The sequence below is a fragment of the Nyctereutes procyonoides genome, unplaced genomic scaffold, assembly GCF_905146905.1.
Source record: "Nyctereutes procyonoides isolate TBG_1078 unplaced genomic scaffold, NYPRO_anot_genome, whole genome shotgun sequence".
Classification (NCBI taxonomy): domain Eukaryota; kingdom Metazoa; phylum Chordata; class Mammalia; order Carnivora; family Canidae; genus Nyctereutes; species Nyctereutes procyonoides.
The window spans coordinates 50915896-50976843 of record NW_026575049.1 but is presented as its reverse complement, the minus strand read 5'-3'; the positions used below and the strand labels follow the sequence as shown (position 1 = coordinate 50976843).

General features: G+C 39.9%; 1 protein-coding gene across 1 annotated transcript; it reads left to right on the top strand.

Annotated features, from left to right (window-relative positions):
- The first annotated feature begins 1178 nt into the window (after positions 1-1178).
- Positions 1179-54706, top strand: LOC129512180 (U6 snRNA-associated Sm-like protein LSm3). The gene is made up of 2 exons (XM_055329444.1): positions 1179-1238; positions 54398-54706. The coding sequence occupies exons 1-2, from the start codon at positions 1179-1181 to the stop codon at positions 54704-54706; spliced, it is 369 nt and encodes a 122-aa protein (XP_055185419.1).
- Positions 54707-60948: the final 6242 nt, after the last annotated feature.

Here is a 60948-nt window from a genome sequence, read left to right as displayed (position 1 = left end):
GGGAATAGAAGCAAGCTGGAGAGTCACCCAGATCCAGTATCAGGAAATGGAAGCTTCCAAACAGAGCCAAGTGTTCGAGCAGAGAACAGCCGCAGCCAGGAACCAGAGTCCCAACAACCAAAGTAAAGCTTGCAGGGCTTACCCTTTTTTCCTATTATTACATAATTCCTTTTTTTAAAAGATTTTATTTATTTATTTGAGAGAGAAGAGAGATTATAAGCAGGGAGGAAGGGCAGAAAGAGAAGCACACCCCTTGCTGAGCAAGGAACCTGATATGGGATTTGATCCCAGGACCCTGGGATCATGCCCCAAGGCAAAGGCAGATGCCCAACCAACTTGAGCCTCTCAGGTGTCCCCATTATTGCAGAATTCAATGACTGTCCTAAGAATGGCCTGCCCAGAGTCTGAAACCCATCAGATGCCACATCAGACCTGCTGCTTTTACCACATCCTCCTGACAAGACTCCACAAGATCTTTAACATTATGGGTTGAACTTCAGTATAGCATGTCTGAGAATCCCTCCAGAGAGTGAACATCACTTGCTGAACAGCAAGTGTCTCCTGCAGTGTTTCTCAATGTGGTCTGCAGGCCACCTGTCTCAGAATTACCCGATATTTCTTACAAATGTAAATTCCTAGGCCCCACCCAGACCTACTGAATCAGCATTGCTGGGAGTGTGGCCAGGAGTCTGCATATTTAATAACATTCTAGATAATTCTTATTTACGTACACTGACATTTGAGCTCTACTGTGTGATATCAAAACATACACAAGTTCCCTAGAAATGACTCAATGGTGATGGTAAACTCTGGCCCATATTTAGTCCTTTGTTCATTTATTTATTCAACAAATATTTTTAAAGACTTATGTCCAAGGGAATATGTTAAGTGCTATGAAAAGTTAAATTTTTTTAAAGATTTTATTTATTTACTCATGAGAGACACAGAGAGAGACAGAGAGGCAGAGACACAGGCAGAGGGAGAAGCAGGCTCAATGCAGGAAGCCTGATGTGGGACTCGATCCCAGGTCTCTAGGATCACGCCCTGGCCTGAAGGCAGCACTAAGCCGCTGAGTCACCAAGGCTGCCTGAGTGTTAAAAGTAAAATACATGAAAGCAGAGATGGTGATGCCCTGGTAAAGGTCAGGAAGAAGAATCCCAAGCAGTTTCAGAGCTGAGATGGCATTTGAAGTGGATCCTGAAGAACAAGTAGGATTTTGCCTGGGAGAATGGGCAAGGGTAAGAGGGGCATTCTGGCCTGAGGGAGCAACCCGAGTAAAGACACAGAGACACCAAGATGCAGGGCATATCTGGGTCCATTGAGTGCTTTGGTATGATTGGCCTATTGAGTGTCTGCCAAGAGGAAACCGACTGAAAATAAAGCCAGAAACAGGCAGGGGCCAAATTGGGAGGAAGCATGAATGTTATTCCAAAGTCTAGACTTGGTGCTATAAGCCAGCAGTTCCCAAACCTGGCTATGCAGATTCCTGAACCCTATCCACCACCAGTCTGATTTAATCTGGGCTGGGATCAAAGAGTCTCTTTTCACCAAGGTCTGCAGGCAATACACAGCCATGGTTGGGATACACTGCAATGAAGATTGCCAGAACAACCTTTGGTAAAGGAAAGTCATTATCCCAGTTGGACTCTGGGGCAGGCCCAGGACCAGAGTGAAATGAGTGAGGCATGTAGGGAGGAAATTTAAGTGGCCTTCACTCTTGGCACTTCCATGGTCCTGAGAGTAGTATCTCCTCAAATCCTGTGCCTTTGGCACCTTACTCACTTCATGTTAATCCTAGCCCTGACTTGAGGACAATGGAGGGGCTCAGACAGGGGTAGAGGACATACATCAGAACAGGCCACAAGGAAGCTAGTATGACAGTCCAAGTGAGAGAGGATGGAGGCTTCAGGAATGGAGAGAAGACTGGCTAGGGTTGGGCGGGGGTGAGGCTTCCAAAGTAGCACCACCACAAGGAAGCTAGTATGACAGTCCAAGTGAGAGAGGATGGAGGCTTCAGGAATGGAGAGAAGACTGGCTGGGGTTGGGCGGGGGTGAGGCTTCCAAAGTAGCACCATAAGACAGCATGTGACCCAGGGCAGAAGTCCAGGAGGATGCTGAGCTTAACTGGCTTGGGGGCAGGAGCAAGGGCAGTGGGCACTGACATAGCAGCCATGAAGTGGGTTCAGGAAGCTGATAAGGTGGTCAGTTTGGGATACACTATTTCGAGTTCTTGTAAGAGACTCTGGGCAGAACTATGCCATATGCCACTTCTTCCTAAAGATATATTCAGGTACATCCTATTGCAAGAATTTCATTCAATTTAACAACTAATTATTAAGTGCCTACTATGTGCAAAGCCCTGCATTAGATTGCTCTGAATGTTGTAGGGAGACATGAAAAGTGAGTAAGACACTACCCTAGGTCCCCAGGACCTCATATGCAAATGAATAATTCCAGTGTGCATTGGTCTCTATTAGATGTAATAATAAAAGTATAGAGATAGTACTGTGGGTGCCTAGAAGAATTCACAAGATTAATTCTGGCAGTTGGGATTGGAGAAGACATCTTGGAGATGAGATCTGAGCTGCCTCCTGAATATGTATACAGAAGAGAAGAACAAGCAAAACAAGAAAAATTGAGCAAAAGCACAGAAATAAGAAGTACACAGAGTATTAGAAAATTACTTTAGACACCATGTTTCCACATACATTTATTAAGCATCTTATGTATGCTCAGAACATTGTTAGTGTGGCAGCCATGAGAACGTGCCTTAAAGACCTCCAGCTCTGGGGAGTTCAAGGGACCAAGGACCAAATTACCACAGGCCACTCCCAGCCAATAATGGAGCAGGACAGGAATTCTTTTTTTTTTTTTTTTAAGATTTTATTTATTTATTCATGAGAGACACAGAGAGAGACAGAGGCAGAGACACAGGCCAAGGGAGAAGCAGGCTCCATGCCTGACGTGGGACTCGATGCTGGGTCCCCAGGATCATGCCCTGGGCTGAAGGCGGCGCTAAACCACTGAGCCACCTGGGCTGCCCAGGACAGGAATTCTGAGAGAGGCCCATTCCTCCAGAAAATATGGACTTATTTAGCTGATGACCAATTTTGGCTCAAGGATTCCCCAGGAGCTATGCTGAACCTTCTTGAGACTACATTGCTGTCTAGGACATTTCCATGCATCCTCCCTTCGCTCACCCTCACTGATTAGAGGGTTAGATTACATCAAAGCCTAACTCTTCCAGACTTACCAGCAACCTCTCCAGTTTCTTTCACATCCGCTTTTCCAAGGACCCAGACTAACCCCATCGGATACTATGAGGAGGGAATAATATGCAGGTGATTCTTAACAGTTCTTTGCATGTTGAATCATCCTTTAATACCCTGGTAGGGCTTTGTGTTCAAATGAATTTACCAAAGAGTTATTTTATTTAAAAAAAAAAAAGTTTTTCTGGGGACGCCTGGGTGGCTCAGTGGTTGAGCGTTTGCCTTCAGCTCAGGGCGTGATCCTAGAGTCCTGGGATGGATTCCCACATCGGGCTCCCTGCAGGGAGCCTGCTTCTCCCTCTGCATATGTCTCTCTCTCTCTCTCTCTGTCTCTCATGAATAAATAAATTTAAAATCTTTTAAAAAATTAAATTAAAAAAAATTTCTGAAAAAGGACAAATCACTCTGCACCTTTATGTTTTTGAGTATATCAAGATTACTCAAAGAGGGATGTGGTTGGAATGAAAACACTCTGGTGGCCCAGGAGCAGACTCCATGGGGGTGGTGATATTGAGCACAATACTGAGCTTCAGACCTTTTACTGGCTGCTCAATCCAGCCTCGCTGCTTTATGCTTCTTTGGGCAGTACACTATGAATGTTTTCTCAGGTTCTCTGATTTTCCAGAGAGCACATGCAGTGGTGGAAAGAGGCTTTGGAACCAAGCAGGCCTTGGTTCCAATAGGAAGTGTACCACTTTCTGCATAAACTTTCTGAGTTTATGGAAGTTCATTGGAAATTCTTGTATCTATTAGTTCTTTTCTTGTTCTTTTTGTTTTTAAATATTTTATTTATTCATAAGAGCACAGAGAGAGAGAGAGAGAGAGAGAGAGAGAGGCAGAGACATAGGCAGAGGGAGAAGCAGGCTCCATGCAGGGAGCCTGATGTGGGACTTAATCCTGGGACTTCCGGATCACTCCCTGAGCCGAAGGCAGTTGCTCAACTGCTGAGCCACTCAGGTGACCCGCATCTGTTAGTTTTGTCCAAAAGTGGGGTTGTGGGACGCCTGAGTGACTCAGCAGTTGAATGCCTGCCTTCAGCCCAGGGTGTGATCCTGGAGACCCGGGATTGAGTCCCATGGCGGGCTCCCTGCATGGAGCCTGCTTCTCCCTCTGCCTATGTCTCTGCCTTTCTCTCTCTCTCTCTCTCTCTCTCTCTCTCTCTCTCTCTCCTGTGCTCTCATGAATAAATAAAATCTTTAAAAACAAAAAAAATGAAAGTGGGATTGAGTTTAGCATTATGGAATGAAATGAAGGAGTTGGGGTCACACCAAAGAGTGATATAGGCTAAGAATCTAATGTTTCTCTCTATCACTGCCAACCTGTGGAAACACAGTTCACAGATCAAAATGAAAATCATCCAATAGCCTAATTCTAGGGATTACACTGTGGCTATTAGGGCCAGAACCTTCTGCAGATAATAGTGTCACATCCAATAGCACACGAGCCTCTGCTCCATTCTGTCTGGTCACAGTTTTGATTCAGTGGACCCAGATGCTTTCGTGCCAGGTATCCCTTGGCACATAGAGTCATAGGTCCTAATTCTGCTGATCCCAGCAGAGGGCAATCCCAGTTGCGTGTGTGCTAGCATGCAACCTTTAAACCCCTGGAGTGTATTAAAGATGATTGCAAATTCTTTGACACTCCTCCCATTAAGAGGTGGGCACTACTTCCCCTCCCCTTGATTCTAAACTAGAACAGTTGTATTATTCAGGGTTTCAAAGAAACAGAAGCAAGAGAGTATATAACCTATATAGAAAGAGATTTATTATAAGGAATTGGCTCACATGATCATGGAAGCTAAGAAGTCTCAATATTTATCATCTGCAAGTTGGAAGCCAGGAAAGCCAGTGGTGTTAGTTCTGAATCCAAAGACCTGAAGACCAGGAGCACTGGTGTTGTAAGTCTCAGTCTGAAAGCAGGAAGAGACTAGTATCTTAGCTCAAGTAGTTAGGCAGAGAGTGTAAATTCTTTCTTCTGCTGCTGTTTTGTTTGATTCAGACCCTCACTGGATTGATTGGTACCCATCCACATTAGGAAGAGCAATCTGCTTTACTCAATCTACCAGTTCAAATGCCCTTATCCAGAAACACTTTTATAGGACACATCCAGCAATAATGTTACCAAATATCTGGGCATCCCGTGGCCCAGCCAGATTGATCATAATACTAACCGTTAGGGTACACTGAAAGAGAGGGTGTGCTAGTTCTGGGACTAGCTTTTAAGAGAATAGGCCACTTCCTCCTTGCTTTTTGGGGGCCCTGGGTAGCTGCATAAAAAGTCTGGCTGCTATGCTGGAGAAACCATGTAGAAAGTCCCTAAGATTATGTGAAGAGGGGATAGGCAAGCCAAGCTTCTGGTCAGTGCCTTATCCACTAAGGTACCATGAATGTGAGAAACGGCATCTTGAACCCTTCAGATCAGACCAGCTGCAGCTGAATACCTTGAGCAAATCCAGTCAACTCCAGATGGAGCAGAAGAATCACTCAACTAAGAACTGCCAAATTTCCAACAGACAAAATAGTGAAATATAATAAAATGGTTATTTCAAACCACTAAATTTTGCAGTAGTTCATTGTACAGGAATAGATAACCCTGAGGAAAGAGTCTGCCCTTGGAACTCTCTTCGTATGGTGCCCAGGAAGCCCTAAGAACTTGGAATGATTCAGCACCCTGAAGGCTTTACTAGACTGAGGTTTCAAGGGTCTTAGAATTTTTTGCCTGTTCACCATCTCTGGGTTCAAGGTGTGTGTATTCAGAGATGCACCAAGGATACTTTCAGGCTCAGTCTAGAAATTGATTGGTTTCCTTCAAACCTAACACTCTTTTCTCTTGACCAGTTTTTTAATGTGGAAGACCAAGGATGTAGAGAGAAAGGAAAGAGTGGCGTATAGAGAAGGGAGAAAATGGGAAGAAAAGTAAGAAGAGGTTTAAGATGGGTTGGCATCTGTTTTGGAATGAAGGAATGGAGTAAAAACCTCCAAGTGAAGAAATGGGCCAATTCTCACCTGCTCTTTGGAAACTGCCCATTGTTCAGCACCAGCTACACCTTACAGGATGGATCAAGACCAACAGCTAATGGCCAGCAGAATTCCTTTATCTTCGGTTTCTGTTTGACAGCAGCTACATTATTCAGTCAGTCAATAAGTACTTACTGAATAATCCTCAACTGTGGGAGAAACTAAATACAGCACAATTTAAATGTACTGTTTCACCCATTTGCAGCTCAAAATGAGATCTTTTTCATAATTAAATCAAAATTCTTCACTCCCATTCCAAGGGCAGGAAATCTATTCTCTCCTGGGGTTTCCTGTCTGTGATACATTCCAGAAACCCATGGGTGCTTATTCAGATCACTTCAAAGAAAATCCATTTGTCTGCCAGAAGAAACCATTTTCTACCACCATTGCTGCAGCCTTGCTCTTACTGTGGAGCTGATGAAAACAGAGTTCCTCAAATTCTTTAGCCAAAAGAAGGGCTACAGTGGCCAAGGTCCATGGCAGAAACAGTTGAGGTTATTGTGGCTACTTTGCCACGAAAACCAGTAGTCCAGTACTAGTCCTGTGCCTTGAGGAATCACTATTGAATCTGAAGTTCACTGCCAATTTGGCAGTGATTCCTGGAAGTTCAAGGAGGATGAGAAAACTCTTCCCTCTCAATGCCTTGTCAACTTCAGGTGTTTCAGAGACCAGAGTTCTAGATCTTTAGGGAAATATTCACATACCAAAAATCCTCCCCTCCTAAGGAATGCTATAGAACTTGAGTGACCAGGTCATAGAACTTGGGTGACTTTGGCTTCCAAAGTAGCCACAAGATAGACCCCAAACTAGACCTCTTCCATGAGCAATCAGATCCATTTCCCAGAGGGAGAGAAAGTCCTGTCCCCGCCTTCTTCACTTCTTGTCCCAATATGACCCATTTGTCATTCCCCATGTCCTCAACAGGGAGTTAAAAATTATCAAACAATACATTTTTGTTGTCCCTGGCCACCTCACTACAATAAAACATAGTCTCCATCGCTTGGAGAAGGTATACACAACTAAAACTTATATAACAACAGAGGAAAGTAATACAACAAGTCATAGAACTTCAGACCTAGAACAGACTCCAAAAACCATAGGTCAACCTATAGGTCAACCTCTCCATTATACCAGCAAGGAAATAGGCTAGAGGCTTAACCCACCTGTGCAAAGCCAGGCACGGCATTTGGCAGTTGAGCCTAGGTCCTCAACCCAAGCTCATTCCTCCAGATTCATGTAACTGCCCCTCCTGGCCTCGAATCTAAACTGTAAGATACTTAAATAATTTGGGGACTTTACTTTTTTTTCTGTGCCTAAGAAAAACAGAAACATTCCTCATTAAGCCAAGGCAGGGTCTGACAGAGCTTGGCAGCTGGGACTATCTTTCTAAATGTGGAAACACCACATCTCCTTTGAAAAGTGGGAGCAACAATTTGTGCCTCTTAAATGTGAAGAAACGTATTTCTTTGTGAGAAAAAAATAACTGCAGTGAAATTGCTGAAGACAAATATTGGGCAAGGCAGTCGGCAAAGCAAGAGATACTGAAGTTGTCAGAACATTCCGTTTATTCCTGTGCCAAAAAGGGGAAAAATACCAGCAAATTATTTTCCATTTGCAAGTACGTTCTGTGAATTTTCCCAGAGGATTAATATATAGGAACTCATAAATTATAAGAATCGAATGCCCAAAGTATTTGATAAAGAGGACAGGCTGAAATAGGGCTAAAGAGGAAAAAAATCATCTTTATTCACCCTTTAGCAAAGTCTTCCCACCATCACCACCCAGGGTGATTGATGAGCTGAGTCATAAACATGAGATCACTGACTCAGTTTAAAACACATAATCCTTTTATTCACATATATGATGTGAAGATGATGTAATTTGTGAAGAAATACCAATAGATCTTCATTCATTCACTTTCATTTATTAAGTGCCTACTGGACATCAAGATTATAATAATTTCTGAACATATAAGTAAAAATAAGATGTGGGAACATCCTTACTCTCACAATCCAAGAGAGGAAGATAGACAAATAAACACTTGAGAGCCAGAAATCAAGCATTCGATGGGAGAATGTATAAACAATGAGGTGCCAGGGACACTAGAGGTGACGTTGGGGGTGAGGCTTGGACTTAAATGAAATGATGACATGGGCTAAAATCTGAAGATATTAGACTAAGTCAGCACAAGTAGGATGGAAAGGAAGAGACAAATAAGAAATGAAAAGGTAGGAGATTAAATGACTTGGTTATCAGTTGGTTGTAGAGGTCTGTGGAAGAGGAAGGCAATAGGAACACATTTTGACCCACACCTAGGAGGTTGACAGAAGTCCAGGTCTGCTGCGGTGGGCATGGGGGGTGTTGGAATCACTCCTCAGCATCTGAGATGCACAACAGAAGCAGCCAAGCGTCATTCTCCCACACAAGGCACTCCACGCACACAACAGAATACACCTCTCCCCGGCCCTTGTCGGCAACTCTCAGAAACTCTGCCTTCACAATACAGGAAGCTCTGTGACATGTTAGAACCTCATTCCCTAGAGCCTAGGATCTGCTGGATTAGTGCCCTGCTTGGCAATAGTGCCTCCCGCTCCATATTCAATCCTCGGAGTCAGTCTTCATTTTTGCCCTAACACCAGATTTCTAGTCTGGATGGCTGGATGATAGTCAACCAAGTCAGGAAACTTGGAGAAAGGCTAATGAATTCCAATTTTGACTTTGGTTTGAAATATACATGTGGCCAAAATTCTTCTGATCAGTATGTGGAATTATCTTTTACCTATTTGGAATTTAGTGCACAGCTTGCCAACCACTTTGTGTTTTTTTTTGTTGGTTGGTTGGTTGGTTTGGTTTCTAGCTGAATACCTTGGCATTATGCTGTTCTTTCTTTCTTTTCTCTCACTTTACTTGCATCTTGAGAAACAGTATGCCCTCAGGACTGAATGATGAACTTCTCTACTGGAATATGTAGGTCTGGTCCAACAGAGTACGTGCTGTATTCACATTTGGAATCATTCAGTTTTGTGTATTCCCTGTACCACACCATTGTACATTTGTGTGCATTGTCTTGCATTTGTTTTCTTTTTTTAAGCTTGCTTTTCCCTAACATAGCTCAAGAAACAGCTGCACGTCTATGATTAACTGAAATGGGGTAGGAATGATTATTAAAGGAGTAAATTCTAGAATTAGGTCTGTTCACTGGAATTGAGAACAGGAGGGCAAGTCAGATGCTAAGAGTCTAGACCCAGCTACACAGATGTCACTTTAGTCTGCAGGCAGAGCAAGAGCGTGACGAATAGTAGTGGGCCAGGTCGACATTAGCACCACATGATGTAATAATGTGTGTTGGGATGGTTCATGCCAGAGTGGTTTGGGGAGATGATGACATTGCTCCTGATGAGGAGAAATCAGAGGCCTGTGTGACAGATACAAGACAGAGTCCACAGCAGTACTGAGGCATAGAGGAGATGGTGCCAGCATCTGCTTATCAAAGCTGGGCTCAGGCAGGAAGCAGACCAGCAGCCAGGGTTAGCCTCAGGCTCCATGTTGCTGCTTCAGCAGATCTGCCTGGAGTCTAGGAGCTGGGGGGTGGGGGAGGAGGTCAGGGGAGCACTAGAGTAGATAGATGTGTGGGGAGAAAAGTGTGGCATGGAGGGAGGGATGGCCAGTTGGGCCCAATATCTCCTAACTGGACTGAGACAAGCCCCCTTGAGGGCAAGGACTATTCTCCCCTGGCCTCCAACTGGAGTGTTTAACAAGTACTTACTTACTAGGTGCAAATACAATTGAGTTAAAGGGCCATCTTCAGTTAATTATTCAGAATCCCATGGTAACAAACAGCCTCCTGGATTTAATGAACTGCAAGACATGGATGGTCCCCAGAAAAGGAATAGTTGCCTAGAGTAATAGCCTGATTGTGCAGATGACAGTGATGGACAGAAATAGCCTCATAGACCCTGACAGAGGACACTGCCAATTATACAGATTACACAAATGGAGACCTGGCAATCTTTCGGTCTTTAGAGAGGCTTCTTTGGCCTCAGTGCCCAAGAACAGCCCTGCAGCCCATGCTGTGATACCACCAGGTGTCTGAGGAACCCATTCATGTAGTCAGAAGTTCCTTTTCCCCATTTCCTGGGGAGGTGAGTGGGGCTCATTATTCTCCTAGGCCTCTGCTCTGTTCTGGAGACTCTAGTTTAGGACATGCCTGACCACCAGGCACAAGTAAACCTAACAACGGGGGCACATTCCTGAGTGCTTACTGGAAAGGTAAAGAGGAGGTCAGTTTCCCAGGATCAGTTCCCAGGTACACCATTCCGTTTTTTTTTTTTTTTAATTCTTTTTTTTTTAAAGATTTATTTATTTATTCATGAGAGACAGAGAGAGACAGAGAGAGACAGAGAGAGAGAGAGAGAGAGAGAGAGAGAGAGAGGCAGAGACACAGGCAGAGGGAGAAGCAGGCTCCATGCAGGGAGCCTGACATGGGACTCGATCCCCCGTCTCCAGGATCACACCCTGGGCTGAAGGCAGCACCAAACCAGGCTGCTCCCAGGTACACCATTCCTAAAGGGCCAACTTTAGTGATTCCTGCACCGGTGCAGCATGGTAACTTCTGAGTCCACTCCACACCATCAACACCCTAAATTGGGTGGCAATGGGAATCTGTATTTACATTCTAGACATTAGGTCAGCAACACCTGCCAGAGAAAAATACACTACTGTGGAACGCACAGCAGAGGATCATTCCTCCTGCTAAGGTACGGGTCTGCACCAGCTACCCAGATAGATGTAATGTACATGTGCACAAAAAGTCATAATTTTTTCTGGACAGATGTGAAGATAAACAAATCCTGCCTGAAGCAAATTGTGAAACCGAGAAGTTAGTGAAATTTGCCTTGGGTGTCTCCCACCTCTTCTTTCTCCTTCAGTGACCAAACGCTCTCTCCCCTCCCTGCTTCTTCCTGGTTCTGGTGCCTTTCTGAAGTAAAAAAAAGGGGGGGGGGGAATCTGATAACATAATTATACTTAACTGTCTCCTTCACATTGCTGTGGTAACTGCCCCAGGTATTTGCATTTTAAACCTTTTATTATAGAATGAAATGGCTTTGTAGATAGATCTTCCCTGGAAGGGATTTTTGAGGAATATTAAGCAGGTAGAGATTTTTTTTTTTTTTTTTTTTAGAGCAGGGTAGCTTTTCCTCGTTTCCAAAATTATACTGCACTCTATCAAAGGCTAGCTGGCCCCAAATGTCAATAATTGACTGCAAGTTTGCTTTAGATGCATCAGGCACTGGGAAGTTACTTCAGAGGGAACATTCTGGCTTCTCCCCTCCCCCAACCCTTACTCCATACACTCCCATTCTCTGCTAAAGAGAACACCCAACATTGTAAACCTCTATGAATTACTAAAATATTTTTTGTATATGTTATCTCATTTAATCCTCACAAGAGTCCTATAAGATAACGATTATAATTACCCTAATTAAAACAGTAATTCCACTTAACGCTTCTTCTAGAAACACCATTTCCTTAGCTTAGCTACACCCTCCAGGTTTTCCTCCTCCTCCCATCTCTGTTCCTCCTCAGGATCTTTGCAGGCTTCATTTCTCCCTGCTCATTAAATGCAAGGGTTCCCTGGATTTTTGCTACACTCTTGACCTGACCATCTCACTCATTCAGAAATATACTGCACCATGTATGCCTAGACCCTCACAGCTGCCTTCTTCGGAGCCTAGCCCTCTTTGAACACCAAACCTTTCCAAACACTTCTGCTTCATATCTCACAAGTCCCTATAACCCTATAACTTTACTAAATGCAAAGTCAGTCCCCATCTACCTGTCACCTACCATCACCACCGAAAAATCTGCCCTTTGGACAGTGTTCATTGTTTCCTGTCTCCGGCCCATAGTCATTAGTCAAGTCCTATCTGTTACACTGTTAATGGTCTCTCATTTCCACTGCTACCCTCACCTTCCCACTTAGGTTCCTGTTGTGCTCCCCTAAAAGGGCCCCTTACATCTACTTTGTCCCTCTTTTTTTTTTTTTTTTTTAAGATTTCATTTATTTATTCATGAGAGACACAGAGAGAAAGAGACACAGGCACAGGCAGAGGGAGAAGCAGGCTCCATTCAGGGAGCCCAATGCAGGACTCGATCCCCGGTCTCCAGGTTCACACTCTGGGCTGAAGGCGGCCCCAAACCGCTGAGCCACCCAGGCTGCCCTACTTTGTCCCTCTTTAACTTATTTTCCAAGTTTTATACAATTCTCATCAAGCCAAACCTCTAAACAGTCAGTAGTTGAAATGGGGGAAGATATTTGCAAATGACATATCTGATAAAGGGCCAGTATCCAAAATATACAAAGAACTTCTACAACTCAACACCCAAAAAATAAATAATCCAACTTAAAAATGGGCAGAAGACATGAACAGACATTTTTCCAAAGAAGACATCCATATGGCCAAGAGACACATAAAAAGATGCTCAACATCACTCATCATCAGGGAAAGGCAAATCAAAACCACAATGAGATATATCACTTTATATTGGTCAAATGGCTAAAATAAAAAAAACTTAAGAAACAATGAAAGTTGGCAAGGATATGGAGAAAGGGGAACTTGCATGCACTGTTGGTGGGAATGCAAACTGGGGCAGCCACTGTGGAAAACAGTATGGAGGTTCCTCAAAAAAATTAAAAATAGAACTACCCTATGACCCAGTAATTGCTTTACTGGGTATTTATCCAAAGAGTACAAAAACACTAATTCAAAAGGATATATGCACCCCTATATTTATTGCAGCATTATGTACAATAGTCAAATTATGGAAGCAACCCACTGTCCATTGATAGATCAATGGATAAAAAAGATGTGGTATATATACACACACTCACAAACACACACAAGAATATTATTCAGCCATAAAAAGAATGAAATCTTACCATTTGCAACAACATGGTTAGAGCTAGAGAGTATAATGCTCAGTGAAATAAGTCAGTCAAAGATAAATACCATGTGATTTCAGTCATAAGGGGAATTTAAGAAACAAATCAAATGAACAAAGGAAAAAAGAGAGACAGACAAACCAAGAAATAGGCTCTTAACTAAAGAGAATAAACTGATGGTTACCAGAGAGGAGGTGCACAGGAGGATGGGGGAAACAGGGGATGGGAATTAAAGAGTTCACTTATCATGATGAGCACTGAATAATATTGAATCACTATATTGTACACGTGAAATGAATGTGACATTGTATGTTAACTATAATGGAATTAAAATAACTTTAAAAATGAATCCATGCTCGTCCAAGTTGTTGGTAGAATATTAAAAAGTTAGTAGTTGGCCTGACCATTGTTGGGGACCTATAGATATGGGTCCCTATCCTTAATGTGGCCTCTGAAATTCAGAGAAGCATGGTCTCTAGCCAGCTTTACGGGCTCATCTCTCCCCACTGTCTCCTTCACCATCAACATTCCTGCCACTCTGATTTTCTTTTGTCTCCTTAGAAGTTCAAGGGTCTTGATACCTCACAACCTTTGCACTGTTTCTGTCACCTGGCTAACTCTTTTTTTTTTATTTTATTTATTTATTTTGAAAAAGAGAATGCATATGAGTGGGGGGAAGGGCAGAGGGAGAGGGAGAAGAAGGAGATTCCTCCGTGGGCAGGGAGCCTTATGTAGGATTATGACCTGAGCCAAAGGGAGGTACTTAATTGAGACATCCAGATGCCCCTTACCTGGCTAAATCTTGATCATCCTCCAAATTTAAACTTAAAATATCCCTTCCCCAAGGAGGTCTTCCTTTATTCCTTAGATAAGGCTAAATCTCCTTGGGATGTGCTCTGATAGACATAACCCCCATCATAATTGAAATGATTCATTTAATGTCTGTCTGATTAACCAGACTATAAGTACCACAAAAGTGAATTTTTTTTCAGAACTCTGTCACCACCATCCAGTGCACTAATGATTGATACTCAAAAAACATTTATTGGCTTGAATTAAATGACTTTCCCAAGCCAGGTTAGAAATGTCAAAGTGGAGACTTGAACCTCAACCTGTCTGAACCAGAGCCCATTTTCTTTTACTTTCTCCCCCTTACTGTGCATCTCTCTCTCTCACCAATTCTTGGATGCCCTAGAATAGTGATCATCCCTTTATGGATATAAATCTCACTCTCTTGATTCAGAATCTGCTACCTCAGTCCTACAAGTATCCCACATAGGCGAGGACCAGGAAATAGCTGCCCAGGGACCCTGCAAATGTAGTAGATATGTGTTGGTTTTAAAATATCTCCACAGGGACACCTGGGTGGTTCAGTGGTTGAGAATCTGCCTTTGGCTCAAGGTGTGATCCTGGAGTCCTGGGATCAAGTCCCACATCGGGCTCCCTGCATGGAGCCTGCTTCTCCCTCTGCCTATGACTCTGCCTTTCTCAGTGTGTCTCTTTCAAGAATAAATAAATAAAATCTTTAAAAAAAATGTCCATAAATTCTTTAAAAAAATACATATCCACAAATTCTTTAATACTTCCCTTTTGAAGAAATGCAGCTTAATTCCACTCCCCTTGGTTGTAGACTGGACTTAGTGACTCATGTCTAACAAATAATTTTGGCAAAAGTGACTGTCTATAAGTTCTGAGACTAGGTCTTAAAAGACATTGGATCACTTGCTCTTGGATCATTTACTCTGGGGAAAGTAAACTGCCATGTCCTGGAGACAATCAAGTAGCCCCACAGAGGATTCCATGTGGTGAGAAACCACAGCCTCTTTCCAACAGCCAGCAAGGAACTAAGGCCTCTGCCCACTGGACTATGTGAGGGCACCATCTTGGAATCAGATCTTCCAGCCCAGTCAACCTTCAGATGACTGCAATCATGGCCAACATCTTGACTGCAACCTCATGAGACCCTCTGAACTACAGCTACGCAGATAGACTGCCCCCAAATTTCTAACTCACAGAAATGATGAGAAGTTTAGTTGTCTTCAGCTGGTACATTTGGGGGATCATTTGTTATACAGCAATAAATAACAAATAATGAGCTAAAAAGGAGAGCAATGGTAGGATCAGAGCAAATAAGCAAACCATAAAAGTAGTTATTTGGAATGAGGCTATGTGTGGAAACTTTTATATGGGTGTGATTATGTTATGCTGTATATAATAATGCTGAGGTAGGAGGTAGGGTACTAGGGTAAGAGGGAGCCTGAGAACCCTGCTGGGCCGTGAAACAGAAGTGGGCATCCAAACGTGAGCCCCAGACAACCTGAGGCTGGTAACACAAGTGAGAAAGAGGAACCATGTGTCCAATGGCAAATGTAGCATCCATAACCAAGCACTGAGCCACAGAAGGATACCTAAAAGGAGGAGCCAAGACACCAAACTGCTATAGAATCAATGGCATGTCTGAGGTCACAACAGAAACAAAGGGGGTAGAAACAGAAGATTCTTTTGTGAGCATTCTGCTTTAGCTGGCTGAGTTCCCACACAGTCTCTATACAGAGGTTTCTAATGAACCTTACAGTGGATGAGGTTGGGCTCCACCCATCCTCTTTACCAATTAAGTGTTGGCTGATAACTCGCACAGCTGTCTGCTGTCTAGAGAGCTGCCCTCAGCCAAATGCTTTGCACCCATCGATCACCCCACCAACAGATCTCAGCCGGTGACTGACTGGCAAAGCCAGTCCCCTTGCCTTGAGGTGGGACCAACTGGTGCAATTTATGCTCTAGAACTTTTCCAGGGATCCAATTTAAACTAGCATCCAGTTGAGACCACATTCTCCCCTTCCCTACTTCCCTCACTCTTCTTTCCTAAGAGTACTTCTCCAACAAATCACTTGAACAAGAATCCCCATTTCAGGATATGCTTCTAGGGAACCCAATCTACAACATACCTTAAAGACATCTAGTACTTTATGATGGGTGTGTGTGTGTGTGTATGTGCATGCCATGAACTGGATGTGTTCCCCCAAAATTCATATGTTGAAACCCTAATCTCCAGTGTGATCATAATTGGAGTTGGGGCATTTGAGAGGGAATTAGGTGTCAACGAGGTTATGAGGCTAGAGCTTCCATATTGTGATTGGCATCCTTCTAAGAAGAGAAAGAGACCAGTCATTTCTCTCTCCGCTGTGCAATGACACAGCAAGAAGGCAGCAATCTGAAAACCAGGAAGAGAGCTCTCAGCAGACACTAAATCTGCCAGCACCTTCATATTGGGCTTCCCAGCCTCCAGACTGTGAGAAATAAATGTTTGCTTTTTAAGCCACCTGGTCTTTGGTATTTTTTATAGTAGCTCAAGTTGACTAAGAAAATGTGTATTAGTATGATTGTGGTGATGATGAAAGAATATTTAAAATCAGAGAGAAAACAATAAAAATTTTCCTCCTTAAAGAGTCTGTGAACCAACAGAATGAGAAACCAAAACCTAGTAATTTAGTTAAATGGTTTAAGAGAGATATAAATGAGTAATTTATTTAAATGTTTATTGATTATAATGAATTTGTACTGTATCAACTTGGCTAAGCCAGAATGTCCAGAATTTCCTTCCCTGGATGGTTCAATTAAAGCTGTCCAAACAAAAAATATTCACAAGATTTAGAAGGCAGAAATGAAATAGCAATGATGTCTGAAAGTTGTGGTTGTATGCAATGAGAGATGTTAGAGGTGCTGTGCTCTAGATAAGCCTGGCTCTTCCCACTAGCTGTCTAGCTTTCCTTTCTAGCAGCTGGCACTGCCTACCAACAGCAATCCCAGGCCTGGCCTCAAATGCAAAGGCAATAGATTTCTCCACCAGCTCTTCACAGACCTACTCCAGCAGCTGATGAGCCTGGCTTCTCAAATTCCCCAGCAGGCTGTAACTTGTCCAATCATGCCAATATGTCAGGAGGATTGGCTAGCCATTTTCTCTCATCCTCTAACTCTGTATTTTGGGCTTTACTTCTCCAAATTTCCCTCTAACTGTAAGAGGTCTTATTGCTATACTAGGCCCTTTTTTCTATAATATTCAAGATGGTCTGCTTCTCTGACTGAATCCTGATACACTGATATATTCATACACTGATCATATTTAACTCCCATATATTGCATAGTAACTAACATACATATATATATATATATATACATAATTCAATGGATGTTAGATTAATTTTGTTGATGTTGTTTTTCACTAGGAATAGTAAGCACTCTAGAGATATGCTTAATGTTTTGAGCTTGCTATTCTTTTAGCACAATCACTTGAAGAGAACTTTACAAAATTAGAGAATTGAAAAAACATGGAGACATTGGCAAGCATCAGCAGTGCAGAAACAATGGAGGATTTTCATCTGGAGAATGACATAATTGGACTTTCAATTTCAATCATCCTGGTTGCAATATGAAGAATGAGTTGGGAGGTCGAGAGTGGAAGTTGTGGGGAGCAATTAGTAGGATAGTTCAATCATCTAGGCAGAGATGATGTTAGGCAGACTAAGGTGGATAACCATTTCAAAGGTAGCAAAAATATCTTTGGCTCTGAACCACCATTACAGAATGACTGGGGCATTTAACCTCTCAAATTCCCTCTTTTTCCTTGTGGAAATCCCCTCAAAGTTATATGCTGTTTAATTTCTCTGTGCACTATTTAAATTGTTATTGTTGAACACTTGTATGGTCCTTTCTACCTAACCACTGTTGTAAGTACTTTTCAAAGGCTGACTCATTTAACCCTTATAATGGTTATGGTGCAGTTTTCCTGGTGTCTTCAGTTGGTAGCAAAACCTCCCTCATCACTGAATGCTATTGCTGGTTTTCTCCTAGCTGTTGGTCTGGATGATGGAATTTACTTCTCATCCTGTGGTTGCTGTTACTCTCTCTGACATGGGGAGGTCTATCAGTTGGGTTTTGTGGTTACAAGCAACAGAAATGTACTCAGGTTATTGTAAGTAAGAAATTAATTTTCCTGTATAATATTGGGTACTACTACTCACCCTTTTGAATATTCAATATCCACATGCACCCTTGTTTCCATACTTAGATACACACACACACACAACAAATTCCTACTAAATATAATGCATTTCTTCCTCGTAATAACCAAAAATATGCTCACCTCTTCTCTGAAGGAGGACAATCCAAAGTTTCATTAGACACTGCATACATATTTCTGAGTGTTGCCTATTTCTTCTTTAGTCCAATATGACCTCATATCAATATTCTACAACCTATAAACTAAATTTTGAATTTAAACACCATAAACATAGAACGGTGAAAGAACAGGAAATTCGTTTTATATTCAAGTTGGGAATTATGGATGGAGACTGCAGTGTTTTATAGCTGTTTTTACCAAACCAGGATCCAGTCATGGTTCATTAATTGCATTTGATCACTAGTAGACCACTGCATTTCAAAGGCTTTATTGCTCACTTTTTGGCATGCATATGTATCTAGAGTACCTGCTACTTCTGAATCCATGCAGATTATATTTTTCAAATATATCCTCACTTTATCTTATCCCACATGTTCTTCTTACAATGTGATTGTCACTGTTCCCACTAAGAGGGGAATGATGTTTCATCCCCTCTTTAACCTGGCTGGGAGCTTGTGCCTATTCCAATCAAAGAAATACTGTTACGTGATGCTATGTGACTTCTAAGACTAAGTTATAAAAAGGGTGCAACTTATGTCTCTCTCTCTCTCTCTCTCTCTCTCTCTCTCTTTCCCTGGCCCCTCTCCCTTTCTCTCTCAACACTTGCCCTTGGAACCTAGCTAGGTAACAGCTGGTATCAATTGCTAGACACATGAATGAAGAAGCCTTTGTATTATTCCAAGTGCAGCCTTAGAGTCTTCTAGCTGAGGCTCCCTTCATCACAGTAGAGGTAAGCCCTCTCTATCCTTTCCCATTAGAATTTTTGATCCATAAAAATTGTAAGAAATAAATATCTATTTTTGTTTTAAGCCAGTAAATTTTGGGGTAGTTTAATATACTACAGTAATTAATACATGGTCTTATAAGCATAGTGTCATCAATAGAGCAAATCATAATGATGTTCTGTGGGATAATGAGATGGTTAAGGTTTGGTTTAACAAATATAGTACAGTGGCAAAAAGTTGTATAGCTGAGGTAGGAGTGAAGTTATACTGTTGTCATTGCCAAGTAAAATCAACCTGTTGTTTTGGTAAAATCAACAATCTCAAGTATTAATATATACTGGACTAGGGGTAAAAATAAAAGCACTTACTAGATGATTAGCTGTGTTCCAGGTGTTAGTAGCATTTATTTGTTTCAGTAAGAACATTGCATTTGGAACAAAAGTTGCAGTTTGAAATGCCAGATGATTAGGTTTATGATTGTTCACTTTTATACTCCAAGACCCATTCATATTTACTTAAATAGAAATATGGTGGGAATCACCATACCTCTATCTTTCAAATCTTTGATGATGGCACTATCTTCTGAAATTTCTCTCAGGAATTTAGTCATGCATCTTGTCAATAAATATTAACTGAGCACCTATTATGTGCCAGTCATTGTCCTAGACACTCAAGATAGAGCAGTGAACAGGACAGGCAAAATATCTGCCCTCAAGGAAATTACATTCTAGGGAGAGAAAAAGACCATACACAAATAATTGTACAGTATATTGCCAGGTGATAATAGGTGTCATGCAGTAATATTGCTTTTCTGTGTTTTGCTAATTAGGGAGTATTCCAAGAACTTACACTTGGCCCTCTGTTATAATGGTCCATATTCCCTGAGTCAAGAAGTCAGTGTGATGCTTCCAGTTCCTGAAGCTGTCCAATTCAGTCTCTATCTTTAGGTCATGGGGAAATAGCTATTGGAAAAGAGTTTGAGGTCCCAAAGGACTATGACTTGCATTGGGTCAAAATTCCATTTAAACTTGTCCTTCATAAGGCTCACTACTGATGTTGTGGGCCCCAATAAATTAGTATAAGCCCAGGATCAGTGTTGAAGAACCTGTGAATGTTTTGAGTGTGTACTTTCCTTCTGATCATGTTTACCCAGTAAGTGGTTTCAGATCTATGGGGGGAAGATTCACGATTTATTCTTGTGACATTGATGTAAAAATTCCATCCTCAGGCGTACTTGATCACATCTGTATTCTAGGGATTTTGCATTGTGAATTCATCCAGGGCTAGTTACTGAATGAGGTGCTGTGACTCACTTTAGCAGTAATGTAAGCCAAGTTCTTATTCACCAGACCTATCTTTTTTAAAAATTGCAAATCAGGGGCGCCTGGGTTGCTCAGTCAGTTAAGCATCCAACTGTTAGTTTCAGCTCAGGTCATGAACTCATGGACCCTGAGATCAAGTCCTGAATCTGACTCCACACTCAGCAGGGAATCTGCTTGAAGATCCTCTCTCTCTGCCCCTCCCCTCTCTCTCAAATAAATAAATCTTTAAAAAAATAAAAAATTGCAAATCAAGAGGGCTTTGTGGGCTAGGCATCTCTTTCCATCCCAGGAATTACCTGAACAATGAACCAACACCAAAATATCTATAGATCAGATCATTCTGATTACTGTCTGGCCTTTGACCTATTCAAGAATCAACCACACTCACTTTGCTTCTGGCAATTAAGTCTGAGACTTGGCCTCTGCTTCCCTTGCATCCTTCCCTTCCTACCTTCTGTTGAGTTAAACCTCAAGCATTGTCTTACATGCTACTAATTATCTTAACTAGAGGTGGTTAACTTCTGACCAAGGACAGAAGCCAGAATTTACTAAAGTCCTTGCAAAGAGCTGCATATGAAAAAGCTTTCCCCAATTCCTCATCAAATGAACACCTCTCTACAAAGAATACCACATAACTCTTAATCATTCTACCAATACCACTTTACAGCAGAGATTTGCTTTGGACTTATGTCAAGCTCTAAAAACTATCTGGAACATTTTATAATAATCTATCCTAACAAGAAAGGAGTTTAGAGACCTTTCTAAATGCTTTAAAACATCACTATCATTTTATTATTTGAGTGAATGTGCTTGGGGCAAATCCTTCTAATACAAAAAAAAGAAAAAGATTCCGTAGCAGATCCTCTAGGGCAGGTCGGCTTAGCAGGTCTCTATTTTTCAGAAAGATACTTACCACAGCTGCCTCATCTTTAGAATTTGCTCACTATTGGTCTTCCCAGAAGAAACATCTTATTCAGCATTTATTGCTTCTTTGCATTTCAGCAGTAGGGAGATGTACCAGCTGTATGAAAGGGGAGATCAATGATTTCTGGCATTTAATGTATAGTACACTTGAGAGGGAGCTCAAGATTTAGAGGAATGAACCAACGTAGGGTTAATAACTATGGAGTCCAAAGTGATTTCATCAGATACCATTTGAATTTCTAATTCCATCCCCTTCGCTTCTTCCCTGCTTTTCCATTCCCAAATGGCAAAGCTAAAAGAATTCCTAGTGCATCCTGTCTTCTCAGACTCGGGAAATATTGTTCAAAAGAAACAGTACCTTCCAGTGCAATTCTGGTCATTTGGAAAAGGGCAGAGTTTGGAGGATAGCTTCAGTATGTGTCTGAGCCTTTTCCCATCTCCAAACATTGCTATTTCTTTTGTACCTCACTTTCCGGTTTGCATGCTTCTTTCTCTGCTCTTTCTTGGGATTATTCCTAAACCTAAATTCATTGTTCCCCAGAAGGATGATTGACTGAGATGCTCTGGGAAGCTGCATGGTAGGGGAAAGAGATTGGGGTCTGGAGTTACACCTGGGTTCAAATCCAGGCTCTGCAGTCACTGGCCATGAAACTTTGGCCACATCTCTTAGCCTCTGTGAACACCAGTTTCTTCTGCGAAAATGAAGCAAATCAATCTTACCCCAGAGTTATTATCAGAGTTAGAGAAAATGCATGTAAAATACCTACCCAGATACTTGACACATGATAGGAAATACATTATTAATAAATATACCAGAACCACATTAGTATGTACTATTAGTAGTACATACTATTGATAGTAATTAGGTCTCTGGATTATTCTTTCTGCTTTTCACCATAAAAATATTTAAGTGTTTTGATCCTTTATAGTCACACTTTTAAACTCTCTCCATATATTAATTTATTTAATCTTCTCCACAACTCTGTAAGGTGGGCATTATCATTAACCCAATGTTGCAGTTGAGGATACTGTTGTACAGAAAGGCCAATTAAATTACCTAAGGTGACATGCTGGGAAGCCATGGGAGCCAGGATTTGAATATAGTCTGGCTCAAAGCTGGCACACTTTAGAGGCCATATAGGAATGCTTACTCTAATGGTGGATTTAAAGGATCTGTAAGAAAAATATTTTATATTTCAAGCTTCTTCATATTGCATTTTATATTTATTGAAGAGAGAGATGTTTAAATGTAGCAGAAAAACCAGCAGAATCATTCTTTATAGAAGTACGCAGAATTTATTCTCAGCCATGAGGTTCATCCCCTTGTCCCTGCTGTAGGATGCTGAAGTAATAGAATCTTTCAAACCAGTCTCTAGAGGAGATATATTGGCTCACTTAACCACAAGCCCAAAAGTAAGGCAAGTTCCAGAGTTGGTTGCTCTAGCAACTCAGTGAGATCCTAAAAGACTCAGATTCTTTCTACTTCTCTAGCTTGCTTTCTCTGTCAGCTTCATCCTGAAACTGGCTTGCCTCAAGGTCCTGTAGCAATTGGAACTATGTGATTCTTCATTCCTCTCCAGTGGGAAAGGAGAAGAACTTCCAATCCTCTTTCAGAAGAGTAAAGAAAGGCTTTCCTGAACACTACACTGTATACACAGCTTTTCATCCCATAAAAATGGCCCAAATAGCCTCACATGCCCATTCCTATATCATTCACTGTGAAGGAGATAGAGTTATCCATTAGCCTACCAAAGCCATCCCTAAAACTTGGGAGTGTGGTCATTTTCCCCAAGACACATGGATGTGGGAGGAATGGAAAAACCTGAACAAAATTGTGGCTCTCTTAGAAATGGGATGGTGACAGACAGACAACCAGCATATCCAGCACACTTCCACGGATGCATTTTCTATTTTCCATGCATTTTCCTATTTTCTTGGCCCCAATTTTATCTTCACTACACTAGGGATAATAGCTCCTTCTCATGGAGTAAGCTTACATGAGATAATGTATATGGAAGGATTTTAAACACTGTACAGATGAATTGTAGCTGTTGCCATCCTGCTATTGTGGTTGGAATTTTTCTCTTCAGAGTATATTGTGTTGTTAGTAGTAGGGCCAGAATAGCAGAGGCCATGTGCCTTCCAACCTCTGTTTTATCCATTCCTACCTCTGGGAATGTACTTTCTTCCATCTTGAGATACTCCATGCTGTCTCCTCCTAGTTGAGTGATTTTGGGCAAGTCACTTCACCTCTCTGGATTCCACTTCCCTCTTTAGTGAAATGAGATGTTTGAACTAATTAATCTCTAAGGCACCTTCAAGCATTAATCTTTTGTGATTCTATGTATTTCAGGCAGCAAGGTAAAGAGAAGTAAAGAAGTGAAGAATTTCAAGCAGGTGGAGGGATTTAGGGTCAAGGGATTTTTAAGCAATCAAGTATCCAGTTGGCAAGGCTACCCTGACCTAGGGGCTCCCAAAACAGACAGATACACGTGCGCGCACACACACACACACACACACACACACACACACACAGAGGCAAACATACACATGTGCTAGCAAACATGCATACTGAGTGCACATTATCAATTGATAGCGAACATCACAAAAAAAAAAAAACAATGACATCTAATAGAATAAAAATGGATCCAACTGCAGGGCAGACCTGAGAGATGAAGATGTGGGGAATGAGGCAGTGAGACTAGAATCTTAAATACATTCAAGTTTGGCAGAGTTAAGAATTCCACTGAGGGTGGAAAATGATCACTGCTGTGGGCACTGCTTTTATAGGCCTGTATGTGCAAAAATATGAGGGGATCTCAGAAGAGATCAATCTGACCTTCCAACCACAGCAATATGTCTACTCCTAGGTCTGACTGTTTTGCTTTTTTCTATTCCTGGTTTCAGCTGGGCCTCAAAAGCAGAAAGGCCAAAATCCAATAAGAAAATCTGTTTCTATTATTTTCTCTTGGCTGCTTAGGAGACTTCTCTTGGCAGGCTTTCCGGTGATTTGTCCAAGTGTGGGGCCTCTCTTCCCTGGAGTTTCCATCACCTTCTTCAGGGAAGAAGAAGCCTTAAGCATCACTATGCAGCGCCTGTGAGGCAGTTGCTTTTTTTCTTAACCTAGAGTCCTTCAGTCCTTTCTTTTCCTCTTGTCCCCCAAAGAGATCAGACAACCTGTCTGCAGTGGGACCCAGAATAATAATTATAATGATGACAATAATAGCAGCAGCTACCATTGATTGCCTGTGTACTACTGTTTAGGCATGACACTGAGCACTTTACATATTATTTCAATTACTAATTTAATAGTAGTGGCAGATAATAAGATGGTATAAAAATATTAAAAAGAGTGAAAAATAGATATTTCAAATTGATAAAAGGTATGTTCCACCAAGACGTTATACCAGTCATGAACTTTTATGCACCTAACAATATAGTTTCAAACATGTATAAATCACAGATACTAGAAATACAGAGAAATTGACAGGGCCACCATCATATTAGAAGATATTAACACACTTATCTTTGAAATAGATCAAATAGATAAAATTAACTAAGAATATACAGATTTTATATAGCATAGTAACGAGTTATATAGAACTTTGTACTCAACAGAGACTACACATTGTTCTGAAACATATGTGGAAGCAGTTATAAAAACTGACCATGTATTAGGTCATAAAGAAAACCTTCACAAACTTTAAAAGGCAGTACTCATACAAGCACTTTCATTGAACAAGATGTGATAAGCCTTAGAAATTAACAACAGAAGGGGTGCCAGCCTAGCTCAGTCAGTAGAGCATGTGGCTCTTGATCTTGGGGTTGTAAGTTTGAGCCCCACGTTGGGTGTAGAGATTACTTAAAAATAAAATCTTTCTTAAAAAAAGGAAAAAAATTAACAACAGAAGTTTGGCAAAACATATATCTACCTACTTTAATATTTTAAACATTTCTACAAGTGATTATTGGCATATCAGTCAGGGTTTAGTCAGAAAGGTTGTTCCTCTATGGAATATCTGCACAAAATGGGTTGGTGATCCATCTATTCAGAGATTTGACCTGATACAATTGTAGGATTTGGCTAAACAGTGTCTCTAAGGTTGTTGTTGTTGCATCTGATACTGGAACTTGAAGTCCTTAGGGCAGGCAGTCAGGATGTAAAGTGGGGAGAGCTCAAGCTGGCACATAAAACTATGTCAGTTCCTGCTTCTGACCTCCGTCATCCAAAGCCTTGGCTTTTTGTCACAGAGCTAAATATACACATACGGATGCAGGCACACATGCACAAGCACATGCACACACACACACACACACACACACACACACACACACTGAGTACACATTAGCAATCAATAGTGAATATCACAACAGGAGTGAAGACATATAGTACTCCTCTGAATGAAAGAGAAGCTGAAAAAGGATCCAGGAGAAGATGGAGCAGTTTCAACCTTGGCCACTGTCCCACACCAAGGAGAGCCAGCAGACAATGCATGTAAACTACAAAAAAGTGAGATATTGCTTTACATGCACTCTCCAAATTGCCCAGGAGAATCTCTCTTGTGGTCCAGCCTAACTGGAAACATATAAGAAAGGGAATTCTGAGAAATGTAATTCAACCTGGCCAAGATGACACCTTACAAAGCCACCACAATCCAACCTTTGTAAACTTGGCACCCATGCTTATCTCCTCCATATTTAATCTCCAAATAAAGGTGGTAACAAAGTCATGCTTCTGCCTAACATAATACAGCTATCCTCATAAAACCAATAACATGCTAACCCAGAGGTCAGAAAACTCTTTCTTAAAGGGTCAAACAGTAAATATTTTAGGTTTTGCAGGCCACATGGTTTCTATTGCAACTACTCAGTGCTAACATGGTAGCATGAAAGTAGCCATTGACAATATGTAACTGAATGAATGTACCTGTATTCCAACTAAACATTATTTACAAAAGCAGATGGCCAGCCCTTGGACCATAGTTTGCCAACCCCTGTGTTAATCCTTTCACCAAAGGAGAATGAAAATCCTTTTTGTGTCGAGTGATCTTTATTTTCCTGCTAATTCATACATTACTCTTTGATATACTATAGCTGAAATATTGAGATATGATGTTAATTACACATAGTATATCTTAGATAAGGAGATGAACGAGAAGAAGGAAAACAAAAATATTTGCTATATATATATATATATTATGTGTGTGTGTATACACACACACACACACACACACATATACATATCTAAATAAAGAAAAAGTACTCATGATGATTACAGTCCTTTTTCTGCAGTTGGTCACATTCCTTTGTCCGCTTCCAAATGTTTTTCCTGAAGGGTCTGGGCCATTGGCAGTCCTACCTGAATTGTGGAGGTTGTTGTAGTTTTCCATTGAGTTAATAATCACAAAATATTGGTACACTGAAAGTTGCCCTAGAGGATCTCCAGCATTCCAGAAATACTCAATGTGATGGCAACTCAATTTCCTCTTGATGGTCAAGATCATTCCCATAGCTATCTAGTAAACCCCTTGTTTGCTTGTTGATTCAGTGGCCTTAGGACCCCAAAGTTGCCAGGTGGCAGTTTCAACTTCCAGTTCATTGGAATCATTGTTGCATCTCCTGGTAGAAACATTTCTCCCTTTGGAACTAAGACTTCTAGAGCAGCAGAGCCTAAAGTTGTGGGAATGAGAAACAAAAATTGTACTAGAAGATCATTATGGGTAATAATGAAAGCAACAATTTCACTTTCTACCTCCTTGATTCCTAGACTTGTGAACTTTCCTATGGAAGAAACAGCAATATAACAGATATTGATTTAGAGCATTTATTGCAATCTGGAGAACCTTGCTGTAGCCCCACAAAGTGTCGCCACCTACATGGTATCATAAGTGAACCTTCAAAAGGTGATTACACCGTTCTACTTTATCACTTGCTTCAAAATGATGAGTAACATGGTGGGCCCAGTGAATCCCATGAGCATGGACCCATTGCCTAACTTCATTTGTAATAAAGTGAGTTCCTTGATCAGAAGTGATGCTGTGTAGAATACCATGTTTTTGAATAAAATATTTGGTCAGTTCACAATAGTAGCTTTGGCAGAAGCATTGCAAGAAGACAAGAAGAAAAGGCAAATCCATATGCAATAAGGACAAAATGCTATCCACTCCATGATGGAAGCAGACCAATGTAATTAACTCCTCAGTCAGGTGACTGGCTAATCCCCCAGGAAATGCCATTTTGGGATCTCCTTGTTAGTCTCTGCTATTGGCCGATTGGGCATGCAGCAGTGGCTTTATCCACATAAGTCCATGTTGAAAGTATGAAAGTTCATGTTGCTGAGCAAGCATAACCTCCATCCTGATTCCATGGCTATTTGTTCATGAACCCAATCAGCAATAACAGAAGTGACTGAAGAAGGCTGACTGACATCCACAGAAGATGTCATCCTATTCACCCGATTATTTAAATCTTTCTTTGGTGAGCATTCATATGAGACACAAGTATTTTCATATTCTGTGTCCTTTTGGAGGGTTTACGTACATATCTCTTCCCCAGATTTCCTTGTCACCAATTTTCCAATGTGTTCTTTCCAAGTCCCTGACCATCTAGCCAAGTACTTAACCTCAGCCCACAAGTTGATATAGACCCATATGTCAGGCCATTTATCAATCCAGGCAAAATGAAAACTATATATGCCCTGTCCAAAGTCCTGTGCACAGGAAGGATTTCTCTTCAACATGGTATTTTCAAGGCTGTCCCTAAGTGGGGCTGTATTGCTACAGCTGTCCACTTTCAGATGGTGCTTGCATATCATGAAGAATTATCTGTAAACCAATTTCAAGTACTTTCTTCTGTCAGCTCATCCTAGGGAGCTCACCATGAAGCCATTAGTGTGGTTGAGAGAAAGAAGGAAATGTAGCAGGAGTAGGGGGCCAGGAATCTGGGCTACTTCCTCATGCAATTGACTTGTGCCTCCAGGGCTTGCTTAAATTCAGTCTCATACATACAACTTCATTTGATGATGTAGTGCTGCATCAGATGATACCCAGTTCATGTTGAGTATCTCAGGTCATATGGTAACTTGGCAACTCATGGTCAAGCATTTAGTCTTTACTAAGTCCCAGTAACAAAGCCAATAATTATTTCTCAAAAAGAGAAAGCATGGCTTTGCTAAAAAATTCTTAGGGTCTGTCCTGTGATTCATCTGTAGGATAGGGGCCTACTAAAGGCTGCAACAACATTCTTATGTGACACTATTACTTCAAATACTATCATATCTTCTGAGTCATATGGCCCAATTAGCAGAACAGCTTGCATAGCAGCTTGACCTGTTGCAGAGCCTACTCTTATTCTGGGATTCACTCAGAACAGGCAGCTTTTCAGGTCACTCAGCAAATGGGTCAAAGTAGCATGTCCAAATGAGATATATGTTGCCTCAAAAATTCCAAGAAGACCAGTAGGCATAGTGCCTCTTTCTTTCTTTTTTTTTTTTAAAGAAAGGTTTTTTTTTAATTTTTTTTATTTATTTATGATAGTCACAGAGAGAGAGAGAGAGAGAGAGGCAGAGACACAGGCAGAGGGAGAAGCAGGCTCCATGCACCGGGAGCCCGATGTGGGATATGATCCCGGGTCTCCAGGATCGCGCCCTGGGCCAAAGGCAGGCGCCAAACCACTGCGCCACCCAGGGATCCCCATAGTGCCTCTTTCTTAATGGTAACAAGAACCAGGTGCAGCAATTTGCCTTTCACCTTAGATGAGAAATCTCTTCATATCTTAGATAATTGGACCTCTAGAACTTTCACCAAAGTGGCAGGTCCTTGAATTTCTGTGGAATTTATCTCCCACTCTCTGGCTCACAAATGTCTTATCAATGTGTCTAAAATAGTTGCTACTTTCTGCTCACCATGTCCAATAAGCATAAAATCATCAAAGTAATGGACTAGTGTGATGTCTTCAGGAAAAGGGCAATCAAGGTCCTTGCAGACTAGATTGTGACATATAGCTCTAGAGCTGATAGACTCCTGAGGTAAGACAGAGAGGGTGTATTGCTGCCTTGCCAGATGAAAGCCACCTGCCTCTGATGGTTGTTACAAAATAGGTACAAAAATAAAAGCATTTACCAGATCAATAGCTGTGTGCCAGAGATGTGTTGATTTGCTCCAGCAACAAAACCACATCTGGAAAAGCAACTACAATTGGTGCCATCACGTATTAAGTTTATGGCAGTCCATTTTCATTTTGGTTGGATCCCAACCCTGCATCTTTTTTTTTAAGATTTTTTTATTTATTTAACAAAGAGACAGAGAGAGACCATAAGCAGGGGGAGCAGCAGACTGAGGGAGTGGGAGAAGCAGGCTCCTTGCTGAATAAGGAGCCTGATGGGGGGCCTGATTCCAGGACCTGGGATCATGACCTGAGCTGAAGGCAGATGCTCAGTCGACTGAGCCACCCAGGCATCCTCACAACCTCTGTGTCTTGTAAGTCCTTCCAAGCAGCATCAATCTCTACAATTCCTCCGAGAATTGGTGTTTTTGGTTTACTGTTTTTGTAGGTAGAGACAGTTCTAGTGGCTTCCACTTGGTCTTTTCTATCTTAATATTCCATGTGTCGGAGGACGACTGTGAGGTCTCTGCCAGTTGTGGAGTGTATCTATTCTAACTGTATATTCTGGAAATGAAAAAATAACCACAAGGTGAGTTTGGGAACCCATTGGGCCCACTGTAAGATGGGCCTGAGCCATGTATCAGTTATATATTGCTACATAACAAGTTATTCCAAAACTTAAAAGCTGAAAACAACAAACATGATCTCACACATTATCTATGGGTCAGAAAATAGCCAAGCTATTTTCTGAGGCCCCAGTCATCTCAAGACTTGGTCAGGAATGAAGGATCCACTCCTGAGCTCACTTACTTGGTCTGTCGGCAGGCTTCAGTTTCTCTATGTTGTTGCTCTGACACCCTGATGAGCAGAGAGCCTGTTGCTCTGAGGGTCTCAGTTCCCCAACATACCATGTAGCCATCTCCACAGAGTTGTTCACCACCTGGTAGCATGCTTCCTCAGTGCAAGTAATCCAAGAGAAGGAGAGAGGGAGAGAAAAAAAGACAAAGAAAGTGAATGAAAGAAACCAAGGGTGCCTGGGTGGCTAAGCCAGTTAAACTTCTGCCTTCAGCTCAGTTCATGATCTCAGGGTCCTAGGATTAACCCCTGCATCAGGCTCTCTACTCATCAGGGTGTCTCCTTCTCCTTGCCCTCTGCCCCCTCTGCTCATGCTCTATTTCTAATTCATTCATTCATTCATTAATTCTTTAAAAAAAGACAAAAGCCAGTATTTTATAACCCAATATAGGAAGTATTATCTCATTATTTCTTCCATATTCTGTTCATCAGAAACAATTCACTAGGTCTAACCCACACTCAAGGAGAAAGGATTACACAAGGCTATGACTACCAGGAAATAGAGGTCATTTGGGGACCACATCAGAGGCTGTCAACCACATTGGGTTATTAAAATATAAATGAAAATGATGAACAATTTATTTAGAAATAAATATTAAGAGCCAAAGTAGTGAAATTCATCAGGTTTTCACATAACATCCCATTTTACAAATAGGAAACTCAAGGCACAAAGTGGTTAAAAATATTTGCTCAAGGACATTTAGTGAGCAGCAAAACCGACACTCAAGTCTTAGTCTAATTCCAAAGGCTCATTCTGACTCTGACCTCTTCTCCAAAATGAAATCATTTATTTCAGAAGGCTTCCTCCTCTTCTCTTTCTGCCTACTTTTCTCACCATTTCTCTTCCCCCAAACAGAAAGACTATTCAGAGACTGGCATATTTTACTTACTGGACCAATTATGAGATGCCCTCAAATGTGAGGTCATAGTTTTCAGAGAAGAGATGATTTTAAATGATAACCCATGGTCTATCACACAGAACTGTTTTTTCTCTGCTGCCTTCTGAACAGGGGCTGGTGACACTACACCATAATTTTAGCACACTTGCTCCTTGTAACAACTGAGTTTTCCTCCAGGTACCTCCAGTTTCAGAGCTGCTCAGAACTTCCCCTCTAAAAGGTCCAGAGTCACTCTCAGAACAATATATCCAAAGTTTCAAATATAACTTGAGTGGTTTAATCACACACACCCCCTCCCCACCCACTCCTTCCACTTCCCTTTCCCTCCCTCTTAGAGGCCCAATCAGTGAGATTTCAGCAATAATTTCTGTAGTCTGGGAAAATGCCAGGTCACACTTGGGAGTACCTGGCTGCTCAGAGGACAGTTTCAGTTCCCATTACCCAACTACAAAGAAGAAGCAACTTGAATATTTAGAACGATCATTTTCTTTATGAAATAAATCTCAGACCACAAATTAGATATTGAAAGAATAAACTTTATTTTTTAATAACCAAACATAGTTTATGAGTCTCATTCCACATAGGAGTAGAAACATAGTCTGTCAGTTCATGTAGCCATTCTTAGGGTTGACTCGAGATCTAGGTGGGTTGGGGGTAGGGTGAAGAAGAAGACTTTGGCCTTCAGTTATTATCTGAATGTACTTCCATCTGTTGAGATGTCTGTCTTCAGTTGGGCCCCAGTCCTGAAGTCATTCTTAGCCTCTTGCATCTGACCACAGGCCCCTCCAGACTGCTCTGTCTCAGGTATTCGTGCACCCTTCTCAGAGATACAGGAAACATTCAGATGTACTCCTACCTCTTCTGGACAGGAAAATCCTACAAATCTTGTGACTCCCCCTAGAAACAAAATACAACCTTTCTCTTGTCCTAAATCCCTACCCTTTTCTGGGGAAGGTTCTACTTCCTTCATTGGCCCTAGGAATTAGCCCTGAGGGTAAACCACAGGACCCGTGCTCAGTAACCAATAATGTCTTGCTTCCTCTTGGATATCTGCTCCTCTTCCCTGCTCAGTTCTGCTTGTTTTAATCTCAGGTTGGCAGAAGGGAGAGGGGATAAACTGGCTTTGATTAACCAAATATTATTTTATTTTTTAAAGATTTTGTTTATTTATTCATGAGAGATACAGAGAGAGAGGCAAAGACATAGGCAGAGGGAGAAGCATGCTCCCTGCCGGGAGTCTGATGTAGGATTCAATGCGGGACTCGATCCCAGGATCCTGGGATCATGACCTGAGACAAAGGCAGCCACTCAACCACTGAGCCACCCAGGTGCCCCCCAAATATTATTTTAAATTAGTTTGTCTTCTTCTTGGACCCAATCTTTTAAAACATAGTATATGTCACTCTCGTTCTCTGATTTTTCTGTAACAACCTTCCCTAAGAGAATCTGTGTCTTAAGGGAAAAAAGCTATAGGATAAATAAAAAGCATTATAGGAAAACACATATCAGTTAGTATCAAAATATTATTTCACTACAATTAAATACATTTTCCTGCCTTGCATAAAGTTTGTGTCATTTCTTTTTATCATAGTCCTTCATTTTGTTTCACATCTGTCCAAGCAGGAAACTTGCTGAGTTTCCTGAGTTAAGTGTTCATGGAGTAAAAAAAGTATGAGACACAGTCCTTTTCCTTAAGGGAGATTATTATGGGTTGAATTGTGTCCCTCAAAGAAATATATTGAAGTTATAATTCCCAGTACTTCAGAATGTGACTTTATTTGGAAAAAGGGTAGTTGCAAACACAGTTAGTTAAGATGAGGTCATACTATTCCTGATAAGGAGAGAGAGAGACACAGAGACAGAGACACAGGGAAAAGATGGCCATGTGGTGACAGAGGCAGAATTTGGAGTGATGTATCTACAAGCCAAGGAACTCCAAGGATTGCCAGAAAACCCCAGAAGCTAGAAGAAGGCAAAGAAATATTCTCCCCTACAGATATAAGAAAGTTTGACTTTACATTTGAGGATGTCTCATACTTGATCTGATAAAGTAATTATGGAAATCTCTGAATAGTCTCAGACAATAGTGACCCTGTTAGCACCTTGATTTTGAACTTCTAGCCTCCAGAACTCCAAGACAACAAATTTATTATTTTAAGCCAGCCAGTTTGTGATACATTGTAACGGCAGCCCTGGGAAACAAATATAGTAGTCTAGTTAAGGTTGTAAAAACTCAAATATCACAAAGCCATTATAGAATAATGCACTGTTAAACCGAGTGGTACTAAAGAGAACTGCAAAAGATCCAGAGTCTTCTAGACCCAGCCTATTCGATTCCCACCCCCAGCCTCTTGCCCAGTCTCAGGGGTAACTGGATTACTTTATTTATAGCATTGACACAAAGAGGTTTATATCTTCTTGGCCTTTTGGGCCCTATGCCCCAGGATCTCATACAACAAAGCCTCCAGTTAATGGTCAGTCCTCCCAAAGGAAGTGACTCTTCTTCTGAACACAAATGGCATGGGCTCCTGAGATTAAACAGGACAACCCTTCCCATCTAAGAAAGTGATACTTGCTGTGACTGTCAGCCCTGAGATGGGGCCAACCATGTGGCCCTGAGCTTTACCCAACCAGAGCCTCAACCAACAGAACTCTGTCTTATGAGACCTATTTTGAATCTTCTTTGTTTGCCTGAAATCTTGCCAATTGGATTATAACAGTGGATCCTAAGCAGCCTGCTTGACTTGCTTCTGTCAGGTCCTTCTCTTTTTTTGGGAAATCTTTGTTGTTGGCCACTAAATAAGTTCTGTACTGGGACTTAACACTGACCAAGTACTAAGCAATAAATTATACTTTTCATTGTTGCTGGATTGACCATTATACATTTTATGTTTTCAGAGAAGGAAGCAAGAAACAGGGAAGGGAATTGGGCTCAAAGGGCAGAATGGTAAGAGCAGGATGAGAAGTCAAATTATGGATTTAAAAAAGGATAAAGGAAATGAAAGTTGGTTGGGCCTCCTAGTCAGGAATTGTCCTTGTAGGATCCCTGGGTGGCGCAGCGGTTTGGCGCCTGCCTTTGGCCCAGGGCGCGGTCCTGGAGACCCGGGATCGAATCCCACATCGGGCTCCCGGTGCATGGAGCCTGCTTCTCCCTCTGCCTGTCTCTGCCTCTCTCTCTCTCTCTCTCTGTGTGTGTGTGTGACTATCATAAATAAATAAATAAATAATTTAAAAAAATTAAAAAAAAAGGAATTGTCCTTGTATCCTCATTATCTCTTACATCTAAATAATCAGCAGATCTTACCCATTTTATGTTCAAAATACATCTCAAATCTGTTCTTTTAAATTTCAGTAACCACTACTTATTGAAAATTACTGAACTTATTGTGATAATTTCAATAACCAGGCAACCATCATCTCTGCCCTAGATAACTGCTAAACCTCCTAACTGATCTCTTTTCCAATCTTATCCCATATAATTCATTCTCTACAAAGCAACCATAGTAATCTTAAATGATGAATAAAATAACTTCTGTCCTCTGATTAAAATTCTTCAGCTTTCACTTTCACCCAACATGGACTAGCAGACTACATCTATCTTCCTTCTCTAAGTAATTAGAAAAATGGATTTAAAAAAATATATATCTATAACTATTTTTCAGGCAGGTAAGTACAGGACTATGATCCTTGAACGAAAGGAAACAATGTGATTTGGAGGTAATTTTCAGTCCACATCACTGAGAGGGGTAAACTAAGCAGATCTCTATGAGTTGCAGAGATAGAGCTCTAGCTAGGGGAGGTTAGGGTGACTAGGATTTGTGGAGCAGAGTACTGAATAAGAGTGAGCAGCAGCAAGAGAGAGGGAATGAGAGAGAGTGCCCTAGAGGTCTACAGAGATCCCATCAAGTCTCTGGCTGGGCACTGATCTGTGCATATGTAAGAGGAATCTACTCTAGGTCAGAGAAAGACCACCTGAAAGAAGTAGGCAGAACAATCCACAGACCTGGAAATAGTTCATGTTCCTACCAGCCAGGATAGAAAGACCTCATAATTCATGGGGCATTGAGTAGAGTCCTCAAAAAAAGGAGGAGGTCCTTAGTAGCAGCCCTAAATTAGCCCTAGTTTAAAGGTTACTCCAGACCTCCTCTAACAAAGCTTAAAAGGAAGCCTTGAAATAAACCAAATGATCCCAAGCAATTTAACTGTGCACCAAAATAAAATCCAACTGTAGTTAAAGATATAGAACTAAATCCAGCAAAACAATATAAAATTCACAATGTCTGGTATCCAGAAATTACCAAGCATGCAGACAGGACTTTTGGCTATGACAGAATGAAGAAATATGTAATCTTCTCTTCAAAAAATAAGTCTAAACTGGACAAAATTGTCCAAAATTACCATTTCAGAACCCTGGAAAATGACCAAAGGCAAACACCAAATTGAGAAGCAATTATTAATTTGATATTAAATTAAGGAAGACTAGACTTGGGGCAGGAAGCAAATAGCCATGGCAGCATTAACAGTTAGAAAAGAAAATTCTGTAGGAAATAAACAAGTAAAATTGACAACTCTGCTAGCCTGAGTATATGATTACAGCGAAGGCAAGCAGCCTGACTAGACAGAAATTTAACAAAGAGATCCTGAAAATGACAGAGCCATGGAAACTAGATTAGCTCTCCACCTATTCCTGGCTGACTGAGAAACTACACACATGCACAGTGTGTACCAAAGAGAGCCCAGTGGAAAGCAAAAGGCTAGGCATACTCGAGAACTAGCTACACTTTGAATGCATGGACTCTTCGGTCTACATGTAGGTAAGTTAGCAGAAGAATGAGTTAAAGCCTTATAGGCTCAAAGTGTTTAAGCAAAATCTCTGCTCAAATCACTGGCTGACCACCAGGCCCTTCAGACACAGAGATGACTTCTAGTAAGCCAGGACAATAAAAAAAGAATAAAAAATATCTGGGCAGAGACATCAGCTGTGGTCTGCAACTCATGGGGGAGAAGATTCCATCACTGAAGCCCAGACGATTTTTTTTTTTTAAATCAGGGGAAAAATCAGAATCCAGACTTGCTACAATGTATCATTGAAAATGCCCAGTGCCAACCAAAAATTATAAGAAATGCAGAGAAAGAGTGAATTGTGGTCCACATTCAGGAAAAAAAAAATCAGTCAATAGAAACTAACTCTGTGAGCCCAGATGTTAGATTGAGCAAACACTTCAAAGCAGCTATTATAAATAATTTTAAATAATTAAGGAAAACTTTGTTCAAAGAATTAAAATAAAACATGAAAATGCCTAATAAGTAAGGAATGTCAATACAGAAATAGAAACTATAAAAAAGAACCAAATGGAAATTCTAGAGTTGAAAAGTGCAATAACTAAAATGAAAAATTCCCTAAATGGGCTGAACAGCAGATTGGCAGAAGAGCAAATCAGTGAATTTGAAGATATATTAGTAGAAATTTTCCAATCTGAAAAATAGAAAAAAGAACGAAGAAAAAATGAACAGAGAGCCTCAAAGACTTGTGAGACAGCAACAAGCATACCCACATACCTATAATAGGAGCACCCAGGAAGTGAGGAGAGAAAGAGTTAGAAAAAAATATGAAAAAATAAAAACTAAAAATTCTCCAAGTTTCATGGCAAACATTACTCTTTAAATCCAAGAAGTGCAACAAACTTCAAGAACGATAAACTTCAAGCTCCACCCACAAAGACATCATAGTCAAAAAGTTGAAAACCAAAGAAGATCTCAAAATCAGTAAGAGAAAAATGACTCATCATGTACAAGGGAACAAAAATATGATTAATATCTAATTTTCATCAGAAATAATAGAGTCCAAAAGGCAGAAGAGTGACACAAAGTGCTATAAGAAAATCCTTTTAATCAAGAATTCTATATCCATCAAAACTAAAAATAAGGACATTTCTAATGATCAAAAATTCAGAAAATGTGTTACTAGTCAACTTGTCAAACAGGAAATACTAAAGGAAGTCCTTTGGGCTTAAAGAAAGTGATACTAGGTGGTAAATATAATCCACAGAGAGAAATAAAGAGCACAGAAATAATAAATATGTGGGTAAATAGAACCCACAGATAAACAAATATAATATATAAGAAAATGTGTATTTATAAATATATAGTTTATAAATAAATATATTTTCTCTTTTTTCTCTTAAATTTCTTTAAAAATATGAGACTGTATAAAATAATAATTATAATGCTATATTGTTGGGTTTATACCACACATATTAAATTATATGACAGGGTGCCTGGGTGGCTCAGATGGTTAAGCATCTGACTCTTGATTTTGGCTCAGGTCATGATCTCAGAGTCATGAGATCAAGCCCTGTGTGGGGCTCCATGTTCAGTGGAGAGTCTGCTTAAGATTCTCTCTCTCCTCTCTGCCCCTCTCCTCACTTGTACTCTGTCTCTCTCTCTAAAGTAAATAAAGAAATCTTTTAAAAATTTATATGACAATAATATCACAAAGGAAGAAGGTCAAAATAGAGTTATGTTGGAGCAACATTGCTACATTTTCCTGGAATTAAGTAAGTATTAACCTGCAGTAAGCTTGTGGTAATTAAGATGTACATTATATTCCCTATAACAACAACAAAAAATGATACACAAAAAATACAACAAAGAAGGAACACAGAAACAAAAAAGCCGCGAGACATACTGAAGACAGGAATGTGACATATGTAAATCCAACCATGTTAAATATTATGTGAAATGTGATTAGATTAAATGTTTCATTCCAAAAGCAGAGAGTGTCAAACTGGATGAAAGAACAAGATCCAATGATATGCTGTCTACAAGAGAAAAAGTTTAGATTCAAAGACACAAATGGATTGAAAGTAAAAGAATGGTGTAATTGTTAATTTCATGTGTCAACTTAACTGGGCCATAGTGCCCAGATATTTAGTCAAACATTATTCATTATTATGGATGTTTCTGTGAAAATGTTTCTTGGATGCAATTAACATTTAAGTGGATGGACTTTGAGTAAAGCAGATTACCCTTCATAAAATGGGTGCGCCTTATCTAAATCAGTTGAAGATCTTCATAGAACAAAAGCTGACCTCTCCTGAGCAACAAGGACTTCTGCCACTAGATAGCCTTTGGGTTCTTTGTTTGGTTGTTTCGTTGGTTGGTTGGTTGGATTTTTTTGTTTAGTTTTTTTTTTGCATTTTTATTTATTTGAGAGAGAGAGAGAGAGAGAGAGCCCAAGTGGTGGGAAGAGGGGCAGAGAAAGGAGAAGCAGACTCCCTGCTAAGCACAGAACCCAATAGGAGGTTAGATTCCAGGACCCCAAGATCATAACCTGAGCTGAAGACAGACACTTAACCAACTGAGCCACCCAAGTGCCCCAGTAGATGGCCTTTAGATCAAACTACAACTCTCCTGGGTCTTTACCCTCCCAGCCTATTCTGCAGATTTTAGATTTGCCATAGGAGCCAATTCCATAAGAATAAACATCTTTCTATCTCTGTCACTGTGTGTGTGTGTGTGGTGCGCGCGCGCGTGTGTTGTTGGTTCTATTTCTGTAGAGAACCCTGACTAATACAGATGACAAAAAGGTATACCATGCATATAGTAACCATAAGAAAGCTGGAGTGGCCATATTAATATCAGACAAATAAACATTCAAACAAGAAATCCTACTAGAAGAGAAGGGAAATTTCATAAGGGTGAAAAGAGTTAAATTTCAAGAGGATAGTTTTCTTCAGTGAAGAAAAATAAAAATTATAAATATATATATGTACCTAACAGCAGAGTCCTAAAACACATAAAGAAGAAATTGACAGAATTAAAAGGAGAAATACACAATTCAGCAGTTACAGTTAGAAACATCAACTGTCCTTTCTCAGTGATTGATGAAACTAGATAGTAAACAAGATTATAGGGGACTTGAACAACACAACCAACTTGACATAACTGTCGTTTACAGAACACTATACCTCCAAATGACAAAATGTACATTCTTTTCAGAGTCCATAGAACATTCTCCAGGATAGGCCATATGCGAGACCATAAAACAAGTTTCAATAAATTTAAAAGTATTAATATTATTTAAAGTACATTATCTGACCACACTAAATTAGTTAGAAATTAAAAAAAAATTGAGGAGGAGCGCCTCCCTGCTTGTGTTCTCTTTCTCTCTGTCAAGTAAATAAATAATATCTTTTATAATTTTTTGAGGAAATCAGAAATAGAAAATAAATAACACATTTCTAGATAATCTATGGATCAAAAAAGAAATCACAAGGAAACTTGGAAAATATCTTGAACTGAATTAGAATGAAACATGGCATATCAACATTTATGAAATATAGATGAAGCAGTGTTTAGTGGGAAATTTATGTATTTAATTACTTATATTAGAAGGCAGAAAATCTGAAATCAATAATATTACCTACCACTTCAAAAAGCAGAATAAGTCTATAGAAAACCATGCCAAAAAAAAACTATGCCAATTTGATTCATAATCAAATTACTGACAAAAAAAATTATAAACAAAGTCAGAGGAAAACATAGGATACAAAGTAGAACCAAGATAAGAATTATGGCATACTTCTTGTCAAAAACTGTGCAACCAGAAGACAATGGGTCTTTTTTACCTCTTTACTTCTTTACTGAAAGAAGAAAGCTGAAAATCTAGAATTCTTTAACCAGTAAAAATATATTTTAAGAATGAAAGTGAAGTAAAGACATTTTCAGACAAAGCAGTGACAATTTATTTACAGCAGATTTTTCCTACAAAAAGATGATAAAGGAAGTTATACGGGGAGGTAAAAAAATAACAGAAATTTGGATCTACACAAGGCAATGAAGACTACCAGAAATGATTACACATTGATTACAAAGTTAGAAATGGTAACCTTTCATGAAATGAAAAACCTGGTGGGTATCACCATGACCAAGTGATCAAAATTATCATCAACAGGAAGACAACCTGACACTATGCACTTCAAGATATGATATACTGAAGAAGACACAATATCACTTATATAGTACTCATGCCAAAAATGTATAACTTGAATGTAATTAGAATGAAACAAACAAACCCAACTGAAGGACATTCTATGCTCCATTTTGTTTTTATTTTTTTATAATAAATTTATTTTTTATTGGTGTTCAATTTACCAACATACAGAATAACACCCAGTGCTCATCCCGTCAAGTGCCCCCCTCAGTGCCCGTCACCCATTCACCCCCACCCCCCGCCCTCCTCCCCTTCCACCACCCCTAGTTCGTTTCCCAGAGTTAGGAGTCTTTATGTTCTGTCTCCCTTTCTGATATTTCCCACACATTTATTCTCCCTTCCCTTATATTCCCTTTCACTATTATTTATATTCCCCAAATGAATGAGACTATATAATGTTTGTCCTTCTCCGATTGACTTACTTCACTCAGCATAATACCCTCCAGTTCCGTCCACGTTGAAGCAAATGGTGGGTATTTGTCGTTTCTAATGGCTGAGTAATATTCCATTGTATACATAAACCACATCTTCTTTATCCATTCATCTTTCGATGGACACCAAGGCTCCTTCCACAGTTTGGCTACTGTGGACATTGCTGCTATAAACATCGGGGTGCAGGTGTCCCGGCGTTTCATTGCATCTGTATCTTTAGGGTAAATCCCCAACAGTGCAATTGCTGGGTCGTAGGGCAGGTCTATTTTTAACTCTTTGAGGAACCTCCACACAGTTTTCCAGAGTGGCTGCATCAGTTCACATTCCCACCAACAGTGTAAGAGGCTTCCCTTTTCTCCGCATCCTCTCTAACATTTGTGGTTTCCTGCCTTGTTAATTTTCCCCATTCTCACTGGTGTGAGGTGGTATCTCATTGTGGTTTCTTTTTTTTTTTTTTTTAAATTTTTTATTTATTTATGATAGTCACAGAGAGAGGGGGGGGGCAGAGACATAGGCAGAGGGAGAAGCAGGCTCCATGCACCGGGAGCCTGATGTGGGATTCGATCCCGGGTCTCCAGGATCGCGCCCTGGGCCAAAGGCAGGCACCAAACCGCCGCGCCACCCAAGGATCCCTCATTGTGGTTTCTATGCTCCATTTTAAAGAAGACTAGGAAGATATGAGAACTAAATGCGACACCTGATCCTGGACAGGATATTGGATCAGAGGGAAAGGAAAATGACTATAAAGGATATTATTGGGGAAACTGGTAAATGTAAACATGTACTAAATATTAGATAATGACATTGTACCATATTAAATTCCTGAATCTGATGACTGTATAGTAATTATGCAAGAGAATATCAATGTCATTTTTCCTAGAAAAGACTAACATATTTAGGTAAGGGGTATTATGTCTATATGATATTCTGAAATGATTCTACAAAAGATATTTGTATGTACACATGAGTGCAATAAGCACAATGACCCTCTGTGTGTTCATGCCTCACCACCCTGACATTTACCACTTACAATGAGGAGGTGGGTGGGACTAGATAATCTCTAGGTTTCTTCTTTTTTTAAAAAAAATATTTTATTTATTTATTTGAGAGAGAGAGAGAGAGAATGTGCACGTGTGAGGGCAAGAGCAGGGGGCAGGGGCAGAGGAAAAGGGAACAGCAGGCTCTCTGCTGAGCAGGGAGTCTGACCTGGGGGCTTAATCTAAGGACCTGGGATCATGACCTGAGCTGAAGACACTTAATGGACTGAGCCACCCAGGCACCCCTCTTTTAGTTTCTTCTATCTCAAAAATTTCAAGACTCTGATTTTACCTCATTTCTCTCATCTTTGCATCTCAGTCTCTTCCTTCAATTCACCCAGAGCTGCTCCACAATTTGTTTCCCACTACCTTTCCCACAGAGGACAGCTATTATAAATAAGCTCTGTTCATTTAAGGAGATAGGGAAAAAATACGAACAAAATGGAGAGAGTAGTAGAAAATATAAAAATACACTAATTAAACTTCTAGGGATGAAAAAATGCACTGGAAAATATTACACCTTGCAGGTTTTTCACCGTCCAGGTGACAAACCCCTTTCCCGTATTGTACATTAACTCCTGAAAGATCATTTCCTTTAGGCATTCTTCCCAGATTGATTCAAAGAAAGAACCTACTCATGACACTCCTATAGCTACTTCCTTTAATACATATTTAACTTGATTCATTCTAAAAGTCGATCATTCTTGACCTGTATTAACATATGTATTTGCCTGTTTATTTGTGGCTTAATGTGCTAATAAATCAGACTGTGAATCCTCTCTCTATATATCCATGTCGGTGAACCTGTCTTTGATTTTAAAGGGATTTGTGTTCTTATAGTTTAATAGGACTGGCCTTACCATAAAAAAATAATCAAAATAGGGATCCCTGGGTGGCGCAGCGGTTTAGCGCCTGCCTTTGGCCCAGGGCGCGATCCTGGAGACCCGGGATCGAATCCCACGTCGGGCTCCCGGTGCATGGAGCCTGCTTCTCCCTCTGCCTATGTCTCTGCCTCTCTCTCTCTCTCACTGTGTGCCTATCATAAGTAAATAAAATTTAAAAAAAATAATCAAAATAAAAATCTGATGCCCCACTTTCTTTCATCAGACTTTATCCCTAAATCTCCAATTGAAAGTAAATACAGGACTTCTACTTTGAGGAAAATAGAGATACACCTTTCTCTAGTCTTCCTACTAACCCTGGACACTATATTTTAAAACATAAGTACTCTAAATGGTAGAGAGAAGACAATAGACTGGCTAGGGACCAGGACCAAAGGAATGAAATGTGGTGAATTACCTGAATTTTTTTTTTTGCCCCCTCTTCCCAAACTGGGTGTTGGAAGAAGATGGCAACATAGAAATGCTAGCAAGCACAGACATAAAAGTCCCAGTAAAAGCTTGATTTCTCTAGCCAAGAACCAGAAAGATGAAAAACTTTTAGACAATAACTGCTTTACTATAGCCAAATGCAACAGGAGAAAAAAACCATAGTTCCAGCCTAGGGCCCTCCAAAGCACAATCCATGAAAAGAGAAACTGATAAATGAGACAGTAAAAGTTAAAAATTCTTGCTCTTTGAAAGAACTCATTAAGTGGATAAAAAGATAAACAAGTTATGACCTGGGAGAAATTATTTGCAAAACACATATCTGACAAAGGACTAGTATCTAGAAAACATAACGAGCTCTCAAAATGCAATAGATAAAACAAACAATCCAATGAGAAAATGAGAAAAAGACATCAACAGACATCTTACTAAAAAGGATATACAGATGGCACAAAGTACATGAAAAGATGTTCTACTTTATTAGCCATTAGGAAAGTGCCAATTACAACCACAAGGAAATATCATTATATACCTATCAGAATGGCTAAAACAAAAAATAATGACAACACCATATGCTGATGAGGATGTGGAGAAACTAGATCCCTCACATATTGCTGGTAAAAATGCACAATGGGAAAGCCACTCGGGAAAATAATTTTGCAGTTTCTTCTAAACAACAACAACGACATGCAACTACCACATAACCAAGCAATAAACTCTTGGGTGTTTATACCAGAGAAGTGAACATTTAAATTCACACAAAAACCTGCACATGAATATTTATAGCAGCTTTATTCATGATAATCAAAAACTAGAACCAAGTATCCTTCAATGTGTAAATGGTTAAAGAAAAAAAACCTGTGATACATTAATGCCATGGAATACTACTTAGCAATAAAAAGGAATGAACTATGATATAAACAACAACTTGAATGAGTCTCCAGAGAAGTATGCTGAGTAAGAAAAGCCAATTCCTGGGGTGCCTGGGTGGCTCAGTTGGTTGAGCGTCTGCCCTTGGCTCTGGTCATGATCCCAGGGTACTGGATCAAGCCCCACATAGGGCTCCCTGTTCAGGAGGGAGCCTTCTTCAGCCTTCTCCCTCTCCCTCTGCCTGCTTGTGTGCTCTCTCTCTCTCTCTCTCTCTCTCTCTCTGTCAAATAAATAAATAAAATCTTTTTTAAAAAGCCAATTCCTAAAGTTTACATACTATATGATTTTATCTATATAACGTTTTTTGAAATGACAAAATTATAGAAATGGCAAGCATTTTTGTTGCCAGGAGTCAAGGAAGTAGCAGGGGGTGGGAGGGAAGTGGATAGGGCAGGGCCATTAAAGGGCAGCATGAGGGATGTTTATAGTGATGGAAATGTTCTGAGTCCCGAATATCAATTTCAATGACCTGGTTATGATATTGTGCTCCAGTTTATCAAGATGTTATCACTGGGGGAAACTGCACAGAAGGCGCATGAGATTTCTATTTTATTTCTTAAAACTACATGTGAATCTTCAATCATTGCAAAATAAAAAGCTTATACTTAAAAAAGTAAATTTGCTGGGTCTGATTACATTTGGCAGTTTTTAGCCCTTTAGACCTTAAAGAATATTCTTATTAGAGGAATCTTCAGGGAGAACAGGATGACCCCAGGTGCCTTGTGAAAAGAAGGTGGGCATACACTAGAGGTTTAAGGACCAGAATGAAGCCAGATACAGAATTTGAACAACACCATATGGTTTTATCAACTTCTTAATTAAGTCCAGGGCTGGCTCTGGTAATTGCCTTGCAGAATTTTTTTTAAAATAAAACTCACACACACACACACGCACACACACACACACACACAGCTAAATACAATATATCCTTCTTGGTACTGTTACTCAAAATTATTATTGATTTATGCCATGGGACTACAGTCAGGGAGGACTACTTTCAAGCCAAGGCAAGCTTTGTTTACTGAAGCCACATCTGATTAGTGGCAATTATAGCCTTAAATGACAAGTGACATATTTGTCCTTGATTCCCATCCAAACCTCCATGTGTTGTCTCTTCTAGAGATCATAGGTGGTTTATGCTCATATCTGATGAATTCCCCATTTAAAAATGACATACATTCAGTTTTTATGGGTTTCTTGTTGCTGCTCTCTGTGTAGTGTCCTCCCTGTGGAGTGGCCAGTGCTACCATGCCATCATCATTGCTCCAACATCAGCTCTCAGCCTCCCACTTCATCACTACTGCCACTCCTGTGTTCCTTGGAGTTAAGGGGGTGCTTTCTCAACTACTGTAGTTTGTTAACGGAAAAGTTAAACTTCTTTCCACTTTTCTGTCCTCTTTAAGAGTAAGTTAGTAACAGGACAGAATTTTTGAGTTTGCTTTCTGCTTCTAACCCCAGAGGTATTATGTATTTCCAAATTTAAATAGTAGATTAGAAATAAACCCTCATACCATAGTGCTTGTAAAAACAAAGAAACAGAACTTGAATTGCCAAAATTCTGTCTTTCTACATGACCACTTAGACTTTTTAATTCTGTTTGAAATTTAAAATGGTAAGATAGAATGTAAAATTTGAGGTATAACATTTTTGTTTAGTGAGTGCAAATTTTAGTTCATTCAAAATGGTTTTTGCTGAATACTATCTTTATTTTTATTTTTTTTTAAATTTTTTTTTTTAGTTTATTTATGATAGTCACAGAGAGAGAGGCAGAGACACAGGCAGAGGGAGAAGCAGGCTCCATGCACCGGGAGCCCGACGTGGGATTCGATCCCGGGTCTCCAGGATCGCGCCCTGGGCCAAAGGCAGGCGCCAAACCACTGCGCAACCCAGGGATCCCTGAATACTATCTTTAAAACTGAAGTTTATTTTTAGTTATTTCTGATTTGCTTTTTAAACTACTATTATTCGTTGCATAATAATATATAAACATAAGGATTTTTAATCTTTGACTCCAAAAATGCATTATCATAAAAAAGTAGTAATCTATTACCAATTGCCTTTTATACATTGTAATATTTATATTTATATATATATTTTTATTCCATGGGATCACTTGAGAATTCACCAACAACCACTACCAGCCAGCAAAGGGCATATCATTCTTAACATTCCCTCCTCTAGATGACAAAATTATTTCAGTCATAATAATAAAATTAAACAAATAATCATGATGGCCAGAAAAGCAAACAGATTTTAAATAAAATCTGTATTTTATTTAAATGTGTATGTGTTTACTAGCATACATGGCAGCAAAAAATAAAGAGATATATAAATATTACAATGCATAAAAGGAAATCGGTAGTGGACTAATAAATTTTAATGATAGTGCATTTTTGGAGTCCAAGATTAAAAACCCTAGGGTGCCTGAGTGGCTCAGTCGATTAAGCGTCTGACTCTTGATTTCAGCAGGTCATGGTTTCATGAAGAAAAAAATAACTAAAAAAGTTTTTTCAGTCTTAAAGATATTCAGTAAAAATCATTTTGAATGAACTAAAATTTGCACTCACTAAACAAAAATATTACACCGTGAATTTTACATTCTATCTTACCATCTTAAATTTCAGACACAATTAAAAAGTCTAAGTGGTCACGTAGAAAGAATTTCGGTAACTCAAGCTCTGTTTCTTTGTTTTTACAAGCACTATGGTATGAGGGTTATTTCTAATCTACTATTTAAATTTGGAAATACATAATACCTCTGGGGTTAGAGGGAGAAAGCAAACTCAAAAATTCTGTCCTGTTAGTTACTCTTGAAACAAAAGCCCTGTGGGTAAGTCTCAATATATTGGAAGCTGACTGTGTAACTAAAATTTTCCACATTAACTTTCATGCAGAATGTAGTATTTATTAAAGGATGCCATTACAAAAATATGCTAATTTGAAGTTTACATATATTCTTAAAATGTAAGAAAATGTCAACAATTGCTTAGAACGTAGACAAAGATTTTTGGAGGATGAGTATTTTATCACTGACATCATTTAGAATTGCTGGCACATGGAGACCATCAAAAGCTTATCTCCTGTAACTTGGTTTCACAACTGTTTTTAGCACTTCTAGAGAAAGTGCAACCTCTTACTGCCTGCACCCAGGGTTGGTCATTTCCACGACCTCACACTCATTTTGTCACCACATGAAAAGTCTAGCTGGAAGTGTGTACTGTGATTGGTCTCTCCTACTGACAATTAAGTGCTTCTTACATTTGTAGCAGGAAAATGATTAGATCTATTAAGGGTAGTAGAACAGAACTTCCTTTCTCCGCTGCCTTTTTACTATTATGAGAAGTCATGCAACATATTTTTGGCAAGGAGAAGGAAACCTTCCACAGGATGGAATAAAAGAAACCCCTCCAGAGAGCAGTGTTTCAGCAATTTAGTGGGGGAGACGCATTGGTAATCTCTAAGGAAGTGTTTCTTGCTTCATGTTTACCCCTTTTGGATTTGGTCTCCTCAGTATTGAAGAATAGCATCCTACTTCTTTCAGAGAGGGTTTGTAGATACTAAGCTCTCTTAGCTGTTGTTTAAGACTAAATTTTTTTTCACTAGGTCTCATGTGATGGCTCAGATGGTGGTTCTCAAGTATAGTCCTTACAACAGTAGAATCTGAAATATGTAGGAACTTGTTAGAAAGCATATTCTCAGCCCACCTGAGACCTCCTGAATCAAACTCTGGAGATTGTTTGCATAAATCCTCCAGGTGATTCTGATACACACTAATGTTGGAAAGCCACTGATTTAACTATTTAAAGACTCCTAAGTTGATACGAAGTTTTTTCCTGTGTTTTCAAAATATTATGCTGTGGCTTTTAGCATTTATTGTTACTAATGAAAAGACTGCTGCCATTCTGTCTTTATGCTTTATTGAACTATATGAAATTTCCAGTATCTGACCATATTTTATTAAAGTAAATTTACAAGTAATAAAACTCAGCAAAGTATATAATTAAATGAGTTGTGGCAAGTGTACAGCAATGTAACCACCATCACAATCAAGATATAAAATATTTCCAACACCCGAGGCACCTGGGTGGCTCAGTGGGTTAAGCGTCTGACTTGTGATTACGGCTTAGGTCATGATCTCAGGGTTATGGGATCAAGCCCCAAGTCAGACACTATGCTCAGTGGGGAGTCTGCTTGAGGTTCTCTCTCTCTCCCTCTGCCCCCTGGTGCCTCTCTCTCTTTCTCTCTCTCTCCCCTCTCTGTCTAAAATAAATCAATAAATATTTTTTTAAAATTTCCAACACCCGGGATCCCTGGGTGGCGCAGCGGTTTGGCGCCTGCCTTTGGCCCAGGGCGCGATCCTGGAGACCCGAGATCGAGTCCCACGTCGGGCTCCCGGTGCATGGGGCCTGCTTTCTCCCTCTGCCTGTGTCTCTGCCTCTCTCTCTCTCTGTGTGTGACTATCATAAATAAATAAAAAAAAAAAATTAAAAAAAAAATAAATAAAATTTCCAACACCCAAAAATATTCCCTCATTACCCATTACAGCCTATTCCCTCCTCCTATTCCTAGTAAGCTCCTGATCTGCTCTTTGACACTATAGATCAGATGGAATTTTCTAGAATTTCACATTCGTGGAGTCATACAGCACATGCTCTTTTATATCTTGTTCCTCTCATTTAGCATAATGCTCTTGAGATTTATTCTTCTCATTCTTGTCAGGAATTTGCTCCTTTTTATTGCTGACTTAAAATTCAACTATATGGATAAACTACAATCTGTGCATCTGTTCACAAGTAGTGGACATTTGGGTCAATACAGTTGTCTTGCTTTCTAGCTATTTACAGAGGAAGGGCAATTTCCACAGCAGTTACTCCTTCATAGACAGAAGCAACATCCCTGCTCAGTCATTTTTGATCTACAGTTGATCTCTATTTTGCATGGCTTAATCCAACAGATATCTGTTCTTTCTATCTTCAAGTTTTAGGGTTTTCTCTTGTACCTTGAGTTTCTATATTTCCACTCTTCTACTAGGTTGAGATTTGGATTTATTTTTATTTATTCTACTTAACTCATTTGTATAATTTCTACTTGAAGACTCATATCTTTCCTTGATTCTGGAAAATGATCAGCCATTATTTCTTTAAATATTTGCTCTCCTCTCATCTCATTTTTCTTTCTCTGCAATCCCTACCAGACATCTGGTATAACCTCTTATTTCAACTTCCATGTCTCCTAATTTCCCTTTTGATTTTTCTGGTTTTTCTGTCTGTGCTCTGCATTCTGTATAATTTCTTTATGTATTTTCTGTAATTCTAATTCTGTCATGTTCTCTTCAGCTAAACTAAATTACTATTTAATCCAGTTGTCTCAGTAAATTTTCTCAATATTTCAACTTCTGGGGTTTCTGTATGTTCCAGTTATTGATTGCTACATAGCAAACTATCTCAAAACTTAACAGCTTAAAACAACCTTTTTATTTTGCTCGTGATGTTGTAGATGAGGAATTTAGAAAAGTTTCCATCAGAAATTCCAGCCTAGGATCTCTTACGCAGTTGCAATTAGTGTTTGGAGCTAGAACAGCAGGTGCTAGAGGAGTTGTAGATGGCCAGAGATCTCTCTCTTTCTTTAGTCACAGGACCTCCACATGGGGTCACTTTGCATGGGCTAACTTGGGCTTCCTCACCCCTGACAACTCCTAGGCAGCTGGTCTCCTTACATGGCAGTTCAGGACTCTACCACAAGTGATCCAGTTAGCAAGGCAAAAACTGCCCCACATTTCTGATTTAACCTCAGAAGTCACATGTCACTTACATTTCATTCTATTAATTACAAGTGAGTCCCAATCATGTCCACCAAGGGAGGTGACATAGACCTCACCCCCCCTTTTTTTAGGCCTCATCTCTTGATGGAAGGAGTATAAAGGACGTATTGTAAGAGAAAAGCATGTGGGATGGGAAACATTGCTGTGGCCATCCATGTGTAACAGCTTTGGAAGATCTGCCATGCTACATGATTCTCTTTCAAATTCCTCCTTTTAAAAAAAGTATGTCCTGTCCTTACAAGTTCTCCCCTGCCCCCAACACCACCATTGAAATACTTTTAAGCACACTTAAAGTGCCTTTTGCATGATGTCCTGCGTTGTGGATAAGAACCCATCAGGCTTTTCAAGATTGCCTTTGCTGGGGGTTCACCGATTACATGCAAATATTTAGTTTAGATTTTTGGCACAGAGTTTCTATGTGATGACGTTATTGTGAGAAATTAAGCCTGCATTGCCAGCGTGCATAGGCAGCATGGAATAAGGATATTTATTTCTTAGCTGACTCTTTTGTTATCCACGGCCCAAGATTGGGAGCCTGGTGCATGATCTGGAGGGGAGCCTAATTATGCCTACTCCCATGTGCAGAACTAAAGACTTGACTGCCCTTCTTTCCACTTGTTAAAATCCATACCCAAAGATGCTGGGATTACTCATAAGACATATAAGTAGCACTCACCTCTGTAGATTCTCAATTTCTGACACCTGGAAATTTCTTCTTTACAAGCTCAGCTATACATTTAAAAAAAAAAAACATTTTTAGTTTCTAGCAACTTTATGTGTTAGGAGTAGAAAGAGGATTTCCCATGTCTTCTTGGGCCTCATCTTGACCAAAGTCAACTGTGTTTCTAAATATACAGCTTTGGACTGCTGAATGCTTGCATTTAATGAGCAGATAAACTCTTTTTTATGGATCACCTAACTTCGTTTTAGAAGAAAATAGGAGAATCAGATTTTTTTTTTCTTTTTGGAGAATCAGATTTTTGTGTGGAGGAGTAAAGAAGGCATGGGTGTGTGGATTTGAAGAATAGACAAGTTTAGAATCCGCTGGATTCAGGTCATAATGTCAAGGACCCATTCTTGAAGAGTTGTTCTGGTGTGAGTCTGCTCCTACAGTGAGAGTCCAGAGGACTCTAATTCCAAGTGGCAGTCCCTATTCAATGACCTTTCTATTCCTAACAACTGACTCTCCAGTCATCAGTTGGGTAGGAACTCTGAAGTGTATATTTCTCAGAACCCTTGACCATAAGCTTTCCACTTGAGGGGGAAGAATAGCTATACCGTGCCCTGCCATGATTCTGTCCAGGCCACAATATTTACCAACCCCAGGAGAATTCCTCAGAAAACTGAAGTGAACATTCTGGAAAACCAGCAAGGTTTAGCCTACTTTTCCTTTATAGGGGAATAAAACATAATAGAGCATCAAGAACCAGGGCAGCTAGAGGGTTCACCCATGTCACAAGTGCAGATTTTAGGCACAGGTGAGATAGGAGGAGGTGAGAATAATAAGGAAACTCAATCTGATCCAGCAGAGCCAGTTCTCAGGGGGAAAATGTAATTTTTACTAAAATTAATCTTCAGTGTATTTTCTCTTATCTTCCCCTCTTCTTGATACTTATTCAAAGGGAATTATTTTCAGACTTCTACCCAAAACTGTCCTTTAAAATGGAGACTTGTGGGACACCTGGGTGGCTCAGCAATTGGGCGCCTGCCTTTGGACCAGGGCGTGATCCTGGAGACCTGAGATTGAGTCCCACATGGGGCTCCCTTCATGGAGCCTGCTTCTCCCTCTGCCTGTATCTCTGCCTCTTGCTCTTTCTCTCTCTCTTTCTCTCTCTCTCTCTGTGTGTGTGTGTGTCTCTCATGAATAAATAAATACAATCTTAAAAAATAAATAAATAAAATGGAGACTTGTGAGGGTTCATATTTATACAACTGTTCATGTATAAGTAAGATGATAATGATAAAGATGATTCACCAAACACTACCCATTCCCCAAGGTCCATCAAATTCTCACCTCCTATGTTAAATCTTCTCTATCAACACCAGCCTATTCTGACATCTTCTTTCCTCTGACCTCCAATTTATTGTCTATTCCACTCACTGGTCACGTCACACATGCCTCAGGATTTTTCCTGTCATTGTCTCAAGTTATTTATCTCTAATATTCTTTGTAAACTTCTAGTATATTGAGTTTTGAACTCTCTAACCAGATTATAGAATTTTTAAGTCTAGGAATATACATTGCACATCTTCATCTTAATAATTTATAGTACTCACCATAGGCTAAGCATGACACAAGGGCTCCATAAATATTAATAAATGATAGCTTATTTGTTCACTGTTCTTGTTTAGAAGTTTACATGATATACCATATATTCAGAAACTGAGATGCTCTGGAATACAAAAAACCCTTGAAGAGGTGATTCTGTCTCAGCCCGCTTCAGTTTCCTACTGCAACATGGAGATGACAACACTTGCTGTCTCTGCCACACTGGTAGATGAGACGCTTGTTGTTATGGTTATTAGTTGCTTAATCACGTGACATAAATATCTTTAAATATAAGCTTACTGTAAAGCCTTGGCACAAGTGTGCTTCACTTTATACAAATGACATAGCTCTGAAAAATTGGATGAAAAGTGAGTTTTCACTGATCTATTGTTTGACTTTATCATTTAAAGTTTGATACGGGTCTGTCCATTGTGAAATTAATTATGCAGTAGGAACTTGAAAAAAGAGAGAAAAACTTGGGTCAGATTAAATGGACTTGAAATAAGGGCTCTGCCCTAATTGTATATTTTTAAATCCAACCTTTTTTCCTGTACAACAACACGGAGAAGATCCATCGATGATCCATCATTCATATCCGTCTTTGTGAAATTTGTACCCTCCCTACTCTTGCTTATTCTCTTCAGAACCCACCTGGTGAAACTCCAAATGGAGTAAGCCAACTTTCTGCTCTCAGGCTTCTTGAACCTTAAACATCGAGCTCCTTTGAGGATCATATTGCCCTGTAGATTTCACCATTTCCAATCTCCTCAATCCTCTAGTGGTATCACTACCACCAGAACTCATGGTAACTGACTTTGCCTCCCACTTAGCTGGAAAAAAAATATGCAAATATGTGTGTGTGTGTGTGTGATAAAATAGGAACAACCTCAACAAAATTGCTGCTTTGTTCAGCCCGGCCCACATCTCCTCCCTAACAAACTTACATAATTGCAATATGACTTTGGGTGTCCCTCTGACTATCAGAGACCTAAGTATTTTGACCTGAGCCTAAGCCCTCAATTTCTCTACCTGCATAAGTCAGGAGACCCTCCTTAAGGTTTATGCAAATACAACACTTTAATTGCTTTTGTCTTATCTATTCCTTTTGCACCTTGTGTTTTCTCTGTAAGGAGCCCCTGATAGCCAGGATCTTACCTTGGCATCTTCACTATTTTCTACAGGAAATCCAATTACAATAATGGTTTCATGAATTTCATAACTTCACTGAAGGCTTGAGGAGTTAGTTATGAGGAGATATCATGTGAGACATACACTGCCTTTTACCAGTATAGACTTTACACCCTATCTCCTATGTCAGAAGCCATCCAGAGCCCCTGCTCCTGATCCATGACCTTCAATACCACGAGCTATTGAAGTGTAGCTTACTTCCTAATGTTTGTCTTTTGAGGTGAGTCTGGCCATTCTGTCCCATCTTCAGATCTTTGGGATTCTGGAAAATGAAATTTCAACATCTCCTTTTACTTATCCTTTTTGAAACTTTTCTTTGCTTCCATTTTCAGTGGAAAGGCCGCCTTTTATTTTTTTCAACAATTGAAGCCTTATTCTACCACTCATTCTTGGGGTTCTGTCATCCTCTGAGGCCCTGCTCTGCCAATTATCTCTTTTCTTTCTTGCAACTTTCCCCACAGCCTATAAACATGCAAAGTTAATTTTCTCTTAAAAGGGACAAACGGTATTAAACTAAAAAGCTTTTACACAGCAATTAATCAACAGAACGAAAAGACAACCTATAGAATGAGAGAAAATATTTGCAAACTATGCATCTAATAAGGGGTTAATATCCAAAATACATAAGAAACTCAAACAACACAATAGCAAATAATAATAATCATAATGGCAATAATAACTCAATTAAAAAATGGGCACAGGATCTGCATAGACATTTCTCAAAAGAAGACATAGGGATGGCCAACAGACATATAAAAAAGTGCTCAAGATCACAAATCATCCAGGAAATGTAAATCAAAACTGCAATTAGATATCTCCTCCCTCCTGTTAGAATGGCTACAATCAAAAAGACAAAAGCTAACACATGTTGGTGATGATGTAGAGAAAAGGGAACTCTTGATTGTAAATTGATATGTCTATTATGGAAAATGGTATGGAGATTCCTCAAAAAATTAAAAATAGAACTACCATATGATTCAGGAATCCCACTTCTGGGTATATACCTGAATGAAATTAAATCAGGATCTCAAGGAGATAGCTGCACTCCCTTGTTTACTGAAGCATTATTCACAATAGCCAAAATATGAAACCAACCCAAATGTCTTTCAGCAGATGAAAGGATAAAAGAGATGTAATGTGGGGAAAGGGCGCAGGGTTTGAAAGGTGGCAGACGACGTGGACCAGCAACAAACTACCAACACTGTAGAAGAGTCCCTGGATCTCATCAGGCTCAGCCTGGATGAACGAATTTATGTGAAAATGAGAAATGACCTAGAGCTTCGAGGCAGATTACATGCTTATGATCAGCATTTAAATATGATATTGGGAGATGTGGAAGAAACTGTGTCTACTATAGAAATTGATGAAGGAACATATGAAGAGATATATAAATCAACAAAACGGAATATTCCGATGCTTTTTGTCTGGGGAGATGGTGTTATACTAGTTGCTCCTCCATTAAGAGTTGGCTAAAACAAAGAATTTATCATGTATGGTATATAGGAGATTTTGTATGATTGCCTCTTTAAATGTAGAAGACATCCAATAGAGAAACCTACGTTCATTTTGATATTATGACCAAAAAAAAAATGACTAAGGATTTTTCCACTCCTGAAATGAGTTGATTTGCAGATAACTCAAAAATTCTTAAGCTAAAGGGCATTTTAATTTTTTTCCAACTCTTTCAATAAATGTGATCACCAGGTGATGTGACATACATACACAATTTAACCATTAGAAAGTCCTGCCTTTGGGAATAACATGAATAAACCTTGAGGACATTATGCTAAGAGACATAAACCAGACAGAGAAACAAAACAAAACTGTGTGATCTGACTTACATGTGGAATCTAAAAAAAAAAAAAAAAAAAAAGGTATAACTCATAGAAGCAGAGAGTAAAAAGAATGATGGGTTCTAGGGCTTGGTTGAGGGGATAGGGAAATGTTGATCAAAGTGTAAAAAGTGTTGTAGTTACACAGAATGAAAAAAATCTAGAGATCTAATATATATGCCTGATTGCTATATTTAGTAATACTGCACTGGACACTGGAAATATGCTAAAAGAGTAGATTTCAGGTGCATTCATCACACAAAAATTGGTAGCTATGTGATGAGATGACATGTTATTTAGCTGGACTATAGTAGTCATCACTATATATATATATATATCAAATTATCATGTTGTATGCATTAAATATACACAATTTTTATTAAAAAATACATAAATGGAAAAAAACAATTAAAAATATTTTCTATTGTACTTCCCTTCAAGTTATTATCCTATGTTTTTTTCTCTCCCTCATGGTCAGGCAATGGAGCTTTCTACCACAGTTTCTTCAGTTCCTCTGCTCAGTCCTTTACTCACTACAACCTGGCTTCTGTTCCACCACACCATTAAAACTGCTGTCCCTTTGACCACCAATGACTTTCTTTTGCTAAGTAATGGCTAACAATAATTATGGCTAGGATTTAATGAAGGCTCGCTGTGTGTCAATTCTTCTTTAAGTACTCATACATCTACTATCTCATTTGTTGTCCCATTTGTCATATAAAATAGATACTAAAAATATGCCCATCTTACAGGTCAGAAAACAGCCTTGACCTGTTTACCTGGAGAGGTAAAGTAATATGTCACACAGCTACAAATTGCTAAGCCAGGACTTGAACCCAATTCTTTTTTACTCCAGTACCAATGATTGGATGTCTAGGTCATATATATTCTCTATTTGCAAAATGTGACCCTGTTACCACTCCCTCCTATGTGCAATTCTTTACTGTTTCAGTTTGCATGAATCCACTGTCTCCTACTCTATAGCTACTCAGTCTTTTTTCCAGGCTCTTCTTTTTTGACCCATGCTTTAAATGTCATAACTCTCTGGAGTTCTGTTCTTGGCCCTCTTTTACTTTCATACCACATCATCTCCTTGGGAAGATTCATATATTCACTAGGAAACTCTTAGTACTGTTTGTTGACTACAACCAACTGCAAGTCTCCAGCCAGATCACTCTCTTGCTCTCCAGATCTGAATATCTAAATGTCTTCTGGACATAACTTGGAAACAGTAATTTAGTAGGTTTTAAGTGAACCTGTCTGCCTCTGCTGCTGTCTCACCCTGAAAAAATGTTTTTTCTTGAGTGAAGGGCATTCTCATCTACCCTTTTGACCAACCAAGTTGCCCTTAACCTTCCTCTCCTGCAACTCTCACATGTAATTAAACAGTCACCATGACCAATCTATTCTACCACCTAAATAACCCTCTTTCCTTTACAGTCACTTTCCAAGTTCAAGGATACATAATTGCAATAGTCTCCTTGCTGGTCTTCCTGAATCCAATCCTGCCGGCTTTGATCCATTCTTTAGTCTTCAAGCTATAGGTTGGTTCAGATATTCACTGCTTGCCTCTCATTATCTTTGGACTAGCAGCTACTTGGGGTTTGGCTATTGCTCCATGTGTCTCATTCTGGCACCCAACCTAAAAGAGTCATGGCCACCCATGAGCCTACAGTGGCCAGGGCAATCATTCCAAAATTAGAAGGTTATCAAGGTCTCCCTTGATCAAAATTCTTTAGTGGCTCCCTAATGCTCTTTGAAGACAATCCAAACTGATCATGATGTATCAGTCAGCTGTTGCAACATTGCTATGTAACAAACTACCCCCACATAAGAAGCTTACCATAACAGTCCCTATTCTCATGCTCCTAAATCCATAGGTTGACTACAACTAAGCTGAGCTAGGCTAGAATTCAGTCTTTTGAGCCCCAGGATCCAAGCTATAAGGAGGTAGATTAGATTCAGATCTTTACACAGCATAAAAGATTTCACAAGAAAGGCCCTGCCTTGTCATCAAAGTTCTTAGCACAGAACCTAGTCTATAGTAGATTCTTACTAAATGTTGTTGAATGACAATGAAGCCAGATAGGGCTGGCTTTGGGGAAACCAAGAACTTAATTTCTGTGTCTGCAGCCTCCCCATTCTGTATGCCATTTTCTCCTTTATTATGTGCCTTTTCTAGGAAGCTGGTTCCCTTGTGATCATTTCCCTCAGTTCACCACTAAAACCCACTCTCACAAAGGCCATGCATCCAGTAATTTACACATTAATAAAAATATCAGTCTGTTAACCCTTACAGATATATTTGGCATCTGAGCTTTTCACTGAAGAATCTGTAGCAGGACTTGGACTCCTACTAAAGGAATTTAAATTACCTAGTAAAAGTAAAAGATAAAGAAAAATTTAACATTAAATAAATGGCAAGTGATATTGTCCTCCAGGTAAGGTTCATTCAAAAACCAGCGTCAACTCCCATTAGTTTATCACACAGATGTCAGCTCAACCCCTTCACTATGTTACCGAGAGTTTCACCCAACTAGGTGCTTTATTTTAAGCTCTTCAGGATGAAAGCTTTCTTTGAATATACTATGGATAAAGACAGCTGCCACAGACAACTATCTTCCCATAACACACCAACATTCATGCCAGCCTCTCCCACGATTAATCCTTCAGCCTGTGGTGTACACATGGCTTCTTCCAGCCAGATCCCAGAATGCCCCTAGAAATAGGTCATCTGAAATAAACATCAACCTCGCTTAAAAAAGATTCTATGCCTATGTGGTCATAACCCAAAAAAAGAGTCCTTTGGGGAAACAGGACATGTAAACAGCAGAGCCCAGGCATCCTTGCATCCTGTTCTTTCTTCTCAATGGCAATTTCATATTTGACCTCTCTAAAATCAACAGCTTTCTATTCTCTCCATTGAGTTTGGGCAATTTCTTTCCCTCCTCTCTGTTTCCATTGCTTTGGCCCCTCAACATAATACTCATAACAATAAACATAACTAAGATGCACCTCTAAGCCTGATTACTGGAAATGGGAATTGCGGAGTGTAGGGGTGCAGAGGAAACTAATATTTATTGAGAGATTTCCACACACGCTGTTCTATTGTTTTACATACAGGATGTAATTTAACTCTCATAACATTCATCTGAGGTATCTATTATTATCTCTCTTTGTAAATAGGAAAGCCACAGCTCAGAGAGGCTAATTAACTGATCCTTGGGTCCCACAACTAGTAATCAACAGAGATAGAATTAGAACCCAAATCTGACCAATCTCCAAAATCCATGTCCCCAGCACCTGCTACATGTTTCCATGATTGAGTCTTCTTAATGAAAGAATAAAAGACACATTTCTAGAATTGTGTAATAAGCAAGAAAATGTTTTGATGAACCAATCAACAATCTTCCAATTAACAACCTCATAAGTGCTGAGCTTCAGTTAGAAATTACAGAGGAGACAGAGAAGTAGGTAATGGGCTCTTTCACCTCCAGTAGCTTATGACCCAGGAGAGGAGAAAACATCTTGCATCCAGGCAATGGATAAATGCTCAACTGTGTAATACAGTCCAGAGATAGGTTAAGCCAGTGTGCACTGAACAAGAAAGGGACCAGTCAGGGATCTAGTTGGAAGAAACTAGATTAAAGCAGAAAGAATTTATTTAATAGCTAGTGGGCAAAACCCACAATGATTTATCACTTCACAGTCACTAGAATGGCTATAATAAAAAAGACAGATAATAACAAAGAATATTTGGCAACAAAGATGTGGAGGAGTTGGAACCCTCACATGTTACAAAATAGTGCAGCCACTTTAGAAAACAGTTCATCAGTTTCTCAAAGGTTAATCACAGTTACTATGCCAGCAATTCTACTTCTAGGTATGTACTCAAGAGAAATGAAGAGAAAACATCTGTACTTGTACCTGAATGCACATAGAGACGTCCAGATATCTATCAACAACCCAAATACCCTATCCACAGACGAATGGATAAATAAAATGTGGGATAGCTATACAATGGAATATTATTCAACAATAAAAAGAAATGAATTACCAATACATGCTAAACATGGATGAAACTTGCAAACATTGTACTACATGAAAGAAACTAATCACAAAAAGAATCATATTGTACGACTGCATTTACGTGAAATGTTAGAATAGGCAAGTTTATGGAGGTATTAAATAGATTAATAGTTGACTGGATCCAGGAGTAGGGGAAAGAATGGAAAGTAACTGCTAATGGGCATGGGGTGTCTTTTGCAAGGACAAAACTGTTCTAAAATTAGATTGTGGTGATCATTACACAATCCTGTAAATTTACTTTAAAACATTGAATTATATACTTTAAATGGGTGGAGTTGTATGATGTGTGAATTATATCTCAATAAAACTCTTTTAAAGTCTAGTGGGTGCTTACAGAATCTCAAGGAGGCTGGAGAGCTGCACTTAGAGGTTGTGCAGGCAGAAACAATGCTCTAAATTATTTGGGCAGCTGGAATGGCAAAGGCATCATAGCCATTGCTGCTGGGCACAAGACTGTGTTGCTAGCCCAGAGGACCCAAGCAATTCAGCTTCAGCAAGCACAGCCATTACTGCCTCTGGAAGCCAGATTATTTGCTGTTGCTGCTTCAGCCCCCACTGGCCCCCAGAATGGACTCTGTACCATCCCTGCTTTTTCTCAAAGCTAGTTTGGGATGGGAGCATTTCACTGGAAGGGCCTAAGTCACCTTCCCACACCCTACCTAGCTGCAAGGAAGGTGAGGAAAATGAGTGTCCGGCATTGCCAGTGTTGTAGGGGAAAATGAACCATGCCCTATAAGGGTAACTCTCCATACATAGGAAGGAGGCTGCCACAAGGAATGACTAATGGTGCTGGAAAGGTTTCTCAAATTGGAAATAGCATTAGCTGCTCTTTGAAAATTTTTTTAAAGATTTATTTATTGGGGGGGGAGGTACAGGGCAAAGGAGGAGAGAGAGAGAGAATCCCAAGCAGGCTCCATGCCCACCTTGAAGCCCCTGTGGGGCTCGATCTCACGACCCCAAGATCGTGACTGGAGCTGAAATGAAGAGCCAGTCACTCAACTGACTGAGTCATCCAGGCGCCTCTCTTTAGCTGCTCCTTGAAGACTGGACAAGATTTGGACCCAGAAAATGAGAAAAACACTGCAACTGAGGAAATTCCATTGGAGGTGGGAATAAAAGCCTAGGTTTTTCAGGAATTCACAAGATCCTCCAACAAAATGGAAAGATAAGACATGCTGGTGTCTTAACAGATAACAGATAATAGAGAAAGAATGGCACCAAGCTCTGGGATATGCAGCTGAAGAGGCTTTAAAAGAAAAGTTACCGAAGGTAGGTCATTAGAGGAAATCCTCAAGGTCCAAATCACTTGTCAGAATTTCTCTGTACTCTTGTAGTCACCAGGGCCTTCAGTGACAACTGGAAAGTTAGAACCAACCAGTCCCCCAAGTATCACGAAGGAGGCACCCAGGTGGTTTCTTCACTTCCTTTGTTTTGTCCCCTTGCACGCCTGGGCAGGAAACAAAGCAGTGGAAACAGGGGCTGCTTTTGAGGTGTATTCAAATGGGGGCCATGGTGGCAGTTTGGGGGTGGGATATGTTATTTCTAGCTTAGGCTGTTGAGACTTTGCCAAGTGACTTCTTTTTCTCCCTGTATCTCCCATGAACACAGGATAGATTGATCCCTTTCTCAGACCATCCCACATCATTTCTTTCCATTCTTGAGTTCTATTTGGAGCTCTAAATCTTTGTTCCACCTGGGTAGCTGGAATGATGTAGGGCAGTCTGGAAAAGGGTCTGGCCCTTTCACCATAGTTCATTTCATTTTTATGCTCCCTTTCTATCTGGCTTTTCTTAA

What these genes read in the sequence shown, in the direction of transcription:
- LOC129512180 (XM_055329444.1), top strand. Translation starts at nt 1,179, where the DNA reads ATGGCATTTGAAGTGGATCCTGAAGAACAAGTAGGATTTTGCCTGGGA. An exon ending in GCCTGGGAGAATGGGCAAGG is followed by an intron (nt 1,239 to 54,397) that starts GTAAGAGGGGCA and finishes AGGGTTTGAAAG; the next exon opens with GTGGCAGACGACGTGGACCA.